The sequence below is a fragment of the Gossypium hirsutum genome, chromosome D13 (genome assembly GCF_007990345.1).
Source record: "Gossypium hirsutum isolate 1008001.06 chromosome D13, Gossypium_hirsutum_v2.1, whole genome shotgun sequence".
Lineage (NCBI taxonomy): Eukaryota > Viridiplantae > Streptophyta > Magnoliopsida > Malvales > Malvaceae > Gossypium > Gossypium hirsutum.
In genome coordinates, this window is record NC_053449.1 from 52475807 (window position 1) to 52547895 (window position 72089).

General features: G+C 33.3%; 4 protein-coding genes and 1 long non-coding RNA gene across 14 annotated transcripts; 4 read left to right on the plus strand and 1 right to left on the minus strand.

Moving 5' to 3' along the window:
* The first annotated feature begins 7714 nt into the window (after positions 1-7714).
* LOC107920460 (probable E3 ubiquitin-protein ligase ZFP1) lies at positions 7715-11927 on the plus strand. Of its 4 annotated transcripts, none has more exons than XM_016850192.2 (7): positions 7802-8081; positions 8235-8286; positions 9489-10320; positions 10497-10861; positions 11020-11118; positions 11209-11376; positions 11531-11927. In XM_016850192.2, the coding sequence occupies exons 3-7, from the start codon at positions 9519-9521 to the stop codon at positions 11675-11677; spliced, it is 1581 nt and encodes a 526-aa protein (XP_016705681.1). In that variant the 5' UTR covers positions 7802-8081; positions 8235-8286; positions 9489-9518; the 3' UTR covers positions 11678-11927. The 4 variants fall into 4 exon arrangements, with proteins under 4 accessions (XP_040965038.1, XP_016705681.1, XP_040965037.1 ...); XM_041109103.1 differs by having other exon boundaries at positions 7913-8081; positions 9486-10320; XM_041109104.1 differs by lacking the exons at positions 7802-8081; positions 8235-8286 and adding an exon at positions 7715-7758.
* Positions 11928-39953: 28026 nt separating this feature from the next.
* Positions 39954-40693, plus strand: LOC121225125 (uncharacterized). Its single transcript, XR_005923016.1, has 2 exons — positions 39954-40132; positions 40402-40693. It is a non-coding gene; the product is annotated as an uncharacterized lncRNA (long non-coding RNA).
* Positions 40694-41792: 1099 nt separating this feature from the next.
* LOC107918341 (ras-related protein RABA1f) lies at positions 41793-44761 on the minus strand. The gene is made up of 2 exons (XM_016847875.2): positions 44342-44761; positions 41793-42590 (listed from the first exon to the last, which is right to left on the minus strand). The coding sequence occupies exons 1-2, from the start codon at positions 44560-44562 to the stop codon at positions 42158-42160; spliced, it is 654 nt and encodes a 217-aa protein (XP_016703364.1). The 5' UTR covers positions 44563-44761; the 3' UTR covers positions 41793-42157.
* A 4815-nt stretch (positions 44762-49576) lies between these two features.
* LOC107918416 (basic leucine zipper 34) lies at positions 49577-52337 on the plus strand. The gene is made up of 4 exons (XM_016847976.2): positions 49577-50607; positions 50696-50786; positions 50887-51013; positions 51808-52337. The coding sequence occupies exons 1-4, from the start codon at positions 50060-50062 to the stop codon at positions 51999-52001; spliced, it is 960 nt and encodes a 319-aa protein (XP_016703465.2). The 5' UTR covers positions 49577-50059; the 3' UTR covers positions 52002-52337.
* A 6827-nt stretch (positions 52338-59164) lies between these two features.
* Positions 59165-67982, plus strand: LOC107920427 (transcription termination factor MTERF5, chloroplastic). 7 transcript variants are annotated; one of them, XM_041109105.1, is made up of 6 exons: positions 59168-59570; positions 59664-59745; positions 60161-60541; positions 60624-60741; positions 65357-65439; positions 65658-67982. In XM_041109105.1, the coding sequence occupies exon 6, from the start codon at positions 65864-65866 to the stop codon at positions 67016-67018; it is 1155 nt and encodes a 384-aa protein (XP_040965039.1). In that variant the 5' UTR covers positions 59168-59570; positions 59664-59745; positions 60161-60541; positions 60624-60741; positions 65357-65439; positions 65658-65863; the 3' UTR covers positions 67019-67982. The 7 variants fall into 7 exon arrangements, 4 of the variants coding, with proteins under 4 accessions (XP_040965039.1, XP_016705636.2, XP_016705635.2 ...); XM_016850147.2 differs by having other exon boundaries at positions 59664-60541; XR_001690590.2 differs by having other exon boundaries at positions 59165-59570; positions 59664-60741; positions 67184-67982.
* Positions 67983-72089: the final 4107 nt, after the last annotated feature.

Below are 72089 nucleotides of genomic sequence, written 5' to 3' on the forward strand. Positions count from 1 at the left end.
GAGGAAACTCCTCTTAAACAAATTGCTGCTGAAGCAGCAAAGGTTTCAAAAAATAAAGAGATTGTTTTACACAAACCAAAATCTCTTAAAAATGTTTTAAAAGAGACTTCTCTCCAAGAGGTTTTTCCAAAAGAGATAGCGGTATCTTCACAAACTGCTACACAAAAATCTTCACAATATTTTCCAAACAAATATTTTGAAAAAATTCTTGTTATGGAGGAAGAATTTTCAGAAAAACCTCCACATATACTGGCAAAAGAACTTTTCAATGGATGGCATTTCAAACCATTGGATTCTCAAAAACCCCAACAGTATTATGAAAATATACTGGTCCAAACTGGATCTGTTTTGTTCAAACATTACACAGATCCAAAAGATCCAAATTTTATTACCCATTCAACAACCCAAATATTAAAAATTCTCTGACCAAGAGATTGGAGTGAAAACCCAAATGCTTCAAAGAAATTCCCAGCCAAATTTACCACCAAAATAGACCATTACCCATATTTTACATATTGGGATTACCAAATGGCATGGTACAATGCCTTTTTAATGAACAACCAACACATGAGACATTCGTGGCTCATATATTTCAAATATGGCACCCAATTCAAATTCCCAAACTGGTTCCAAGAGTGGTGGAATTGGTATGGACCATCATCCTTTGAGATACTACCAGAAAAAATTCAAAACTTATGGCCCAAATTCTTTGACAAATTTCATCCTGAACCAGATCAAAAACACATTTACAGGACAATCCATTTTTTCTCAAAACTATGCATTTCCTGGATTGTCTCATAGAATTATTTTTATGAGCAAGACCAACACACTGGAATTCCATTATTAGTTCGCAATTACAGGACTAAATGGTGGGACAAATTTAATGATGAGAAATATGATTCAAAATATTTGGATAATTTTTTCAACAAGAATCCAAGATTATGTAAGTTTGCAGCCCCGGATCAAACCACAGCAAAATTTCTTCAAGCAAAGTCAACAGCCAGTGCAATGTTAGCTCAAGCCAAGACCAAAAAAGAATACAAAAAACTCATGGCTGAAATGCTCAGCTCATTGGACTCCGAATCTGAAGATGAATCTCCAGCATCCTCAATCAAAACGGTGGATCTTGCAGATGATACCACTTTGGTAACCATCACCAGGTCCAAAAAGAAATAATACATGAACATGAGAGATTTCCTGCAAGAAATGATGTGAGCAGGAGAGATTCCCTGCAACAAAATAATCCGTGAACAGGAAAGATTCCCTGCAACAAAAATAATGCGTGAACAGGAGAGATTCCCTGCAAGAAATGATGTGAACAGGAAAGATTCCCTGTAACAGAATAATGTGTGAACAGGAAATATTCCCTGCAAGAAAAGACAAGTGAATAGTTATGTAATTTGTATTTTGTAACCAGAGAATATATTCTCTGAAAATTTATTTTCAAAAGTTTCAAATGTAATGATTAAACGATTTAGATGATGTAAGGAGAGAATAGCCCTCTATAAAAGGCTATCAGTTTGTGAATGGAAGGCAGAACTCGATTTTACCCATTTGAGTTGTTTCTCCCAAAAGTTTCTCAAAGTTTCTCAAAACTTTCGCATTAACAAAGTTTCATTTTAAGTTTCCAAAATTTCAAATTAAAAAATATTTTCTCAAATTGCATTTACAAAATTAAGTTTTCAAACTTAAACTATTTTCTTAAAAATATATCATTACCAATCCGGTCCTCAGATCCTCGGGACTTCCTGGTATCAGAGCCAAGGAGGAGCAGGTATTCTTAAGTTTAAGAAAATATTCAATTTGTTTTCGTTATTTCTGAGTTCTGGTTTAACTATCTTTATTATCGTATTATTATTTTGCTGAGAATTGATACAGTGTCCAGTTAGCCATGGGTTAGGCGTGTCAAGGACTAAGTATCCCCGTAGCCAACTTAATTAATTCAGAGATTCAGATAGTAGAACCCCCTATAGGAAATACGAAAACAAAGAATGTTTCCTTTCCTTAGAAGAACCAATTCTTCTGCTAGCTTTGTTTCTAATCAATCCCAAGAATCTGACCAAACCTCAAACAATACTGTTAATGAACAAGAAGAACATTATGAAAATATTCCCCAAAGATTTGATAATTGGACTCTTCCAAGAGTTCCAACAAACCAAGTTTACAAAAAAACAACTTTTGAAAATTTAAATGCTTTTTGCAGTTATGTTATAAAAACAAAAGAAAGGAGTTTACCTATTCAAAAAGAATATGAAACAATCCAATTATTAGATAAAGTCGTCATTAATAAACTCAAAGAACAAATATACAAATACATCCATTTTGGATTAGTCCAGGTTGGAGTCAAACCTTTTAGTGTTGAAGCCATTAAAAATACCTCAATATTAGTAGTCTTAAGAGACCAAAGACACATCATGTTTAATGACTCATTATTAGGAACTATAGAAACAAGCCTATGTACTGGCCCAATACATTTTAATTGTTATCCAAATTTTATGGTTTCTTTGACTGATAAAAACATTTTACAATCTTTAACACTTCAAATACATACCCATAACTACAAAATGCTTCCAGGTACAGAAGTGTTAACTTTGGTTTATAGACTCCATTTCAAAGCCATGTATTCTGTAGTTAATACCAAGGCTTTACTCCAAAGCCCAAAAGGAGAAACCCTCTTAATAGAGACAGACACCACAAGATCTCATACTACAATCCCCAGAACAATACAATGGCATGAGATAAACCTTCCTGATAAGTGGAAACTTGAAGGTGCTACAGACCCTGTGGCACCAACCCCCATAAGAAACACTTCATTAAGTGAAATTTCTCAGCACCAAGATGGCACAGTTGAATTAAAATTCAATAGGCCACAAAGAATGCCTCCAAGACACTCATTCGAAATAGGAAGTACCAGCACAGCTTTTAGGAGGTTAAATATAGAAGAAGAGTCAAATCCAGAAACACAAACAGTAGATTTTAGGACAGCCAGAGCCTCTGTCTCTTCTATCCCAACAACATTTAGGACCAATTTACAAGGAATAGATAATTCCTCAAATATAGCTCAACCTATCTATGCCAGACAAGAAGAGAGTCCCCAAAATTCACCTAACATGTCACCAACTTATTCATCAATGACTAATAATGCAAGACAAAGAAAAAATTCAGAAATATTTGTTTTAGAAAAATTGTTTGAAATAAATAAAGAATGGTGTAGAAAGCACTTCTATTCCAACAAAAATAAGCAAAAAGAGAAGATTACTTTAAAAATTATAATGATAAAAAAGAAAATATTCTTCAAGAATATTATAGATTTATGAATACTCATAAAGTCCATATAAAATTCTTTGAATGGTTTGAAGAATATTATTTAGGATCTGTTAATACAATAAGATATAATACTAGATGGCAAACTAATAAAGGAGAAGTTGAATCTTGACATCCCCCTTTAATGGAGGTTCAATATCTTCATAAGAATACTGGAATAAAAGCAAACCCTTTAAGAATGAGAGCTCCCGATGCAGGAGAACAAATCTCATCAAAGGATATCAAAATGATAGTAGAACAAAACAATTATACAAATATTAATCTTCATACAATAGGAAAACAATTAGATTATATTGAAAATTTGGTAGAAAGTCAACCAATCAAGAGAGAACCAGTAAAAGAGATAACCGAAAAAAGTTCCAAAGAACCAATATTCACACCTTATGAGATTCCAAAAGCTTTCCAAAAATCCCAAAATGATTTCCTAACAGAAATCCAAAATAGACTTAATGCTTTAGAAAACCATAAGTCTGAATTAATCGCCCCTGATACCTCAATACAAACCCAATATTCAGTAAATACATTACACCAATCCTCCCAATCTGACTCGGATCAGTCAGATGAACAACAAATTAACAAGATGGCTTGGAAAGAACCAAAAAGATTATATTATCCAAAAATCACTGCACCTGATCTTAACATAGAAGAAAAACCTGTTTTCCAAAATAAATACAATGCTAATACAATCTATGAATGGAATATAGATGGAATGTCCGAATATAATATTCTTAGTTTATTACAACAAATGACAATGGTTTCAAATGTTTATAAAACCCAAAATCAAAATGGATTAATCAATGACCATGCTATAGCTAATCTTTTAGTTGCTGGATTTACTGGTCAATTAAAGGATGGTGGGATTATGCACTGACTAAAACCCAACAGGAAGAAATTTTAAAAGCAATAAAAAAAGATGACCAAGATAGAATTATTTTAGACGAACAAGGAAGAGAAATCCAAGATGCAGTAGCCACTGGAATGCCCCCGTCATCGCAGCCAGCACCGTTGTGTCTAATGATGCCATCGCAGGTGCGACACCCTCACGATATCTTGAGCCGGTTTGTCTGTTGCTGGTTTGATCCGGGCTAATGATGGCTCGATCGGTTCAGTCCAGCCATCAGTTGGACCGTCGGCTCAGTTTCACATATCCAGCCTAGTTTGACCAATTTTTTGGTCTTGGTCTCGGTTTTGGGTTCTCGGGTCCAATTTTCAATATCTGGTCCAATTTTCAAGTTTAATTACCCATTGGACCAATTGTCTAACTTGAAAATTAATTTCCAAAAATATCATATTTATTTTAATTAATTTGATTAATTTAATTTTACTTGATCAAAATTAATTTTTTCAAAAATATTCAAGATTTTCTAAAATTAATTTTTCAATAAAATTATTTAATCAAATTCTCTAGTTGAACAATTCTCACGACCACCTAATTTAAATAAACATCGAATAAATCAGCTCAATTAAATTATTTCCAAAGTCATAAAATTTCCATCTGATTCAAATGCAGTTTGATCGAGCTTTTGTTGAGCTAGCGGAGAAACCAATCAGAATATACAATTAGGCTCGAGTAATTTCAATTACGTTTAGAAGCATCGCTCTGATAATTCGCAATTTACTTAATCATGAGTTGTCCACAAAAAGTACCATGATTGAAAACTCCTTATTGCATACTCTTTATGAAAGCATTTCATCCAAATGCTTTGTCCAATGATCTCGTCATATGTGTGTTACTCTCATATGATATCCTTAATTCCTTTAAGTTAAATCCATTCACTCAATGCAATTCTATTTTATCTCATTGTCACCATTGTGTCTTTTTAATGATTAATATGACCACTGTCAACAAATGACTGTGATAAATTGCTTGTTTGAGAACGTGCAACTTGTGACCACATTCCATATTTACCAATCCACACAATGCCAATGAAAGGATATCGTTAACTTTTTAATTGAGCTATAAATTCCATTGTTTCTAGTAAAGCCATGCCATATACAAGTCATGTACTCAACATACCGACTATGGGTTCGATCATCTTTAGAGCATAAGCCTCCACTTATATCAAAGCACATGAGTTAGATACGCATGATTAGTGACTAACTCAAGATTTAGGTAAATCACACCATGAACATCACAAGTGAATTAATTCACAAATAGATTTAGAATTAATTTATCTTGGGTCCAATCCAATGTACCACTCTTCCTATGAATAGATCTATGCTTCTACTCGTGGAGTCAACTGCTCCGATAGCCAAGACTAGTCATCTCCCCTATTGAAATTGTAGATGACATAATAATCCTTCTAAGTATTTGAATAAAATGTTCACTTTGATTCTTTTACGGGATTACAGACTCGTTTAGATTATCTACTGAAGTATGTTGTCTTTCTCGCAATGTAATCGTTCTTACATGCCACTTATCATCAATTTAAAATTAGACAATTAATGAGCTATATTTTCTTGTCACAATTTCGCTATGCAAGCAAAACATGAAAGACGAAAATAGAAAAGAAATAACAGTGAAATGTAAAATTAACTTTATTTATTCATCCATCGTTCAAATATATAGAAAATAATTACATGTTTACTACAATATGAAAATATTTCACAATATTTGATTACTCTTTAAAAGTTACAAGCGAGAAAATCTTAACTTCTTTTCTTTGCCTCTTAGAGTTGTTTATTTTTATTGTGAGTGCAAAACGGTGAGGTTTAATGTTCTTTGATCAACTTTTCTTGTTTGAATGTTTTTTATTCAGGCCAAATCCGTAGTTAGGCGGGGTCAAAGCCGCATTCAAAGGTCTTTATTGATTTTGCAAAACAGTCTACAACCTAATTCGCCTCTCGATTGATATACGACAACTGTACCTTCCATTCTTGACCATAAATATCACTAATGTTTCGGATCAAAGCCAAGGAGCTACTCCAGACTATTCTATCATTCAAGAGTTGGACAACTAAGATGTTATCACACTCCACAAGGGCTTTCTTGAAGCCTATATTCCAAGCAATCGAGATCCCATAGAAAATTTAGCATAAATTTGCCTCGAGAATCCCCACTCTTCTCTTATATTGGATTAACTAGTTTCTATTTTTATCATGGATCAATCCTTCTGCTATTGCTTGAGAACTGCCTAACACTATTGCCCCCATCGAAATAGCCCGACTCAAGCAACTATTAAAGTGTTGTTCACATTACAGTGCTCCCCTTGGAAGATCATAACATTACGCTTCTCCTTAGCCATTAACATGCAATTGCAAAAAGTGTTTTCCAAGCGGCATCGTTGAACCAAATAATAAATGTATCACTATTAAATACATTGCATCATCCATATATTTAAATTTGCTGTAAAGAAATTATCATGCATATCTGTAAGTAATAGTCCAATCCACACCACACAAGCAAGTGTTCAAAATATGACATTTTCAATGTAGCAACCATAAGCAAAATATGATGCATCCCTTGCAATACCATGTTTACATCTTTAAAAATTTGTAAAGACTCTCTCTCCACTCCAACCATAAGAGTTGCTTTATTCTTTGCAGTAATGGCAATTTCCATAATTTAGTCAAATGATCCTCTTTCGATTCCAATTCCAACCATTGTTGCTTATAAGCATTGAGATTGTAAACTTACCAACGCTAGACCACCTCCACATGCATTAATCAAATCCTAAATTATCTTTTAGAAGGGGCACCTCCATATGCATTAATCAAGCCCTAAATTATCTTTTGGAAGGGGAATCGAAGCAATCTACAAAAGGATCGACTATTCTAAAAGATAAGCAAAGGAATCCCATTTCCAATTGTCATGAGTATCTACCATATCCGAGACCCGAACATTCTCCAAACCGCTAGCTTCCATAGTGCTTTTGCTAATCAAAGGTCTTACATTAAGCAGCTAAAGATCTAGCCAAATCGTCACACTTCTTCCATTGTCTGATGACCAACTTATATTACTTCGAAGCATCTCTTGTACTTTCAAACATAAGAATAGTTAGCTTTATTGATGGTAATAGAACAACAACCTTTAAATTTATATTTATTCTTCCTAGTTAACAATTCTAAACCCCAATTTGAAGAGAGAAGATTTATTTTGATCTCACATGCACCGCACATTTAACATCAAATATAATCAATTAGGATATAATGTGTGATATATATAAACGGTTAAATGTAATATTCTTATTTATAAAAAGTCATGTGGAATAAATCTAATGGGACATATGGTTTACCCTTAATAATATTGTTGAAATCACATTTTACCATGTACTACATACTAAAATGATAATGAGATATTAAACCATAATATGTAGATCACATGGGATAAGAATTAGAGGACCCACATGCAAATATGTCCTTAAATATGAAAGCTTTTTCATGGGAACTTGAAGAATATGCGTTGCTATTTGATCACATCTTCATCACAAAAATGTAATTTTATAAATACAGTTTGACCCTTTTTATAGTTATTTCTCATTAAATAATCACTATTAATGAAAATGTTTTTGAAGTCACAAACGTTACTTTTTCTTATATTTATTTCTCATTTTTAATTTAAATAACCCTAATAACAATAATTTATCTAAAATTAAAATTAGAAAAGGGAAGCCGGTTGTCTTGTCTCTATCTCGCTCTTTCTCTCAATTTTCTCTATCTTTTGATGTTTTCTCTTTCATTTCTCTTCTAATTATTATTATTTTCTTCAGATCTCTCAATCTCTCATTCTATTCTTTCCTTAATTTCGCTTCTAATCGGTTAGCCTTTCTTTTCTTTTCATTTTTTTTAGCTTTTTTTCAAATTGTACGCTTAATTTTTGAATAGCTAGGGTTCTACATTGTCTGAATTTTGATTAATGCAGAAAAAACTTAACAATTTTTAATTTTTTTCACTTTTGACTTTTTCCTTAGGATTACCATTAACTTAAGCTGTTCTTCTGGGCTGTGTTCTTATAATTATAAGGTACGGCGAAGAAAGAAGACTGACTTGGTGTCTCTTAAATTTGAATTTGCATGCTGCTAACAAATTTATATTTTCAATTCTTTTGATAGATAGCGGGCTTTTAACAATTTGACTAATTTGTTTGAAACTAAGATTTTTTATATTCCAGAAACTTCCGTTTTTGGGCGTTTATTCAATGTTCTAATCAAAGGAGGAGTTGGTGGGAGAACTTGTTGGATGCTCTTTAGGATTGGAAAGATTATGATAAAAAAAGTTGAAATATTTTTGCCTTTGTGTTTTTTTTTTGAAAGATCAATAAATAATTGTATTTTCTTAAATACAGTAAATTTCTCCATTCTAGAGTTTGGCATGGGTCATTTTTTTGATTGGATGCTTTTGATGATGGGTTTTTATTTTGAATGCCTGTTTTCTGATAGTAAAGATTTACTTTTTGGGGGGTGGGGGTATGAATTTAGGGTTAGATCATGGTGATGATTTTTATTTTGTTTGGTTGATGATGTGAAGGAAGAAATGTATGATAGCATGTATGGAAATATTGCATTTTGAACTTCTAAGAATTGGAATATATGTTTAAAGAAACTTTTGTTTTATAGGACATCTGAGTATTGGAGAATAAGTTCTTTCTTCTTTTTGGCATTCTTAGTCTGAGGTTAAATTAGCGGACAATGCAAAGAGACTACAATGATTAGTATATTCTCAAGGATCCGTGCCTTTGTCCTGAATGCTATGCTAACCGTTTCTTGGGTTACAAGTGCTGCAATTTAAAAAAGTGGATTTGTTAATATTCTTTGCATGTTTGCTTCTCTTCCATTTGTAGAAGGAAATGCTTTGTATTTCTACTGAAATAAGTGCATATTATAAATTCCAAATAAATAGATGAGAAGGTTTGATTAGCAAGTAATACCTTGCATGTCTTGTATTTCTGCTCTTAAGTTGGATGAAGGGGATACTTGTTCCCTTTTTTGCATTGAGGTGGAGTATGTGCTAAAGTTTCATTTCGTTGTGTCTTTTCTGATAATTCAAACTTTATAGATTTGCTGTTATTTTCAAGTTATATTTGTATGTTTTATTTTTGGTTCTTATAAATGGATAGATGCATGGTGGCCAGTTAGCTTTTTATTCTCTATGCTATATTAAATGTGGATTATGGTATGGCTTGTACTAATAAGTTTTTTTTTCTTTTTCTTTTTACTTTGAAGCAGTGACAAACTGTAACAAGTTATTGGAACACCATGGGCCAAAGAAATATGCTATGCCCTAATCAGATGATAGAAATGGACCAGCAAGGCCAAGGATATCTACATCCTGAGCCCTGCATCTTTATGGGTGGCAGGCCTAATTACCCACCACCTGATATCCAGATGGGAGTCGCGGCTCCAGGGAATGCTACTAGTCTTGATACTCATCCCTTACCAGAGCATTATGACAGTGGTATGTTCTATGGGTTACCCCAGTACCCAGGTGTTCAGCATCATAATCATTCCCCAAATCTTGATCTTGGTATTGGAAGTGCATCCAACTATTACATCCCCTATGTGGCTAACCCTTCGTCAAGTGCTCCTGTAAATCATGGACCGGCAGACCAGATGCCATCTTCAAGCAACTTCAACCTCCTAGGAGTTTCTGCAAATGAATATGCAAGGAATTGCCACTTCATGGATAATGTTAGGGGCTCGTATAAGAGAAAGAATTCTGAAGGAGTCCCAGGAAATTTTCAGCATTTTAATGCCTCATCAAGCTCTAGTTCCTCAGTTACACCATTAAGTTCTAGACATCCCGATGGAGTTGGGACAATGGATGGTGCATCCTTCAACATTCCTCAGTATAGGGGGAATGGCCCTCCAACAATTAGAGAAGCAGGACCTCAAAGAAGTGTGAGGAACAGATTAGGCGCAACTCCAGTGGAACCTGTTTTGATGCATAGTGCTAACCATGTTTTTCAAGGAAATTACATGGGTCAGCCCTTTCAGCCAACAATAACAGATGGAGGTGCCTCAGCCTGGACTCAGGTTCCTGGGGTTCCATATATGCATGGTAGTTTCTCCATTCCTCTATTCTTTCCTCCCAAGCTTGTTTTAGGAATTTCAATTTTCCATAAGTTATATTTCTTTTTTCTGAAAGCAGCTTCCATGTAAATGAGGTGATGTAGTACAATGTTTTCTCCTTGAAACTGATTTCTGTGGACTCTTCACTGTCTTATGTTTGAGCAGGTAGCAATGTTGGTGCACCTATGGAGACTAGTCTTAGAAGTTCCACAAACTTTTCACATGCTTCTCCCCTTGAACTTCGGAACCATAATTTTCATCACCCTGCACCACCTATTGAAGGAGTAAGAGGTCACAGCATTAATATTCATCCACAAGTAGCAGCAGTTCCTCATCGCTTTCCAGCAAGTTACGCCTCACAAAGCTCCATGAATCTTTCGCATGATGGTTGGGAGATGGGTCGTAGGCATCTGGGACCAGTTCCTCCTAGTGGCTTTAGGATATATCATTCCCGCCGAGAGAGTGGTATCGTACCTGAGACAACTGCAAGACACCGCAATCTTCCTCACCTAAGAGTTCTTCCGCCTGATGTTAGTACCTGTTCTTCATTTCTGCAATCTTATCTATGTTTATTACTTCATTTTCTTTTCTGAAACTAGGAAAAAGGTATTCATATATAACTGATCTTTTCTTTTTGGGGGTAATTTTCAGTTTAATATGGTGATATCTTTTAATTGATTTGGTGCAGGGAATTGCTGTACTGGAGCTCCCTGAATTTTATGAAGTAGGGAACTTTATTGATCATCACAGAGATATGCGCTTGGATATAGAGGACATGTCTTACGAGGTTAGTTGAAGATCATATACGTTGTTGTCTTGCATGGTTCAACTTTACTTTAGGTGACCATTCATTGTAAAATTCTCTAAATGACCACAGGAACTGCTTGCTCTGGGTGAGCGTATTGGAAACGTGAACACTGGATTGTCTGAGGAAACCATTACAAGTAAATTGAAAACAAGAAGTTATTCAACATTTGCTACAACTATTAATCTGGAAGAGGCAGCACCTATTGACCAGGAACCTGATTCTTGCATTATTTGCCAGGTAACGGACACTGAACAATGCTTAGAACTAGTATTATTCTTTATCAATGAGCTTGAACTGCACATCTCCGTTGTTCAAGTTTGAAGCACACGCCATCATACAACATGTCCATTCCTGACGGATTGTATTTGCTATTTCTCTTGGAATTTTGCAGGAGGATTATAAGAACCAAGAGAAAATCGGAACTCTTGATTGTGGACACGAGTATCATGCAGGTTGCTTGAAGAAGTGGCTGGTTGTTAAGAATGTATGCCCCATCTGCAAATCTGAGGCGATAGCCACAGAGTCAAAGAATGTATAAAATATGGAGGTGAGAAAAGAGTAATAAATTACATAAAATGGTTGATCTTGGTAGAATCAATCTGGGAAAACTCACCTAGATGTTTCTAGATTGATATTTTGTCAAGTATTTTGTACATGAACTTGCAGATATCTAACGGACAGTCCATCCATTATTTGTTGGCTTTGTAATTATCAAACAATTGTACAGACTCTCATTATGCAGTTTCAAGCTGTAATGTTAACTTCAGCTATAATGTGCTTTTTCAGAACTTCTTTTCTTATTTTCTTTCCCTATAATATGTTTTGCATCTCTCTGATGTTTATATTCTTGTTGAAGAACATTTATAAGGAAGGATTGGCATGATTAGGCTAAGCCATTTCAGTGCTGTCTACCATTAATCTGGTGCTCAAATGTATAATGATCAACCAAGAGAGGAAGCCATACATTTTGCTTATCACTAAGCAAAGACTCCCACATAACCCCATGATTCACATTAGATGGGCGTCTCAGTAACGTCTCTTGTGGAACATAACCACCAACAAACCCAAAGGCAAAGCCCCTTTACTCCTGGTGCATCCATCCCATGGTGTTAAAACCATTACTCCTGGTGCATCCATCCCATGGTGTTAAAACCACCAAAAATGATAAAATTGGGGAGAGCATAAGTTGGTTTTAGTTAAATTGGTTAAGGTTTCATATAGATGTGGTTTAAATATGTTTATAATATATAATATCTATACATACCTTGGAGACAACATTGTTGGGAGGGATAGTCATGAACCCCAAACATGGATCATAAAATGGACATGAAATAAACCTAAAAAAAATGTTAAGTTCGTTTGATTAGATCAAAACATGAAAGTCGATTGGTTTGGTTATAGTAAAAGGATGGTTAGTTATGTATTAGAAAGCATTGAAGCGATTGACCTAACAATTTGTTTAGGTAAAACCAAAACTCAAACCCTAGAAATAACTTTTGAACTTAGAGTGTGTTTAGCATTATTTTTCAAAATCAATAGGTTTGATTATAGTAGGAGGATAATTGGTTAAGTGTAAAAAATCAACTGAATTGACTGACTAACTCTTTTGTCATGGGTTGCGGATCAAAGCCTATGATTAATGTACAAAGAGCGTCCCATAGAGGTCAATCAATTAAATGGGGCTAATTGGGCCTACTTGAATTGACTTGATTCGTAAAACATGTGGAGAAGCCCATCTACTTGAAGCCTTAGTGGTCCAGTGAAGCACTTAAAAGAAAATTAGGGTTTCCATGGTAAATATGGAAACTAATATTAGAAGATTGATAATTTTATAATATTTGATTTTGTAGTCTTAAAGAATTGTACAAACTCTTTAAGAATCTTAATTGTAGAAAGACTTAATCTCGATTGTCAATGTACAACAAACTGTACTATTGGATCTGAGGGAGCTCAACTATAAATAGAAATCTTCCCCCTCATTTGTATTCATCCTATAGAAACTCACTTGTAATATTTTATAGTAATGAAATCCTATTGAGGGCATTTACTCAAACACTTGGTGTGTTTTTGCTTTTTTGTGACTTTTTTGTTCTTTTGTTGCTCTTTTGTCTTTAAGTTGCTTCCGTTTTATTTTTGGTGTTTTAAAGAATTTTTATGGAGAATTCTCACTTTGTTAGAGTTAGGCTGACTTAAGCGGATTTGAACTCAAGAAACCACTTAAGGTTGCAAGGATTGCAAGCCTAAAGTTTTAGCCCCGTGACAGTTGGTATTCGAACTACGGCTCGAAGGCATCAATCAATATGTTAAAAGGAGTAGATGGAGAACCATGAGAGTGCAAGGAAAGTTAGCCAATCGAGAGATATGTTGTCGATTTTGGAAAGTTGAGTGGTCAATCTTGAGGAATCCATAGAAGATATGAGGGAGACACTAGAGATAGTTGAGGGACGCACCGATGAGTTGGACTTGATGAAAGAGCAGCTTAGGGAATATGTGTTGGAGTCTCTCAATTCCAATGTGGAAGTGATGTGATGGGTGCTCAATTCCATTGCGGATAAGCTGACAGTAAGGGACAATGCTCTCGAGGCCACAGTGATGGCTTTGAAGGAGGAAACTAAGGCCACGGCGAGGGCTTTAAGCACAAGAGTTGAAGAGCTCGAGGGATAGCTCGTTGTGTGCTGAGCAGTTGTGGGTAAATGGGTGTTGGGTGCAACACTAAACCGCAAGATAGATGTCCCAAAACTGGAGAAGTTTAAGGGGGCAAGGTCTGTAAGGAAAGTGAAAAACTTCTTGTGGGAGATGGGGCAATACTTTCATGTCGTGAGCATCGAGGATGATGATGCGAAGGTAAATATTACTGTTAGATATTTTACTGATTTCGCTCTTCTATGGTGGAGGTGAAAGTCCACTGATGAAAGGCGTGGTCAGGTTGTAATTGAGACTTGGGAGGAGTTCCAAAAAGATGATTTCAAGAAGCAGTTTTACACCCAATATGCCGAGGAGGAGGCTCGAGCTAAGTTGCACCAATTCTCGCGAGAAGGCACAATTTGGGAGTATGTGAAGGAGTTTAGAAAATTACTGCTCCAAATCACATATTTGAGTAAGAAAGAGACATTCTTCTATTTCATGGATGTGTTGAAGCCGTGGGTTAAATAGGAATTGGAACGCCGAGGGGTCCAAGAACTGTCAAAAGCCATGATCGTGATAGAGTCCTTAATCGAGCTTGTTTTGAGGAAAGACAAGTTCGAGTCTCCTAAATCCAAGGTAAAGGACAATGGTGGGGGAGATGAAGAATGACATGTTGAGTATAGCAACAATAATGGTGCCAATGGGAACCCACGGATGGTGTAACCCCCTAAACCCGACTTAGACGTTATGGCCGAATCTCGAATATCACATTGGCCATATTGATGGCCCAAAAAATCATTTAGCTATTTTCTCTTAAAAATCACCGTTGCTAAAAATGTCCTTGTAACTTGTTTGAGAAAACCAAATTTTGTTTGAAATTATTTATCTTTAGAAAACTCAAGTTTTGATATTTTTCAGAAAATGTCGTACTTCAATTAAAACATTACAACAGATAATTTGCATATCTAAAACTCGTCATTTTTAAAACGTAGATTTAATATATATCTTGTAAAATATCAATTTTGTGAGCATATAGTGTTGAGTTTCAAAAACAAAGTATTGAATTCTGAAAACACCCTTATTGGGTCTTGTTTGACTTAGTTATGAAAATCCATCGTAAATTGTCAATTTCACAATCTTTTAAATGATAATTTTAAAACTTAAACCATGCAGAAAAATCCAAAACCAAAATAATCCAAAGTAAAAATCCATAGTAATAAAAACACATCCCGAAAATATTGAGTACCAAAATAATATATTTTTCTAAAAATGACTGAGAGGTCCTTCGTAAGCCGAGCCCGTCCTAACCTCGATTATTATCTAAGAAATCAAAATTAAAAAATGGTGAGCTTTAAAATCCCAGTGTGGGTTACAAATCATAATATCATAAATTAACACATAAAGCATCAGATTAAACAAATCATATACATATAGATATTTAGTCAAAATTTCACATTTATCAAAATGCATAATGACGATGTCAATGCAACACTTTTTCAGAAATCAATGCAGATCTTTCAGAAAAACAGATTATACCCATCTTCGCTACACATCATAATAAGTTTCCCAGAACTCCTCCATCCAATAACACACCAATATTGTGGACAAGCCACCAAATAGTGCAGTCGAGCTGTCCGAAACAAAATATTGTGGTCGAGCCATCAGATAATGCAAATATACTACTAGATACAGAATATTACAGGTATACTGCCAATTAAATTATCCCGGGTTGCCCGACAACGATAATTCACCACCCCGGGTTGCTCGACAATGATAACCCTCCACCCTGGGTTGCCCGACAACGATGGCTTACTCATATTAATATGCAGTTAAACTGCTAGATACTTCATCCATACACATTATCCCAACCCCATGCATGTGATATGGCATACAGAACAAATTTTACATTAAGCATGCTTTACATGTGAATCAGATTTATTTTTGATTTAACATAATGACATGCTTAACATGCGAATCAAAATTAAAAATAATGGCATGCTTAACATGCGAGTCAAAATCAGATTAATAACATGCTTAACATGCGAGCCAAAATCAGATTAATAGCATGCTTAACACACGAATCAAAATATCAGAATATTAACATGTTTAACATGCGAATCAGAACATCAATAATTCAATATCACGTTTATTGTACATTTGTATTCAAATCGCCATATATCACATATCATGAGTGTAAGGAAATCGCACATCAACATTTTTAACAGAAATCACACAATCGCATATTTCATCACAGATCTGAAGTTTCAGAATCCTTACTTGAAATCCTTCTTTAACGGATTTTACCAATCCATACGAACACTTAACGTATTCACCCAATATCAATTTTTAGATGATTATTTAAATAGTAATTAATTATTTCTCATAATAATATTATCTTGATTAAATATGATATCAACCATTGTTATAAAAAAAATCCCCACACATTTGCAAATCCGTTCGTAATGATCCCGACTCCAACTTCTAACGAAAGAGTTCGGTTCTCGAGCTTGAAATCCTTCGACTTAATCGCACATTTGTACAATTGGGGTTACGAAACCAAGATTTTTTTATTAGCACTTCAATGAAACCCATAAATTAAAATGGTTAGTGTTGTCTTAGTCGAGTATGTATGTATAAAATATACAAGAGTGAATCAAGGAGAAAACATTGACTATACTTACGTAGTAATAGAAGAAAGAGGGCTAAACGATTTCCCATGATATGATGATTAGAGAGGAGGATCCGACACTATCAAAAAATAATATGATGTAAAAAAAAGTTAGAAAATAGGATGGGAAGTAACCCTTTAATGAACAAAAATCATAATTGAAGGATTACATAAACGAATTTTGAAAAGAGGAGAAAAGAAAAAAATCAAAAATTTTCGGGTGGTGGTTGACGGCGACAATGCGGCGGTGGTAATGGAGAGGTGGTGGTGAGGTGGAGGTGTGACGGCCTTATGTGGTGGTGGAGTGAGGGATAAATGAGAAGAAAGGGTGATTTAGATGGTGAAATGGAAGAAAAAAGAGAGAAAAAGGGGGGAAGAGCAAGGTGGTAGACGACAAAGAAAGGGGAGGAGAGAAAAATGAAAATAAAATAAAAAGTGAATTGGACATGTCTAGGTGCATGGCCAGCCAAGGTAAGGTAAGGGAGGAAATTTGGTAGGTTGAGGGGTGTAACACCCTTAGCCCGTCTCCATCGTTGGATTAGGGTTATAGAGTATTACAAAACAATAAAAAACATTTGAACATTCTATCAATCAATAATATAATCACATCACAAACCATTTATATTCAAGCACAATGTCCTTAAATCGAGCCTTCGAGGCCCTAAAAATAACCTAGAATCAAATTGGAACAAATTTGAAACAATTTAGAAATTTAGTAAAAATATGCAAAATTTGTAAAATAGGGGTCGCACGGCTGAGACACACGTCCGTGTCTCAAATTGTGTAACAATAGAAGTAGAGACACATGGCCATGTCCCAGCCCGTGTAACTTTTTTAGTCGCCCCACACGCCCGTGTACCAGGCCGTGTGATGGGTCGTGTAACTCACTGACTTGCACCCTAAAGAACTCATCTGATGAAACACGACCATGTCGCCAGGCTGTCTGAGTCACACACCCGTGTCTCATGCTTTGTAGACCCAAAATTAACCTTAAACAATAAGTTTACCAATTAAGCTTACTTGGGCTATAAGTAATCCATTTACCAGCCAAAAGACCTATTCAAAATGACATTAAACAAGCTCAAAGCATGTTAAATCAACCATCCTAAGTGCTTAACCAATGTACCTTCATTGGTACCACAAGTATATATAACTATGTACAAAATGAAATCACTCCATCAAACATTCAACCAATGTGTCAAACATAAGCATCTCAATCACAACATTCCGAATATACTTACTATGAGTTTGCACTAAAATATCATACCTCGTTCACATATATACCATATAAATTGACTATTTGCATTTAAGATCATATCTTAACACTTTACATATCAAAACAAAAGTAATAGCATACAAGACTATTACATGCCATATAATCCAAAATGAACATTCCAAAAACTACCGAAAATGAGTGGATAGTGTGACTTGAGTGTCGATCTGACTGTCCAACCTTCAGAGTATCTACAAGAACAACAAAGTAACACAACTAAGCTCATTGAAGTTTAGTAAGTTTGACGTACTAAAACAATAAATCTTGCCGAAGTAAGTACAACAAATCATTCTATAATAATATAATCTGTACAAGCCCAATAATGCCCGGGCCCAAACAAATAAATATGCCCGGGCCCAGACCAACAAACAAACCCAAATATCCCATTTGACCCAAGCCCCATCAGCCTAAAACCAAAAAAAACCCTAGGCGCTGCAGCAAACTCGCACGGCAGTAGCCCCCACACGCACGCCGCAACAGCCCCCGCACGTCACGTCTGTCGCCTCCGCATGTTGCGCACGTTACTCCGTGCACGTCGCGCGCATTTTCCTCCAACAGTACCTGTAACGAGACTAAAAAAAATAACAACAGAATACAGAGAATCAAGGGATTTTTTATTGATTTTATTGTTATTTCTTTAGGTCGGCTATAAAACGGAGTCAGATTTTGTGTAATAAGGGGGGGAGAAGTCAGTGTAAAGAAAATATAGAGAGAAAATATACTAAAAAAGTTTTTCGAAGCTGAATCGCTTTTAGTTTTTCTGTTCTTTTTTATTTTTCCATTTATTTTTCATTTAAAATAAAAAAGGAGAAAGAAAGAAAACTTACCTGAGTCGGGATCGGGATCGGCGCCGGATTTCGAACCGATTAATCGCTTGAATGGCGACGCAAAAAGGGGCTAGGGCCGAAACCCTAGCAGAGGAAAAGGGGCGGCCCTCCTATGTTTTTTTAAGGGACCCTGCAAATGTTTTTTTAAGTTTTTTTCCCTTTTAAATAACACTTGCAAAACGACGCCGTATGGGGGGGCCATGACCCGCGCGGTGACCCGACCCGGTCCCAGGATCCGCGCACTTTTTTAAATGGGCCAATTTCTCATTTGGTCCTCTGTTTTACGAGGGGTGTTTAAATCGGTCTTTTATTTCTTTAAAATTTGGTCGTATGTTTTATTACTGTTTTAATTTGGTCTATGTTGCTGCGCAACGTTTGGGAAATTGGGTAAATTTCCCTTTCGATCCTCCAACTGTTGCGCGCATCTTAATTTGGTTTTTTTTTTTATTTTTTATCTTTAAATTTAGCTTCAAAAATTCGTTTATTTTCAATTTAATCCATTTTTTAAAACTATTTCACTATTTAATTATTTTTTATTTGTTGTTATTATACTATATTATTACTTGTTTGTTATTATTTACTATTATTATTAATATTGTAATTATTATTTTCGGGTACATACAAACATTTTTTATTTTTAATTTCAAAAGCCTTTTTTTGCTTCTGTAAATATGTATATACGTGTATTCACTACACCAAAACAGGCTTTTAGCGGCGCTTTTTTAGGCCTTTAGCGGCGCTTTTTAGCGCCGCAAATACTTTTAGCGGCGCTTAGATGCCGCTAAAGGTGTTGGTCTATAGCGGCGTTTTTAATATAACCGCCGCTATAGATTGGTGTCTTTAGCGGTGTTTTCTGGATAAGTGCCGCTATAGATCAGGGTTTTTAGCGGCGTTTTTTATATAAGCGCCGCTATAGATCATGGCCTTTAGCGGCGCTTTTACCAAAAACGCCGCAATAGACCCTGATCTATAGCGGCGCTTATCCAGAAAACGCCGCAATAGACCCTGATCTATAGCGGCGCTTATCCAGAAAACGCTGCTAAATACCCTTTGTCTATATAGCGGCGCTTCGCGCAAAAACGCCGCTAAAGACCCTAATCTATAGCGGCGCTTTTACCAAAAACGCCGCTAAATTTGGCAGATTTGTAAATTTTTTTTATATTTTCTGCCCTCCTATTAAAAACAAATCAAAAGAAATCATATCTAAACCAGCCAAAAGTAACAAATCTATGGATTAAACAAATAATATAATAAATATCAATAAATATAAACAAATTCGTATTATTCTTACAAAAATGTTAAAAGTTAAAATAATAATTGAAAGTCAAAATTGAAGTATATTTACACGATAGTCTAAGACGGCGGCTGTTGCGACTGCTGAAACATCTTCATCATACTCTGGAGCTGCTGCTGGAGTTCATCGAACTTTTGACGCTGCTCTGCTTCCCTCGCTGCAGCCTTTGCTTCTCTCGCTTTAGCCTCTGCTTCTCTTACTGCAGCCTGTTCTTCTCTCACTGCCGCCTCTGCTTCTCTTGCTGCCGCATCTGCTCTAAGCTGCTGCTAGAGTTCTTCATACTTTTGTTGAACCTCAGCTTCTCTCGCTGCTGCATCTGCTTTAAGTTGTAGCTGGAGTTCTTCATATCTTTTTTGAACATCAGCTTCTCTCGATGTTGCCTCCGCTTTAAGTTGTGTAATTTGCTTCGTTGTTGTCACTTGCATCAGAGCAATCTGGTCTCTTAACCTCTGAACTTCAGCTTCAGCTCGACTCCCCGAAGGCATATGCTGTTGCGAGCTAGATCCAAAATATTGGGACGGGTTAACAAAAGATCCTTGGAATCGAACCCGACCATACCTTTCAGGACCCAAAACTTCAGTGATAATCCAGTTATCAATGTCGTCAATGTGAACAGAACTATCACTGGATGCAATCGCGTCGTACTCCGCCTTTTTATTCTTTAATTTTTCCTAAAAAATAAATCACACATAGATAGGACGCAATATATATTAAAAATAAGAATGCAACATAACTTAACAATATTTGCATTATAATAAATGAAATAAATCATTAGAAAGTAAACACTATATAAATAATTAAAACAAGTGAAATTGTATTAAGCAAACGTACCATAATTTCTGCAGCTTCAGGAGTCATAGGGTTTCCATCTTTCTTCCTATGTGTAATGTCAAAAAGTTGAAGTCGTCCAACTTTTTGACCGGACGACAGTTCCTACAATACAATAGTAAAAATATTAATTGATAGAAAGTAATAAATATCTGCCAATATTAAAAGCATTTCAAAATACCTCTGCATGAGCTACACACGCAAAACTTTTCGACCCAGCTGTGTGAGTGAATTTTTATTGCTGCCTACTCTGTTTTCCAACTTGTTCACGATCCTACATTATGAAATTATTAGTACGTTAATTAGGAAATACTATACACCAAAATAATTACAAAATTTTATAAGTTACACATACCTCTCCTTTCTTCGAAGTCCAAAATCTAACGACCTCTTCCCATTGGTACCTCAGCATTCTCGGCGGGACATTTTGTAATCTCTCGTCGAGTGTTGTTTTTGTTTTAAAATATTCTTTCTTTAAAGTGCTCTTATGGTCTCTCCATCTTTTTCCCAATGCCTTCTTTACATAACATCGGAGACCTCTAGAGTAAATCTCACCTACAAAAAACACAACTTAAGAAAGTAAATGTAAACGAAACTTAAACCCAAGTATTATAAATGACATACACGTTTTGTTACCTTAATGTTATCGATAGCTTGGATCTTGTTACTCTCGGGCACTTTATGCCATGACTCGAAGTTAATTGGCAACATATTTGCATTCCGTGCTAGAATGCCCATGTATCCTGTTAAAAGGTGGGCTTCTGATCCAACAGGCTGACCAAAGCTATTACTGGATACTTGGAAACGCTCGACTGGATCTAGGTCGTATAAATCGCTCAGTACTGTACGTCCGCGAACTCTCCGCGTCTCACCAGTTTCATCTGAAAAATAAAAGTATTGTAATATACGAAATTTAAAAAAATAAACAAGAAGTTAGCACACATGAAAATTAAATGTTAAATTACTTTGAACTTCTATATGTTCCTCAGGTGTAACCGGAACATTGGAAGATCCAATTGCAGTCTGTTATTCAGTGCTGTTTGTTTCCGCCGAGTTTGGAGTACCTTGAACAATGCGGTGCGATCGCACTTTTCTTCTAGGCATTTTATCTGTAATACAAATAAATTAGTTGAAAACTTAGTATACAATTACAACAATAACATCATTCGTAAATATAATTAGATAATCGTAAAAGTTGACTACATTATAATTCGTAAATATCTTCATCCGTATCCTGGCGGACCTATTGAAATTGTGTACTAGTACTAGGGATGTTTTCGTTTAAGTTCTGTTCTGGAAATGGTAAAGTTTGTGTTCTGTCATCAATGTCATCTCTACTTCCACTGCCCATGTCAAACAAGTCTCTAGGGATGTTACGGAGTACAACGTACCAACCCTCATCAGTTGGATCTTTTGAGTAAAAAACTTGTTTGACTTGAGAAGGAAATACATACGGCTCATCAATCAATTGTTGTCCTGTGTGAATCAATCGAGCGAAGTTTACCATTGTGAAACTAAATTGATCTTGCTTGATTCCACGTGCAGTATTAACATCGGCCCAATCACCTCGAAATAAGACAACTTTCCATTTGCCGTAGTAATCCAACTCAATTATGTCAGTAAGAAGTCCAAAATATTCCACATTTCCCTCCACAGGATTATTGTCCCTAGCACTAGCATAACTTGTAATTGAGGAATTAACAACTATTCCACAATTTTGCGTTCTCCTCAATCTCTCGTGATATTTTGTATGAAATCTGAATCCGTTTATGAGGAATAAACTATATCTTTTAACCACCCGATTTGGACCTTGGGAAAGCCATTTAACTTTGTCGGTGACGTTCTTCCCACTCCAAACCTATTGAATGGAAAGTAAACTGAGTAATTAAAAATGTTTTGAACAAATATTATTATTTGTAGGTGAAAGCTCCAATTACATACCGTTTGACTTAACCATTCATGAAAAGATTCTGTAACAACTTATTGATATCTCGATGTTGTGTTCTTTGAGAGCGCGAACGAGATCTCAATATTTGTTTGTACTCACTATGTTACAAATATGTTAAGTTTGTTAGACTATAAACAATTTTTGAAATGATAAATATTTATCAAATTTCTAGAACTTACTTGCGTAAAGGTTCCATTGATTCGTGGTGAAACAGAACATATCGATGTGCTTGTACCCACGATAAATCATCTAATTCTGCAATTTCAACTTTACCGATTGGTTCTCCAAAACTTTGGAACAAATAATTGTCGGCAAAGTTACGATCCGTGAGTCCAGCATTTCTATTTGGTCTGTTCAACCTTGTTTCAACATCTTCCAAATATCTTGAACAGAAGGTCATACATTCCTCTACCAAGTAGCCTTCAGCAATCGATCCTTCTAGATAACGCTTGTTGCGGCAATAAGACTTTAATTTTGATAGGAACCTAAACACAATATACAACATTGTCAAAAGTTGTAACTAAAGGCACATGGGTGAATGAAGGAAAATTTACAAAATTGTAATTAACACCTTTCTATGGGATACATCCATCGATAGAAAACAGGTCCGCCAAGAATTGCTTCATGCGGGAGATGGATTATCAAGTGAACCATAATAATGAAGAAGGAAGGTGGGAAGATTTTCTCCATGTTGCATAGATTTAAAGCGACAAATGGCTTTCATTATATTGGATAGTTCAATTATACAAGACGTCACCTTCTTTGAAATACAACATTGTAGAGCAACTGGCAGTAAATCTTGCATCAAGATGTGATAGTCATGTGACTTTAGCGAATATAGTCTTCGATCTTTAACACTAACACATTGAGATATATTTGATGCATACGCATCTGGAACCTTTATATCCTTCAACACCATGCAGAACACTTCTTTCTCTGTCTTCGACATTGAGAAAATTAAAGGCGGCAACCGATATTTACCATTCGGAAGTGGATTCGGATGAAGATCAGGTCAAATTCCCATCTGAACTAAATCAAGCCGACTCTGAAGATTGTCTTTTGATTTTCCGTCTACATTCAAAATTGTACAGACAATGTTCTCACAGACATTTTTCTCAATATGCATAACATCAAGATTGTGTCGTAAAAGGTGGTGCTCCCAATAAGGTAACTCAAAAAAAAATACTTCTTTTTTTCCACAAGTCCACCTCATTAGGATCGTCCTCTTCATCGGAGTTATCGTCAGCTTCATCATTTGATCTTCTATTTCTTTGCGTGTTTGCCGGTTGATTCATCTTCCCATAACTAAAATTCATATCTTCCAACATTAACAAGATTTCAGATCCACTTGTCTGCGAAGGAGCTTCTCTGAACTCTTCAGTACCATCAAATGCCGAACTTTGAAATCTAAATCTATGATTTTCCGGTAACCACCGACGATGCCCCATGAAGAGAACTTCTTCCCATTGTATAACCATTGCGAACATGTCTGTGCAGCACAACAGGGGCACGCATAACGACCCTTGGTACTCCAACCGGATAAATTGGCGTAAGCGGGGAAGTCATTAATGGTCCACATCAAAGCTGCACGTAAATTAAAGTTTTCCTTTCTCAGCACATCGTATGTCTCGACACCAGCCCATAATTGTTTTAACTCTTCAATAAGTGGCTGTAAATAAATGTCGATATCATTCCCGGGCCCTTTCTCTCCAGGGATAATCATAGATAAGATAAGGGAAGATTGCTTCATGCAAATCCACGGAGGCAGATTGTAAGGAACAAGCACCACTGGCCATGTACTGTATGCAGTACTCATGATCTTGTAAGGATTAAATCCATCAGATGCTAGGCCAAGCCTGACACTCCTCGGATCGCTTGCAAAGCTTGGAAATTTATTGTCAAATGATTTCCAAGCTAAAGAATCTACCAGATGCCTTAATAGTCCATCATCGGTTCGTCCTTCATGGTGCCACGTCATTGACTCCGCTGTCTTCGACGACATGAAAAGCCTTTGAAACCTTGGTATCAGCAGAAAATACCGCAAAATCTTGACCGGCTTCTTTCTTGGCTGTGCATCATTTTCATCGTCGTTCCCATCTTCTGTGTTTCTATTCATCCAACGGGATTCGCCACATACATGACAGCACTGTTGGTTTCTCCGATCGCCCCAGTACAACATGCAATCTTTCGGGCAACTATGGATTTTGTTGTACCCAAGACCTAAGTCTTTTATCATTTTCTTCATATCTTTGCATGACTGGGGGATTTTTGCAAACGGAAACATTTCTCTCAAAAACTCTAACAGCATTGTCAATGAGTTCCCGGTCCACCCTCCCAAACATTTTAACTGGAAAAGACGAATGCAGAACGACATTTTTGAAAATTTCGATCCCTCATATAGTTCTTCGTTCATCTCATTAAGTAGCGCGTAGAACTTTGCCGCTTCTCCATTCGGCTCTTCATGATGTTGGTTTCTTCTGGGTTCGGTAAAAGCATTTTCACCGAGATTACAATCATCAGATGGCACAAAGTCGGGTGGGAACGACTGTAAACCATGACTGTGAATATTAAATGCTTCCCGCAACATCCCTTCCATGTCATCCCCTCTAACAGACTGATGGTAGGCAGTACTATCATAAGATACATCCATCCTTGAAGAGGAAGTACTAGGCGGACATTCTCCATGAAAAAACCATTGTTTATAACCACGAACAAACCCATCAACAATTAGATGCTCGTATACAACTTCACGATAATGCCAGTTTATGTTGACACACTTCTTACACGGGCAAAGAATCATGTTCTTTTGGCTTGCATATTGAAATGCAAAATTTAGAAAAGTTTGTACTCCATTTCGGTAACCGTCGCTTACCCTTGACAAATTCATCCAAGACCGGTCCATTTCTTATTTCTTAAAGCCTAATCTTGACAATAAATTGCACGGGTTTAGGATTTAGGAATAAGTATAGTTAAGCTATGTAAGTTATGTATTATGTAAGTTATTTATTACCCAAATTATGTAAGTTGTGTATTATGAAAATTATGCTATGTAAGTTATGTAAGTCACATAAGTTATGTAAGAAGTTATTTATGTAAGTTATTTATTATGAAAATTAAGTAAGTTATGTAATTTACGAATAATTAAAAATATGTAAGTTATGTAAGTTGTAAGTTATGTATAATATTAATTAACTAAGTTATGTCATTTATGTATCATATTAATGTAAGTTATGTAATTTATGTATATTAACTAATTAATTTATGTAAGTTATGTATAATATTAATTAATTAAGTTATGTCATTTATGTATAATATTAATGTAAATTATGTATAATATTAATTAATTAAGTTATGTCATCTATGTATAATATTAATGTAAGTTATGTATAATATTAATTAATTAAGTTATGTCCCTTACAATAAGAGACAAATATTGATTTTATAATATAAACATTGGATAAACAATTTTGTTTAAAAAAAAGATTGGATGAACAGTATTTTATAATATAATATTAATTTTAGATACAAATATAATATTAATTTTAGTTACAAATATTACACAAATAGTATTTTATAAGGTAAATAAGCATTCTGCATGCAACTTGACTAAGAAATTAGTAGCAAATAGGGAATTGAGTTTGTATAAAAAACGTGGACCGTCTCTCTATTAGGTAGCTGTCAATGGCATTTTAACTCCAACCATCTCACATTCTTACCGAATTGAATGTGTGTTTTAAATTCTCAACCCATCAAAATAAAAAATTAAAGAGAAATTTTGAATTGAACTTATATACAAAATAGAATACAATATATTACCTCCTTTTCTTTCTACCATTTAATCAAATGAAAGTTATGGTTAATCTCTTCTTTTCCTTATCTTTCCTCATTTTAGATAATCTAATAAAAGAATATAGTTTAATCCAAACGTAAAATTAAAAATTAAACATTATTGGGAGGAACAGTAACAAACCTTAAAATAATTAATTTTCATGGATAATCAAATAGACATAAAAGCATAAATTGATTTCAAAGAAGACGAAATGTAAATATCCAACAGTAAAAAATAACTTCATAATTATTAAATGTCAATATAGTCTACTTACAAAGAAAAATAACTCAAGATAATTTAAGATATAACATTATTTCTTAAAATTGATCATCCTAATTGAGTTATACTCTTCAATTTTTTATTAAACCGAAGCCATCAATAAGAGAATTGGTTGAAAATTGTTGAGCTGTATCCTTATTAATTTTTTATACTGGCTTTGGTAGTTTCGATTAAGGGTTGTATTTGCTCTCCCTCCTCCTTTTTACTTGCGATCTGGTGTGTTTTTTTTTTACTGAGGTTGCTGGTAGTGGATTTGGTTATGATGATGTTCGGGTTGACTGGGGTTTTGGGTGTGAGGTTGACGGTAGGTGCAAGCTGAAGTAGTGATCTGGACTCTGATTTAGTGAATAGTGTGACGGTGGGGTTGGAGTAGAGGTTGGAGCAGTTGGCGCTGGTGAAGATGGGAGAGGGAGTTGTCCTTGGCAGTGGTGGTTGGCGACTTTGACTCCATCAACAGGCTCAAGGTCATATGGACCAAATATTGTAAAATATATTTTCAGAATTATATAAATCTAACATTAATGGTCAAAGCCAAAAAAATATATATGTATTTAGCATAAAAAATAAAAGGATCATACATTACCCAAATAGTGAAAATGGATCCAAATTCAATCAAAGTCCTCTAATTAATTTGTCCAAATCAACATTGATTCAGAATTTAGAATTTTCTTTTCATTTGAAAAATTAAACTCAATAATTGGTAGACTTAAATAAAATTCGGTGTCTACACCACTCAATAATTACCAGCTAACAAAGTGATGAATTCAACTACAGTAAATTTGGTTTACATCAGTTTTGGATTTCATTCATGGACTCATTAAGTTAATAATAATCATAATAATTAAAGTAAGAAAGTGATGAACATTTTCTTTAACTAATAAATTTAGCAAATTAAATATACATACCTCTTAAAGTTCACAAGGAAGTAAAGGCTGCAAGGAAGTAGAGGCTGCAAGTTCCTGGGATTGCTTCACGATTGAATTTCCAGCAGTTTATCAATTGATCAAAAAGTCTACTTTCTGCTGCAGTTGACTAAGAAAACATTATACAGGGTCATCTATACAGAGATGAGCCAAGCAACAATAAGGGAAATAACATATATAAAGAGAAAGCAGCAGTTTAAAATATACAATATGCATATAATTTTTTATGACAAAACATGCAGACATAAATTTTAAATTTCAAAATATACATATATTCATACCTAACACTAATCTCATTTAACTCGAATTCATACCCAACACTCATCTCATTTAACTCGAATATCATAGATGGCAAATACGTCAGTAAGACTAACCAAAACCAAAACATGTAAAGGGATAGTGAAAGTGAATCTATTGAGCTCTCCCCTAAGCCAATGTTACAAAAATGAATTGCCATTGATCCAAACCCAAAACGCACAAAAAAATACGGGAAAGGGGAAGTCCATCGATACCAGAAAATAATGTTGTTCGGCTATCAGAAAGGGATTGAGCAATTGGGAAATTGGGGAAAATACTTTGGGGAAGAATAACTTGGGGGAAATTGGGGGAAAAGAAGTTGGGAAATTGGGGAAATGAAATCGTGGAAATTTGACTTGGGGGAACACTAAAGGAAATTCCCAAATTCCCAAACCCTTGACACGCAAAAACGCCGAAATTCCCCGAATTCCCAAACAAACAGGCCAAAGGTTGGTGATTGAATTTATTATTTAAACCCCAGTTTCCCAAATTACATTTAACCCAAACCCTAAATCAAGATACAGTGATTTAAAAGACAAAAAGCTTACCTTTTTCACCACAAATTCTGCAACTTTGATGGTATCCTGTCAAGATTGGCTCAACTGTTGCTTCGTTTCACCCGATTTATGAGTTCTCCTCTCCCTTTTTTCCTTTGTATTTTCTCTTTCGATATTATAGCTTTCGTTTTCTCCTCTTTGATTCTGTTTCTGTTTTTGTTCTGCCTTACAGAAAATGATAAGTAAAAACACGTGGAACAGAAACGACGTCGTTTTGCCAAAATTTTAAGACACCATTCCGGCGTTTGTTAGGAAAACGCCACTATTTCTTGTATATTTCCGGCGTTTCCAAAAAACGCCACTACAAATTGAAGTTATAATCTGAAATGGCGCCGTTTAATAAAGCTTTAATGCATATTTCAAACTATTTTTTAACTTATTAAACTTAATTCTATTTAAAATAATATTTAAATGACAAAAACATTAATATAATTGATATCAATTGGTACTTTAATTTGATTTTTTAAAACATTATTTAAAGAAATTAATCTAAACTAACCTAATTAAAATCCTTATCCGACCCCTGAAACCCTAAACCATAAATTCTAAACCACTAACCCTTAGCTCGTAACTCGTAAAACTTAAACCCCTAACCCTATATCCCAAACCTTAAATCCATATATACCTCCTAATCTTTAAAATAGCACGGCCATCAGAAATAATCCCTAAATCTTTAATAATCATATATAAAATAGTTATAATTGATTAAACAATAATTAATAGTAATAAAAACTTTTAATAATTTGTAATATTACATTTATAATATTTATTTTTTTGTATAAAGTTTGAAATTTATAATATTTAATTTTATTGATAAATAAATAAATTTAAACTATATACTCATAATTTCAATATATTAAATTTATTATTTATTATATATTTTAGAAATATATATAAGAACATATTTGATAAAACTAAATTAATCTAATAACTTAACTCTAACATAACCGTTGAAACCCTAAACCCGGCCCAAATCCATAACCCCCTAGCCCCTTAGCCCTAAATCCCCTAACCCCTAAAGCATAACCCTTAAACCTTAAATCCCCCTAACACCTAAACCTTAAAATTTTCAATTCCACAAACAAACGGTGACGTTTTCACAAAATTGTAGACATATTGATAATTATCGATTAATCGACATGCATAAAGTGATCATGATCTACCTATTATAATGTTCAATATATTAAATTTATTCTTGAATATCTATTTTACAAATATATAAGAACATATATATTGATCACCATAAAAAATGATAAAAAAAACAAATCTAATTAATTAAACCCTATCACATGACCGTTGAAATTAACCCTAAATCTTAAACCCCAAAACCTCTAACCCCTAAATTAACCTTAAATCCCCAATTACCTTAAATCTATACCCCGTACTCATTAAAATACCGTCCATAAAAAAAATTCCCTAAATCTTTAATATATATATAATCATAATTAAATTAAATATAGTCAATAATTATTGTTAATATATATAAATTAGTCGAACAATATATACGTACTACCAAAATTAATTTATTACTCTTATAAAAAGTTAATTCTATTTTTAATTTACTCTTTACATTAATACAACAATTTAAGTTTTACTATATTTTATTTTATTCATAATTTAATATATTTTCTCTCGTAAAGTAGTTTAAATCAACTGTTATAAATAGTTAGCTGTTACATATATACGACTTCTCTTTAATAAAAACTTTTTTTATTAATCAATATTATTTGTTAATTATAATTTAAATGTAAATTGTCCCACTATATATATATAATAAATAGAACAAAATATTAATTATTTCAACTTATAAGATTTTTGTTACTATTAACGGCGCTTCGGCAAAAACGCCGCTAAAGGTTAATACATTCGTGGCGCTTAGATACAAACGCCACTGAATACAGGAGAATTAGCGGCGCATATATAAAAACGCCACTAAAGACCCGAGCATTAGCGGCGCATAGGCGAAAACGCCGCTGTAGACACAGAGCATTATCGGCGCTTAGACGAAAACGCCGCTAAAGACTCGGAGCATTAGCGGCGCTTAGATGAAAGCGCCGCTAAAGACTCGGAGCATTAGCGGCGCTTATATGAAAACGCCGCTATATACGAAAACGCCGCTATAGACCCGAGCATTAGCGGCGCTTAGACAAAAACGCCGCTAAATGTTTAAAAAATCGTAAAAAACGACGCCGTTCGTCTTAGGTTTTTTGTGGCGCTTTATATAAAACGCCGTTAATTCCTATTTTTAGCGGCGCTTCCGTATAAACGCCGCTGATGCTTTACCTTTAGCGGCGCTTTGGCTAAATCGCCGCTAATGCTCTATTTTTTGTGGCGCTTTTGTTCCAAACGCTGCAAAAAGTGCCGCTAAAAGCCTATTCTGGTGTAGTGATTCCTATTTTTTATATTACTTTCTTTATTTTACAAATTTGTATATATATATACATATATATATATGTAAATATGCATGCACATTATAAAATACACACATTTCCCATATTTTTTTAATTTTTAAAAGAGAAATACATTCGTCCTCTATAATATATATTTTTTACATTCTTAACTTATCATAAACATTTTTTGATTGTTCTATATTCCCTTATTTTATACATATTACACATATATAAATGTATTTGAATATATACGTGTGCGAATTTTCAAGATTTACCTATGTATATATACTTATACATTTTATTTTTTTATTTTGTAAATATATATTCATATATGCTTTAAGTTTAAGTTTTTGTCTCATATTATACACTAACTTTTAACTTACCTTTTGGGAAATACATTTTGGTTTTGACAATACATCAAAATTATTTTCTTGATTTAAAAGTTTTTTTTTGAATAAAAGCAATATTCAAGGTTGGGAATTTTCGAGGAAATTGAGCCCTAACGTATTGGGTTCCGATTTTCTTTGCTAATTCTAGATAACCGAGGATATTCTTTATTCAAAATGCATGAGTATAAAAATCATTTTGGGAACTTAACTTGTCGTGTCCTAACGTATTGGGTGTGGCATGTTACTTTCTCAAAATGAAGATTTTCGCATAAAATAAAGTGATATTCAAAGTTCGGGAATCATGAGGAATTGTACCCTAACGTATTGGGACTCGATTTCTTTATATGACTTGAACAATTGATTATCCTTTTTCAAATTTCATCATTTGAGTTGATTTTAAAATCTTTTTAACCTTTGACACAAAGACATTAAATGATCAATTTGGTACCGATTTTGGGCGTTACGAGGGTGCTAACCCTTCCTCGTGCGTAACTGACTCCCGAACTCGTTTTTTCAAAATTCGTAGACCAAAATTATTTTTAAGGTGGGCCGATCACACCTTAATAAAATATCGGTGGCGACTCCAGTTTTATTTTTAAAGTCGACAACTAAATTTTTGTTTAAAAAAAACGGTTTCGACAATATAAATCATATCTATAATTTATAGTTAATAATAATACGAGGAAATTTAATAATGTCGCACACAAACTGTCTTTTAAAAACTCAGAAGCTAAACTTTTTAGTTTTTTTACTCAAAGCCAAATGCTAAAATTTTAAACTTTTCTGCTTTGATTTGGAAAGTTGATTTTGTTTGAAAAGCTATTTGTTTAGTATTGCTTGTGACTTATTGGTTTGACTTTAAAAGTAATTTTGAAAAACAATGCTAAACACAACCAAAGCTTATGAGTTACTTATTGTGATATATGCACGAATGGATGAGATTTATTAAATTAAGTTCACCAAATTTACCAATTTCTAAATCTGAAAAGTCAGTTAACTTACAATGCATTTTTGGATGGGATATAGGCATTTATGGGTGGAGATGTCATTTGACTGATGATAGGTCTATCTCTTAGTTTTGAAATGCACTTTGAATCACCCAATTTCGAGTATGAGAGCTCAACTGATGATAGAGCTATCTCTTATATTCGAAATGCGCTTTGAATCACCCAATTTCGTGTCCGGGAGCTCAAGTTATGGTTATTTTAGTAAAGATTGTGTGAGCATAACTTCTAGACAACATTATTATGGGAAATTACAAATTTCGGACTTTATTTCGAGTTTAAATCATATTGAGTTTGATTTAAGGCTTAATTTTGATTATATTTGAGTCCAATATTATATTTATGAAGTCTTATTTTTTGTTATTTATTTATTCCGAATTTTAGGATATTTTCAGTATTTTTAATTACTTTCTCAATCAATAAGAAAGTTTAATTCCACTAGAATTACTATTTGTTTAGATTAATTAGAGTTTCATTATGCTAAGGAGTTATATTTTGATATAATTAGCTAGCCTATATAAAGGCATCTTCATTATTCATTAGGGGCACTATTCATTTTTTTGATTTAATACAACTATTTGTCAATACAACTCTTTGTGTTTTCTTTTTTGCAAGATATCTCTCTTGTTTATTTTAGAAGTTATTTTCTTCTTCGTTTCTTTTTGAAGTTGCAGGAAGCTCTTCACATTTCCATTTGCTAGGATTTGGTTCTAGAGGGTGAATTAGAACCATTTGTGAAGTTTGTTGAAGATTATTCTTCAAAAGATTTCATAAGGGATCTCCTTTTTGTCTTCTTCCCTTCAATCTTTTTCTATCTTGATTATGTCCATTAGAAACATTTTCTAATGCTTCATCTTCTTGTTTGATTTTAGGTTTTAAGATTCAAGTATTTCTTTTCAAGAAACAAGTTCTAAATTTCAAGAAATCAATGTCTCTCAAACCATTTGAAGTTTTCTATTCTTTCTTTTTCTATTCTATTTGGTTTGATTTATTCTTTCTATTTACTTGTTTGTTTTCTTCCGGTTCAAGAAAATCGTCAAAAAGCTTCAATTTTGTGTTGTTTCACATTTAAATTCATTGCGGTCTTGGTTAATCCATTCTTGTTCTATCTTTTAATTTCCACAGCCGCTACCAATTTGTCCTTGTTATTACTTGGTGTTCTTGTGTGCTTCAAGTTATTTTTTTCACCAAGTTAGGGTTCGTTCTTGTTTGATTTAGTTTCCCCTTATCCAAAGAAACTTAAATCTAATTCTATCCACTATGCCTCTACTGTTCTTATCATCTTGGAATTGAGTTCTCTACTTTTACTTGAGCAAAGTGTCATGGGGCTAGAACTTTAGTCTCGTAATCTATGTGGTCTTAGGTGATTTCTTGGGTTTAAATCCACCTAAGTCAGCCTAACTCTCGCAATGCGAGAATTCTTGATAGAAATTCTCTAAAGCACTGAAAATAAATCAGAAGCAACTTAAAGACAAAAGAGCAATGAAAGAAAAAAAAGCCACAAGAAAGCAAAAGCACTTCAAGTGTCTAAGTAAATGCTCTCAATAGTATTCAATTACTATGAAAGATTACAACTAAGTTTCTATGGGATGATTACAAATGAAAGGGAAAGTTTCTATTTATAGTTGAGCTCCTCTAGATGGAACGATATAGTTTGCTTTATACCGACAGTCGAGGTTAAAACATATCTGATACATGCTCAGATGGGGTGAAATTTATTAAATTCCATTCACCGAAGCTGTCAATTTTTAAGTTTGAAAAATCAGCTAACTTATGACAGCTTTTTGGATGGGATCCAAGTATTTTTTGGGTTGATATTTCTCATAGAATTCGAAGAGCTATCTCTTAGATTCGCAATGCACTTTGAATCACTTGATTTCGAGTTTGGGAGCTCAATTTATGACTGTTTTAGTGAAGACTGTGTGAGCAAAATTTCTGGACGGGATTATTACGAAAATTACGAGTTTCAAACTTTTAATTCTAGTTTAAATCATATTGGGTTCGACTTTTAGGCTTAATTTTTATTATATATGAGACCAATATTATAATTATTAGGTTTTATTATTTTATTATTTATTTATTTCAAATTTTGGATATATTTAAGTATTAAGTTATTTAGAAGTTTTATGTTTCTTAGTCAAACAAGAAAGTTTAGTTTAAAATTACTTCTTATTTAGATTATTTAGAGTTCCATTATATTTGAGAGTTTTATTTGGATGTAATTAGAAAGCCTATATAAAGGCCTCTTAATTTTTCATTAGATGCACAATTGTTTTCCATTAATAAAGTTCTCAACTCTGGGAGTTTGTTTCTTTTGTGCAAGATAATTTTCTTGTGATTTTTAGAAATAATTTTCTTCTCGATTTTCTTCAAGGAGTCACAAGAAATTCATTCTTCATCCTTCAATTTACCAAGGATTATTTCTTGGAGGGTTGATTAGAATCATCAATTGATTTTGTTAGGTTTACATCTCAAAAGGTTCAATTGGACATTTATCCATCTATCCACCATATCCATCGGTGTATTCGATCCATTTTTCTCTTTTTATTCTATTGTTTCTTTATTTAGTTATTATTTTGAATATTTATTCATTATTCTTAAATTTATTATTTTAGTTTTTTTTTGTTTTTCGAAATCTATTTGGTTTTCTTTTCTAGGTCAGATCAAAAAGTTTCTTTCTTGAGTCGAATAATTTGAATACAATCTAATTCCGCTTGCTCCTTTATCACTATCTACAATTGAGATTCTTAAGGGATTTGCACAATCCTCTAAGATTAAAAAAAATCAAATCTTATAAAGTTACCCAATGCTTCAAGTAGATGGACTTCTCCACATGTTCTACGAATCGAGCCAGTTCAAGTGGGTCCAATGAGCCCTATTTAATTTATTGACCTCTATGGGACACTCTTTGCACATTAGTCACGGGCTTTGGTTCGCCGGCTGTGACATTCTTGCCTATCCATTCTCTCAACGCCCTCGTTGTGTCCTCGGGATGACACTCATTTAACTTGCCTCGATCGATTCCCAACTAGTTTCTCTGTTGGGTAGTTCTGCCCCTCAGAACATTTGCCTTGATTTCAGTCATCGCCTAACTCGAACCGTCTCTTTACTTGGTACGTCTCATTTGCAAGAGCCCACTGCTCATACTTGCCTATATTATGACTTGCTTCGATCAAAATCCCCTTGATCCACATAATTAGGCTTTAGCGTGCCTATATTAAACACTAGGTTAACCTTGAATATTCCCGCTAACTCTAGTTTGTAAGTCCCTCGGCTTACTTGCTTCAAAACTCTGAAAGGGTCCCTATGTCTTTGTCAATTCGATGGTAAGTAAAAATAAAAAATACTAAGAAAGTGTTTGAGATGTACCTCGCGTGTAGCATTTACTCGATCCACCTACCCAGTTTGCATCACTAGTTTTCCCCTAAATTTTGATGCACAACCCACCTTTTTTTGGTGGTAGCCCCATTGATAACTCAACAGGTTTCATATCGGTTTGTCATGCCTTTAGCATTTCTAAGGGGATCTTCTTAGCATTTATATCTACCAAGTTGATGTTCTTACCACAATAAACATCCGTGGCTAGCTAGATTACCGACAATACATTGTTTCCACCTTTCTCATCATTACTCACCGACACCACGCATTGTCGTTGACGAGTATTCAAGATACATATGCAATCGAGAAAAGGAACCAATATAGAATTAATCCACTCAAGGAAATTCAAGAAAAGTACGAAGTCGTAATCATCTAAATGAATTACCTCAAAATCTTCTTTACCTTTCCACTTAGTGATTTACAACTTAACTCTTTGTGTTACTTCCACAGTTAAGACCACTTTGGAATTCACTATCTTGATCCTTTTGGTTGATTTGGCAATTGAGAGACCAAGTTTACCCAGGGCTTTCTCCGATATGGATAGATCAAAAGCCCTAGTATCAACAAGGGCACTCCTTTGACCTACAATGTTGATGTCTACAAGCATCAACCCTTTCTACTTACGATCCTTTGTTTTAGCAGAATTAAGTATCATTGATCCAAGTTTCAATAGCCTATCCTCATCAAGCTCCACTTTCTTTTCTTTGTTGATCACGGCGAACTCAGATCGATGTGGGAAGTTTCTCACCCTATGTGGACCACAACATAAGAAACATTGTATCTCACTCTTCTTTTCCTTTAGGTTGTTATTAGCTTTCCGCTTCTCATCTATCACGCCATATAAATTATTTATTTTTCGCACTAGTTTATGACATAATGAGTAAAATAGCCTAGTGGTTAAGTTTGTGAATTAATTCCTAATGGTCTCAAGTTCAAGCCCCTACAAGCTCACCTTTTTAATTAATTAAAATTTTGACAACTTTAGCTAAGTGTAAGCACTCTTGCCGTCCAACCCATGTTTCCATACTAGGGAAGATTCTTTCCTTGATTACAAGGTCAACATTCCCCTTTTTCTCCCATTTTCACTCCCATTATCCCATTTTCATGCCTTTGTCCCCTTGTAAAAACCCGATTTTTAGTGGTGACACTCACATTATCCCATTTCCATGCCTTTGTCCCCTTATAACAACCTAATTTTTAGTGGTGACAGAACAGTGGTTTCGAGACCATAAATTTCTATTGTGTAGACTCGTAAATATTAGTTATAAAATATTTATAGAGTTATTAGAATCATATTAAAATTTGGATAGGAAATTTTATCGTTTAGGTAATTAATTAAAGAAAAAAGGACTAAATTGAAAAGGGTGCAAAATTTAGTAATTATTACATTTAGATGATTAAATAGCTTAATAACTAAATGAGGAGGGACCAATGTAGCAATTAGTCCTTAGTAATTGACATTGGACGACAATAGTATTAAAATGATAAAAAATATTAAGCATTTAATGGTAAAATGGTAATTAAATTAAAATTAAATAAACAAATAGTAAGAATAAACCTTTCTTCTTCATTTTTACTTCTCTCATAGCAGAAATCACCATGAAATTGTAGCTTGAGAATTGGCCAATCTAAAAAACTTTGCATGTAAAATGTTTCTTGTACTTTTTACGTTTTTGATATTGTTGCAACTAGGTCTAACTAGCCCGTACATTCATTTTTAAATCTGTTAAAAATTTTAGAAGTTTCCATTGATTAATCTTGAATGTTTTTTTATTATAACTATGTATTTAAAGCTTTGATTATGGTATTTGGTGATTTTATGAAGTGATTTTTGTTAGATTTTGATTTAGGGATTGAATTGTGAAAATGTTAAAATTAAAAGGTTTGATAGTAAATTTGATGTTTATTAGAGACTTTTTAAGGGCCTAGTATATCCGGCTAAAATTTTTAATTGATAAAATTGGTTAATTTGATGATTTTCGGGTTAAGGGACTAAATTACAAAAGTTATAAAAGTTAGGGGTAATTGTGTGATTTTGAAAAAATTAAAAAGGTATAAATTGTAAAGTGAATTGGAATTTAAAATGTAAGCTAATAATTGAGAAATTTTACATTTTAAATCAAGACCTAGTTTCGTGGAAAAGAAAAAATTATGGAATAGTCCTTGAACTTCTGCAACTACTGCAATTCAGTCCAAGTAAGTTTGTACAGTTCATAATTTAATATATATAAAATGTTTGATGATACAATGTGATGTAATGAATATATTTGATTATAAATGATGTAAAGTTATTTGAGAAAAGTTATTGAAATTCAAGACTTGAATTAGATTGAACATGGGATAGAGTACAATCGAGATATGGTGTGTTATGGGGGATTGGAGTGGAGATTGTTGTGGAGTGATATATATACCTGTTTCTCGATTAGACCAAGGTTCAACATTTGTTGCGAACTCTCGTGTTATACTTCCTATTTTGGTGTGATTTCGATTGGATTAGCTCTTCGAAGCCATTGGCGTGTTATTGGGTGGACTGGCTCTTATGAGCATTTGGTGTGTTTCAGTTGGACTAGCTCTTATGAGCATATGGTGTGTTTCAATTGGAATATCGATATACTCATATTCGTAAGTCGTTTATCAGATTGTAAATTTCTGTAATGTAACTTGTTTTGTGGTTTTGGTGATTATGTCATGTATTTTGACTTTGAATCAAATTATGAAATTCACTTGGTTGAGATTGTGGATGACAGGGAATACACATATGGTTATGTCGAAACCGTTTTTTTGAAAACAAAAATTTAGTTGTCGACTTTAAAAATAAAACTGGAGTCGCCACCGATCCTTTATTAAGGTGTGATCGGCCCACCTTAAAAATAATTTTGGTCTACGAATTTTGAAAAAACGAGTTCGGGAGTCAGTTACGCACGAGGAAGGGTTAGCACCCTTGTAACGCCCAAAATCGGTACCAAATTGATCATTTAATGTCTTTGTGTCAAAGGTTAAAAAGATTTTAAAATCAACTCAAATGATGAAATTTGAAAAAGGATAATCAATTGTTCAAGTCATGTAAAGAAATCGAGTCCCAATACGTTAGGGTACAATTCCTCATAATTCCCGAACTTTGAATATCACTTTATTTTATGCGAAAATCTTCATTTTGAGAAAGTAACATGCCACACCCAATACGTTAGGACACGACAAGTTAAGTTCCCAAAATGATTTTTATACTCATGCATTTTGAATAAAGAATATCCTCGGTTATCTAGAATTAGCAAAGAAAATCGGAACCCAATACGTTAGGGCTCAATTTCCTCGAAAATTCCCAACCTTGAATATTGCTTTTATTCAAAAAAAACTTTTAAATCAAGAAAATAATTTTGATGTATTGTCAAAACCAAAATGTATTTCCCAAAAGGTAAGTTAAAAGTTAGTGTATAATATGAGACAAAAACTTAAACTTAAAGCATAAATGAATATATATTTACAAAATAAAAAAATAAAATGTATAAGTATATATACATAGGTAAATCTTGAAAATTCGCACACGTATATATTCAAATACATATATATATGTGTAATATGTATAAAATAAGGGAATATAGAACAATCAAAAAATGTTTATGATAAGTTAAGAATGTAAAAAATATATATCATAGAGGACGAATGTATTTCTCTGTTAAAAATTAAAAAAATATGGGAAATGTATGTGTACTTTAAAATGTGCATGCATATTTACATATATATATATATGTATATATATATACACATTTTTAAAATAAAGAAAGTAATATAAAAAAATAGGAATACACGTATATACATATTTACAAAAGTAAAAAAAGGCTTATGAAATTAAAAATAAAAAACTTGTTTGTATGTACCCAAAAATAATAATTACAATATTAATAATAATAGTAAATAATAACAAACAAGTAATAATATAGTATAATAACAACAAATAAAAAATAATTAAATAGTGAAATAGTTTAAAAAATGGATTAAATTGAAAATAAACGAATTTTTGAAGCTAAATTTAAAGATGAAAAATAAAAAAAACCAAATTAAGATGCGCGCAACAGTTGGAGGATCGAAAGGGAAATTTAGCCAATTTCCCAAACGTTGCGCGGCAACATGGACCAAATTAAAACAGTAATAAAACATACGACCAAATTTTAAAGAAATAAAAGACCGATTTAAACACCCCTTGTAAAACAGAGGACCAAATGAGAAATTTGCCCATTTAAAAAAGTGCGCGGATCTTGGGACCGGGTCGGGTCACCGCGCGGGTCATGGCCCCTCCATACGGCGTCGTTTTGCAAGTGTTATTTAAAAGGGAAAAAACCTAAAAAAACATTTGCAGGGTCCCTTAAAAAAACATAGGAGGGCCGCCCCTTTTCCTCTGCTAGGGTTTCGGCCCTAGCCCCCTTTTGCGCCGCCGTTCAAGCGATTAGTCGGTCCGAAATCCGGCGCCGATCCCAATCCCGACTCAGGTAAGTTTTCTTTTCTTTCTCCTTTTTTATTTTAAATGAAAAATAAATGGAAAAATAAAAAAGAACAGAAAAACTAAAAGCGATTCACCTTCGAAAAACTTTTTCAGTATATTTTCTCTCTATATTTTCTTTACATTGACTTCTCCCCCCCTTATTACACAAAATCTGACTCCGTTTTATAGCCGACCTAGAGAAATAACAATAAAATCAATAAAAAATCCCTTGATTCTCTGTATTCTGTTGCTATTTGTTTTTTAGTCTCGTTACAGGTACTGTTGGAGGAGAATGCGCGCGGCGTGCGCGGAGTAACGTGCGCAACATGCGGAGGCGACAGACGTGACGTGCGGGGGCTGTTGCGGCGTGCGTGTGGGAGCTACTGCGGCGCGAGTTTGCTGCAGCGCCTAGGGTTTTTTTGGTTTTAGGCTGATGGGGCTCGGGTCAAATGGGATATTTGGGTTTGTTTGTTGGTCTGGGCCCGGGCATATTTATTTGTTTGGGCCCGGGCATTATTGGGCTTGTACATATATATTTAAGTTAAATTTCACATGCAATTTATATTAATTTCTTAAAAAATGTTTAATTTATATTCCTTATATCTTTATATTAAGATTGAGTTACCATAATTTTGTTTATATTTGTATTATAATCTAACTTGAATACTTGCTAATACCAAAAAATACTAACATGGCATTGTAATAATAATAATAATAATAATAATAATAATAATAATAATAATAATAATAAAAGGGAGAGATCCACTTACAGAGTATAAAAACTATAGTAATTTTACACACTTCTGTAACTATTTATATGATTAATATTTTAATGTTCCAATCGTTGAATTTATTAACATAACTGCACTTGTCATGCATGTAACTTTTCAAACCGATCCGATATCTCTATCAGATCAATTTAAAATACTCTATATATTAATATATATTCAATGATTGAAATTTGTTTTACATAAAACAAATGGTTAGAAATTTTAAATTTAAATAAAATTTGACATGCATAATCTACATAAATAGACTATATATATAACGGTTGGATCATTAAAATATTAATCACATAAACTATTTTAGTTTTTACACTGTGTAAGTGGATCGCTCCTCTTATTTTAATATCTAACATATATTCAAATTAAATTTTATAAATAATTTATATTAATTACTTTTTTCCACATTAATGAATTATAATATAATTTGAATTAACTTACATAACAAACACTTTTAACTTTTCACCACATTTAACCGTAATACTGAAAACATGAAATTTTAAATCATACCTCTTCCAAAACACTTTTTGGCTGCTATTCTCAAAGCAATGCTAAAGTCGTGCTTTTGCAATTTAATCTGGCCTCCAAATGCACATAACCTGGCTCAAAAATCAAAATTGCTCAGCCAAGCTGTTTGGTGTTTTGTTTCATGGAAGCAAGGTCCTAGTAGAATAGAACTTGCCAAATTCTAATAAAAACAGTCTTCTTCTTCAGCCATGTCCTTAGACCTGTTAAATACCATTTCTCAAGGATAATAACATGAACCAACTGATTACACTTCGGGCTCGGATTTGCTTATGCTTCCGTAGATACTATGAACAACAGCTAGATTCTTGTCAAAACAGTAATGCAGACAGTTTTGTTAGAACTTGAAACAGTATGGTGTACGCTTGAAACCCAATCCATTTTGCAATTCCAATTTTGTATACAATTTCTAGCATTCACGTATGGACGAATTTAAGATGTATTGTCTTAAATAATTCAAAATTTATCATCCACAACTAATGAAAATTATTTAGAAACCCAAACTAGATCTGTCTGCTATGTATTCTAAAGCAATCAAATACAACAAAAACTATCAAAACTATGAAATGGAACATTACACTAGGGAGACCAATACCATAAAAGAACCACGAGTAAGGAACCGAAATCAAATGAAGGAAATTTGGAAACTGCTACTTTCTCCTTTGACTTCAATCTCAAATCTTGTGCTTAAAGATAAGAAAAATGGAGGATATATCATCTAACATTTAAGCAGAACAGCAGCCAGCGTTCTTGACGGCTGAAACATCATCCTTGCTTCCTACATTGATGGTTCGTCCCTTTGGTAATGCTGCAGGATCATCTCCTACTTCAAGTGCTTTTCGACTGACAACATGATGTATTTGAGTTACTACTTCAGTGAATGCATTCTCAACATTCATAGACTCAAGGGCAGATGTCTCCATAAAGAAGGTATTTTCTCTCTCGGCAAAGGCCTTAGCATCATCGGTGGAAACAGCACGCAAGTGTCGCAGGTCCGCCTTGTTACCAACAAGCATAATCACGATATTCGAATCCGTGTGACCTCGTAATTCCTTCAACCATCTTTCAACATTCTCAAATGTGACATGTCGAGTGACATCATAGACAAGCAACGCACCAACAGCTCCACGGTAGTATGCACTTGTAATCGCTCGGTATCTTTGAAAAAGAAGAAAACAAGAAATCAGCTCTCAAAAGCTTACACCTTAAAAAGTTATAGGAGAAAGTGTGATTCGGGTGTTCATAGCTAAAACGATGGCAGAAAATCATTTATATTTCATTTTTAAACAAATAATACTTCAAGCGCAACCTTGTTTTTATGCCTTCCAAGCCAAGGCATAAGTTTCTTATGCTAGGCAAATCTTAACATCATGATCTTCTATTCAGTTCTCATCATCAGAAAGAAGTATCAGCAAGAGCCGAAATATTATGATTTCCCATTAACAAAATCATGGTGATAATTTTCTGCTGCTAGTGACTGATGAAACAAGTAATAATAAAAACTTGCACAGCCTATTAAAAGTTCATGCACCCAAGACATTTCATTTCATGGAGAAACAGCACAGAATTTTCATTTTATGATCTACAGGTACAGTTTATACTTAATTTGAAAAAAAAATCAAGTCTGTCAATATAGAACATGAAGTATATCTAAAGCTTTTACAGTTAAATCTTCCGATTAATGAAATGTATGATAATATTATGGAACTTCACTCTGGTATCTTTTCCCAGAGAAACACAAACGCCAGTGAGAATATTATCTATGCAGAATATCCGAGTATGCAACACAAGATTTCTCCCAGCCTCGTGCATCATAGACAGTTAAAACGGAGTAGAAGACATGCCCTCTGAAGGTATGTAAAGATGCTTTTCGAGTTTTGGATGACAAGTCATTCATCAGAACTGAAACAGACAATATAGAGATGCCCTCACTTTCAAAATAACATGACAAACTTTAAGACTGGAACAAGGTTAACTACTATAATTAGTAACAGACAATCCCTTGAACCAGGGCTTAGCCTGGTTGATTCATGCAGTCACCCACCTTTAAGAGGTGGCATTCAACAAGCATACGGTTCAGTTTCGTTGATTCTTAGGCTGCAACCTCCTTTATGCCCAAAATGAAACATATCATTCTAAAATGAATGATGAATAATACAACGATCCATAGATTGGATGTACAAATGATATCTTATTCAATAAACCTATATTCTAAAGATGCTTACAGATGCACTTGATGATTCAAGTAGGAGTTTTACGAAAAAGTAGGTTTACTTCACCTTTTCATTAATGGATAAAGCTGTAACATTTATCAACTAAACCCAGATGCAAAATTCATTGGGGCTCATCCATTAGTAAGCAAACAGTGGGATTTTTATATATAACCTATCACATGCTAATTTCTAAACTAAATCGAAGTGCATTGTGCTAATCAAGAAAAATGTCTTTCACATATATCAATAAAATAAAATAAAAAACAACTTTTTACAAAATAAACCAAGTCCCCAGGCTTATAACGTTAAAAAGAGAAGGAAAATTTTGAATGCACCTTATCCCACATTTTCTCAACACACAAACAGCTCAGACTAAGGAGAAAAAAGGTCCTAAGCTAATAGCCATTTCATCAAACCAATACACTAATACTAAAAAAAAAAAAAACCACCTTCACTTCCTCTAATCTCTCAAAAGTTTTAAGACTAACCCGAAAATTAAAAAACGCTTCATTTTCCTCAAATTTCCCAAATAGCGATTCTACCAATCCAATACAGCACCAACTCAAAAACGTTTAATTTTCCTCAAAATCTCTCAAAATAACAAAACCCCTTAAAAGTAATTTAAAAGAAAAACGAAATGAGAAATAAGAGTAATGAATAAAAAAAAGTAGAAAATGAGTTTTTAAAGAAATGTACCTTTCTTGTCCGGCGGTGTCCCAAATCTGTGCCTTAACGACCTTATCATCGACCCGAATACTTCGGGTGGCGAATTCAACTCCGATTGTGGATTTGGATTCAAGGCTAAACTCGTTCCTCGTAAATCTCGACAACAAATTCGATTTCCCAACACCTGAATCTCCGATCAACACCACCTTGAATAAAAAATCGTAGTCATCATCTGCTCTATACGCCGCCATTCCGGGTCACCGGGTCGGGTTCTTTTATGGATTTTTATATTAAAATTTTTGAATTTATTTTTTGGGAGGAAATTTTAATAAATGGCAGAGCTCGGTGGCATTGGTTTGACAATTTTTGAATTTGGAAAAAAAAAATAAAAGTAATAGAGAAATCGGAAATGGGGTTAGATTGTATGACAGGACCAAACCTATGGGCGATGGTCGGGTCGGGTCCGATTTTTGGATTTGGTGAAGGCCCAATATTGAGTTAGTGGGCCCTTACGGAATTTGTTTTCAAATTTTTGGAGCGGTCATTTTGAATTTTTAATAGAACTAATAATAAGGCTAAAACGACAAATAAGCCCTCTGAAAATAATTAAAAAAATCAATGAAGTCCCTTATCAAAAAATTACTAATTGAGCTCTTGGAATAATGATTTGTACCCAATTGAGCCTCTTGAATTCATTTTTCTGTCGAAGCCCTTGATATGTTGTTACATATTGATATGAAAAATGATGACGACAGTCGACATGGCAAGTTAACATGGACGATTTAATTGATTTTTCTATTATTTTACGAGGGTTTAACTAATTTTTTATTATAAAAAAGAACAAAAAAAACTACAAATAGGTTATAGAAAATTGTTAAAATTACAAAAATTATTAAAAATCAATAAACTTTATAAAATAAAAATTTCTTTAAAATATTAAAAATTTATTAAAAAACAAAAAAAAATTGTTATCTTGCTAGTTTGGAGTCTTTAGCTTCGATAATAAGGAAATGGAGAGATTGAACTATGGTGATAATTAGATTTATGTGGGATACCGAGTGAGGGGTTTGAGTGACGATGGCGAGTGATATAGTGCGTGAGAGAACAAAAATTTGTAGAAATTTTTAACTTTTATAGGTTTCATTAATTTTATAATTTTCTATAATATTTGAATAGTTTTAATAAATTTTAAATATTTTTAAAAAAAATTATAACATTTAAATTTTGTCTATAACTTTTTAATATTTGGTTATAATAATTTATAGATTTCTAATAATTTTTATGATTTAGACTTATAAAAATTTAGAATTTTTCTAAAAAAAATTTAACTTAAATGATGAATTGTGTCCTCGTAAAATTAAAAATAATAATTAATCCCCGTAAAATAATATAAAAATCAATCAAGTCTTTCTTAACATTATTTTTCCACATTAACTTGCTATGTCAACTGTTAGTCATCATTTTTCCATGCTAGTCACGACGTTAGCCAACATAGTAGACAATGGCGAGTTTCCATTAGTCTATTCTCCGTGAAGCCAACATGGTAGCAGATTCCAAGGCAAAACTCACGACCATCGGTTTAACTGCTCTTTGCGCCGATCTGGATACAAGCCTTAGTGCTTAATTTCTTTTAGTTTATGTTTTTCATTTTTTATAAAACAAACAATTTAAATGTGAACGTATAAAATAGGTTTTTCATTTTGTTTCTAAAAAAGAAAAAAAAAGTGGTAAACCAGTATTGCATTATTAAAGAAAAAACGATTTTATTTTTTAAAATTTATCTAATTACTCTTACAAGATGATATTTTATATTGACTTAACGATAAATTTAACTACTAACTATATTTTTTAGCTTTTTTTGATCATCAGCCTTTGTTCTTTTTCTCCAATTATTTTTTTAGCAGATTCAATGAATTATAAATTTAAAGTTTCAATATTTGTTTTCTTTCAAAAGTTTTCAATCTTTCGTACATTTGTTTATTGATAATTTTTTTATTGAGTTAATTTTTTTTAGATAATTACGCATATTTTCTTTAAATTAAGAGTTTTTTTTAATTTAATGTATTATTTATTTATTTTATTATTTTCCACATCATCCCCGTTAACCTTTTTAATGGTATTTTCATTAAATCTGTTAGAAAAAGTAGATTGAAAACAAGAACAAAGGTTGATGGTAAAAAAAGACTCAAAAATACAATTAGGATCATTTTGACAAAATATGTAAACGTTAGTGGTCAAATTTATGATTAAGTCTTTTAAATTTTAATATTTATTATTATAATAATGCTAAAAGGTTTGCATTTAACTTATATATTAATGCAACCGTGTGTTGTACATGATCTGATTTAAGCCAGCTGGGTCCTATATTTTTCAGTTATTTTAATTATTAATGAACAAGATTAAATTGCGATTATATAATTAAGGGATGAAAGTGGGTGAGGTTGATGAATTTTACCAGTACATCATAAAAGAATAATGGTATAGTACCAAGTTTTACGAGACAGAAGGGTAATGAACATGCCTTGCTAGCTAAAACTTTTCGACTAATCATGATTAATGTTTCTTAAGTACTTGTTTTTCTTTCTCTTAAATGAGAGATACTTAAGGGAAACTAAAAAAATAAAATAAAGGTCACATTACCCTCCATGTGACTTGTGTTTTAGGGACAAAGCAAAGAAATTGGTGGGCTCTTACAAACACTTCACATGGGACATGATTCTTACAACTCCCCTTTCCTTCACAGCTCATAGCCCTACCGCCAAATATCCTCACTATTATAATAATAAATCCTTTTAGTTAGTGTTAATAAAACTTCTTGTCATTTCATGTTTTACATCTACATATTGTTATATGTAAGTTTTTGGATAAAAAAATATTATTGTGTCGTGGATGTTGTTGAATTAATAGTCAATTTGTATCTTAGCTTAAAGAGTAAATTGGTCATTTTTATTAAAAATTTCACCCATTTGTACGTTAAAAATTGGTATGATTGATGAAATAATCAGATAGTGATACGTGGCTTACCACATGTACCCCATGCTGATATACAATGACCAATTTTTAGCTGTAGAAATAAATGAAATTTTTAATAGAAGGATCAATTTGTTAATATACAATGGCTAAGGGTCTGTTTGTTTAAATGAAAAAAGTTTTACGGAAAATGTTTTTTGCATTTTTCTATGTTTGTTTCACAGAAAACAACTTGGTCAATGGAAAATGACTTATAAGTCAACATAAAATAAACTCTTTTTCCTATAAAATGACTTACCTTTTTGAAAAACGTAAATCATTTTCCGAGAAAGAGCTCTTCTATAGGTAATTTTATTTTTATATAAAAATTAACTTAATCAAGCTTAATATTATTATATTGATAATAAATTTTATTTTTTATTTTTAAAAATATTAAAATATTAATATAAAAAATATTTTTTTCAATATTATTAAACATGCATATTTAATTATTTATATTTAGTCATATAATAAATTATTAATATAATTTATTATTTTAATAAATTATTTAATATTTTAATTTTATTTTAATAATAAATTTTAAAAATAATATGCTTCACATATTATTAAAAATATTCAATATTAATATTTTAATAATAAATATTTATTACAATTATGAATATATTAATAATAAATATTTTGTAGTATAAAGGTTACAATATGTCATAAGTCTATGTATTCTTCACAAATTTACAATTTAGTCTTTGTACTTTTATTTTTAAGAATTTAATCCACTTACTTTTCAGATTTGAAAATCAAGTCCAATTGTTGAAATTGTTAATTTTTTTTGTCAATTTTGTTGATGTCACATTTTTAAATAAAAAAGACTCATTTTGTAGTCATGTAACTGAAAAATGACGTTGTAATGAATCTGAATTTAACAAAATATTTTTAATATATACAAAAACAATGTAAAATATAAATTTATAGATATAAAATAAACTTAATTAAACAATAAAAAGATAAAAAAAACCTTAAATGTATGTTTGTTTAATTGAAAACAACTTTTATGAAATATTTTTAAAAAATTTGTCAAACAATAGAAAACATTTTACACAGATTTATCTAAACACCAGAAAATATTAACAAACATATTATTTATTTATTTAATAGAGAGACAAAGTGCAATTCCATTCTCAATATTTTTACTTAAAAAAATCAAAATCCTAAAAGAAAAAATGAATGCAAAAAGGTTTGATATTGGAGTTGAAATTTGTTATTAGTAACCTGTGATCTGTTTTCTGAAAGCGACAATTTGTACTTCGTGATATGAAGCAGCTAAGCATGAGGACTAAAATTTAATAATAGGAAGAAAGACACCTACAGTCGGCGAAGATGATTTCTCAAATAAAAACTACTTTTGCATACCCCTAATAATTGTAAGCTTTTGTTTGTTTTACCAAAAAAAAAATTCATTTTTTTATTTAAATTACAATTATACTTATAATCAATCGTTACGTCTTTTTAATTACAAAATATAATTGAATTTACAATAATGTTCAATTATTATATTTATAAATTATAAAAATGAATAAAATTAATCTATAATATCAACAATATATATAAAAGAATGAGTTTAAAAAAACAATTTTTAATTATTATTATTAAATATGTTTATTAATTTAGTTTAAATATTTTTCATATTTATTATGAACTATTATTATAATTATTGTATGTTGTGTTACCCTTTTTTTCAAAAAAAAAATTAACATTATAATTAACTTTATTTGTGTATTATTTAAAAATTAAGAGAAACTATATTACTAATGATATGTAACAATAATTACAAATATGTTATCTAAAAATTAAATGTCTAAAATTACATGCAACACATATAATATTAGAAACTAATAATATATATAAGTGAGAAACTTTTAAATCTATTATATTACTAAATTTATTTTATTATTGGTAAATTATTTTAATCAAACTCTTTTATTTATAAAAAATAAACATGCATATTTATGTGAAAGGCACAAACTAGCCAACTAAAATGCATCTAAAAAATTTGATGTTAAAAATGAAAAGATAATATAGATTTGAAATAATAAAAAGAAGAAGAATGCAGTGTGGTTAAATGTTTTAACGTAAAATTGATAATAAAATATATATATATATAAAAAGAAAGGTAGGGGCATATTGTAAGAAGTCAGAAGTCCATCTAAGGGGATTGGAATTTAGATAGAGAGGTCACATCGGCACGTGGTATTGCTGATTCCTCCGCTTATTAAACTCCCACTACTACTTTCGCACTGCAAGGCAAAGGCAAGGAAACCCCCCCCCCCCCCATTCAGTCCCCCAGCCCCAGCTGTTGCTAGCTGTCCCTAATCCCCTCCCATGTGACTGCCCCCTTTCCATTACCTTTTTCTTTATTTTTTTTTATTAATTTAAACAACATGTACTCAACATATATGACTATCATTTTAGTACATTAATTATAAAACAAAAAATTGAAAAAGGAAAAGGGATTACCTTAAAGACTGTGTTATGCATGATGTGTGTAATGAATGGGTCCTTTTTCTGTTTTAGTGTCATCCTTTCATGTTTCTTATTAAGGATAAATATTGAGATTTTGAACCATTGTTGTGTTGGGGTTTTTTTATTTATTATATATATATTGTTAGTTGGTTAGTTTTGATTGATTAAGATTAGGTCTGGTTTTGGAGTATTGACGCCTATAATCTTCTTTTCTTTATATAAATCGAGTGTGGATTTTTGATTTGGAGTTTAAGAAATACAATGGCTGAACTACCTCCTAAAATACCCAGTATCTCCCAAAATTGGCCTTCTTTTCCTCATGACAAGATGCCTTCCATGGCAAACTTCTTTCCCTCCACCATCACCAACCACCCTTCATGGGTGGACGAGTTCCTCGACTTCTCCTCCGCCCGTCGCGGCGCTCACCGTCGTTCCATGAGCGACTCCATAGCCTTCCTTGAACAACCATTGGTGGAGGAAGAATGCAGGGACTCCAATGCCACGCCCATGATGACTACCACGACGGTATCAAATTTAAATATGTTCGATCGTCTTGACGATGACCAGCTCATGTCGTTATTCTCCGACGATGTCGCCGTCACCATGGCAGCGCCTGCTCCAACGGTATCTTCGTCCAATCCATCGACGCCGACGTCTAGCAACAATGAGGAGAAAACAGCACCCTCAACGGATCTGCAGCAACCCAAAAATGAACCAGGGGAGGTCGAGAGCACACGCAAGCTATCCGCCTCAGAAGCTCCACCATCCTCCAACGGCGATTCTATCATCGATCCAAAAAGGGTTAAGAGGTAAAAGAATAATACACATAAACATATATATTAAACAATTTAAATCCCATAGGCTTTTTCCGCTTCAAACTTAATTTTGATGTATCAGAATTCTGGCAAACCGGCAATCAGCTCAAAGATCAAGAGTGAGAAAGCTTCAATATATTTCACAACTTGAAAGAAGCGTTACAACATTACAGGTACACATACATACATGTATATTCTATAGGGAGAGAGATACATAATTTAGTTTTTATTTTAGAATTCATTTTGATTTGGTTTGGTTGATGGAAATTGAAGACTGAAGTATCAGCATTATCACCGAGGGTTGCATTCTTGGATCATCAAAGGTTGATTCTAAATGTTGACAATAGTGCTTTGAAACAAAGGATTGCTGCTTTGGCTCAAGATAAAATTTTCAAAGATGGTACGACTTGTTGATTACTTGGTTTCTTTTCTTTTCATCTTTTTTTTTTCTTTTTTTGAATATCATCACTTGTTAATTAACTAAATAATAAAGTCTCTGTTCTTTCCAATTTTACGTCTCAAGATCTCCCAAATGCATATTTCAGATATATATATATATATGCACATAAAATAAAATAAACTCATATTTTCCCATGTAAAACATCTTTTTGTTAACTTAATCATATGTCCATGTAAAAAAGATGTATAAACATGTTCTGCAAATAATATTTTAAAATAACATATAATATTGATTCAATATATTATATTCGTAACCATATGCACTTTGCTTTGAATGGTTTATTTTCTAGCTTGGTAAAATATTTTAGGGCTAATCATCAAATGTCTCTAAATTATTGCCCAAATATTAAATTGGTTTTTAAACTCAATTTAAAAATTGTATATTAATTTAAATAAGTAACCCAGATTTTAGAAAGAAAGATGAGATTTTCACTAATATAATAATAGTTATTAATAAAATATAGGGTTTTTCTTTTTTCACTAGAAAACTGAAAAGATGTTTGATTTTTCATATATAATGGCAAATTTCCTTGTGAATGTAATAAGGACGTTAATTTTAATTCTATATCGAAAGGTGGCATTAAGCTTCTATCCAGAAAATGAAAAAAAAGTGGCATCAAGGCTTTAGCTCTTTGTTTATATTTAATATTAAATGCATTATTTTATTTTTGGTGCATTGTTAATTATCTACCATTTACCCGCTTCTATTGAAATGTTGTTAAAACCTTTCAACAGCTCATCAAGAAGCATTGAAGAAGGAAATTGAGAGACTAAGACAAGTCTATCAACAACAACAAAATCTCAAGAACATGAACACCACAACCACCAACCGCCATGCACTACCATCACAACAACAACAACCGCCTCCGTCATCTCCGCCACCGCCACAAAATGAAGAACAATTTGATCAAAGAAAAAGAGAGAGCTAGGGATCCAAGGAAAGGCTACCAGAAGCTATGGTGTAAATGAAAAAAATTGATTGATTAACATTTTTGTGTGTTAATTTTTTGGGGGGAGGAAGGGAATTGGTTTCGTTATTATTATTGTTTTCAAATTAATGATGATGAAAATAGTTTTAACTTTTTTTTTGGAGGGGGGGGGGTTTAAAAATTTGTAATTAAATGGGAGACAAAACATGGTGGGGATTTTAAGGTGTGGGGTTGTTGTTTTGGGATGGATGGGAAGAGTTCGTATTGTCAGGATGGATGGGTTAATGTCTGATTGTTTGTCTAAAAGAAGAAAAAATAATTGATTCTTGCTTTCAATTTTTCTTTCTTTTTTTCTTTTTAAATTTTCTATATTAATTTGTTTAGAAATTCCATCAAAAATTGTTTAGAAATATAGAAATGATAACACCCAAATGATCATCGCAACAACTCTTTTTAGGGTGTAAAAATTAGAGATTGTGAAGGCAGATGGAATGCTGGTTTTTACAGGAAAATTGGGATGTGTAGTGCACTACAAGCAGATGGTGTAAGGGGCTAAGGCTTGTTATCATTGAAATGGATAATGCTACAACAGTGGCTATTATTAATACTGCTGATGCAGGTAGCAGCCCATTATCCTTAGTTGGCAAAATTCACAGGCTAAGGGAGAAATTCTGGAGTGTAAGGTGCCGGTATGTCCCAAGTGAAGCAAACAGGATGGCTGACTTGCTACCAAAGAAACGACTCCAGGTCCAGGCCACAACTGAACTGTACATTATTGATGAGGTTCGGGAGCAATTGGAGAGGGACAAAATAGGTCCTCCCTATATTCGATAATATAAATATATACATCGGTACTCGTCAATTGCCTCTTATTAATTAAAAAAAAATTCATTAACAAGTATGGTGGAAATGATAAGGTAAATTGTATTTTTAAAAGGGGAAACATAATTTTAAATTTTAAAGACGACATCTTTTATAGGAGCAGTCACAAATCTCGAACCTAGACAATAATACAGACAATGCAAAAAGAGAATGTATTGACAAATTTTACTTTTAATGTTTACTTATTATTATTAATTTGGACATTATTCTCTTTTTTTTTAAGTTAAATTTGGCTCTAAATCTTAAAAAAAAAAAGTGAAATATGACCATCAACCAATCAAAAAGAGTCAAATTGTTATTTTTCTAACAGAAATACATGCTAAAACATTAAATTTTAAAACATGGTAGCCTGCATAATAATCTACGTATACTTCATGTTTTTTTTGAGTTTTCATGAACTTTTTTCTAATTTTTTTAATTTTTATATATTTGAATTATTTGTTGACTGGTATATAAGATAAATAGTGTCATGTCAGCATGAAATGCATATGGTACTGTCACACAGATTACCATGCTAACATCATTGAAAAATTAATGTTTAAATATTTTTTTTGTTAAAAAAGCGATTGAAAAATTAATTCTCAAATTTAAATAAAAAAATGAAAGTAATGTTAATAAAATAATATAAATAATAAAAATTAATTTTATTATTATGGAAAAAAAAAAGCTGAGTTCGATATTGATATTTTTCCACTACTTCCAATTTTTTGTATATTACGTGAAACAACAAATAGGGTAAAGCAAATCCTTTTTTCTTTATTTATTTTTCTTTGGTAAATAAAGGATGCTCAAAACAATCCATACATCAATAACATATATGGTAGTCCAACTGCACTAATATTGTGCTATTGTTTGTAAATGTACGTTGATAAGAATAGAAACTTTACAATCAAATTGGTGATTGAGATGGCGAGTATTTTTTCATACACTAAATAAAAAATAGTAAGCACATAAGACATAAGTAGATGATTGCGCAATTCAATTTTTTTACGTTTGCGGAGCCTAGCTTAGTGAGAAATATGCACTCTCTTCAATAATTACAAAGTGAACTTACTCAATCACACACATCTTAATTGTTTCTCTTGTACTTTGAAGATACAATACTCTCATCACTATGATCACTCCTTGTGATCACAACAAGTAAAAATCACAACAGAAGGTTTTACTAACAAAAAGCACTATTACAAATTATGCTCACAAGAATAGATTAAGTGACTATCTCTCAGTACATTATCCCAGGCAAGTCTCTCAAATATATAGACATTGATTTCGAGAGTTACTTACAATAGAATATCTAATACAATCCTAGCAAAATAGTAATATCATAAAAATACAATATAATAATATACAAAGTAAATATGGACTTTATAGCAACTCATCAATAGGATCATGATCCAATCCAAAGTCCATAATCCAAGGATTTCTTTGGGGAATTTTCATCCAAAGCACTTACCAATATTTGTATTCCCAAGTAGAATGATCTTTCATAATGAGCTAGATTTCACCATGTAATCAGCATAGTCCAAAAATAAGGTTCAATAAATTGCCAACACCTAAATATGAAAATTATCTCTATACAAATTTGGTGGATAGGGAAGTGGGCACTCCTTCTAGCACCAAATTGCTAGTTTCATAATTTTCAACAATCTCCCCTTTTGGCAATTTGTTGAACAAAACCCACAAAGCATGAAGTATGAATCATCAATCAGCATAAGCTCCCCCTCAGCATATACCCGTTAACTTAACCTAACTTAACTTATAAAGTATTTATGAAATCGATCATCAATGTTAGTATGTGTTTGCATCAATATCTAACCAATAGTAATATAACTAAGAAAGTTAAGAAATCAATGTTAAATGCAACAACAAAAACCAAAATCCATTCAAGAAACCTTCCAAGTTTGTCATCAGTAATAGCAATAGGCATATCAAAGTAGTAATGTAGCAGCAGCAATGTAATACACCAAACCTGACCCTATAATAGGATCTGAGTATAGTGTGTTACTACATGAAATCAAATTAACTTTAAAACATTTTAGTGAAAGCTTTGAATAATTCTTACAATGTTATAGATATAGAATTATTTTAGTTGTTATTTTACTAAGGTGAAAGAAGTACCATCAGTATAAAAATAATATACAAGTCATATGGCGTATAAGTTCAAATATGGTAACTTCGTAAACAAATTGAATTATCTTAAACCAAATATTAGTACTTCATAAAAAATCTCATCAAAACAGAGTATTAACAAAAAGAAGTTCTTTATAAAATTTCTTTTCAAAATATAGTTATGCTCCACCCTATAAGACATGTATGATACAGACACAAAGTAGTCAGCTCACAAACATAACAACACTCTGATGTAGTCCTTGAACAAAATCTTCCTTCTAACAACAATTCTGAAAAGGAAAAAGGAATAACAGAGTAAGTTCGTTTGAACTTATTGAGTTCCAAAAAAAAATCATGCAATTCATTACTTAGTACATTAACCAAACCTTTCTAAAGATCATACACGAATTACATAGAGTACGCCCATTGGCATACACAGAACACAAACAGACTCAGAACACCAACTTATCATTTAGGTGTATATTGTATGTCAACTTAACATAAATTAGACAAATCCATCTCCATGGCAACTACGTACCCAAAATACAGAATCATAAGCATATCATTCAGACTTATTCACAATCATTCTCCTCTTTAACTTCTCATATTATTTTCATTAAGAACAACATGTTTTTTCATGATCTGCCAATTTAGTTTGCAATATACCTACCCTATTGGAGGCTAAACAAACATATCTCTACATCCTCATCACCATCAAATCATATTGTATCGTACATATCAGAAGCGGATGTTAGTGGCTTAAGCATGAAGAATAGTGTTTATTTCATTTTACAGATAAACTGTACTTAAACTGATAAGTATGGATAACCATTATCCACACAAACATATTTCATTCATTATCCTTCATACACTTTTCATCCTTTACAGAGGAATAATACTTACCTTACACGAATATAAAATAAAGAAACTACAATACATAGAAATAAGAAAGAACTCACCAGAAACTATAACACAAGTTTATAAAGCAGGTCATTTATCCTTATCACTTGGACATTCATTATCTTCTTCAGTTAAAATAAAGATAATTAAAAATACCAGATTATCGATCTATCAAATTTCATCATGTATGAAAGAATCAACCACACTTAAACCAGAATCAAGAAGTTTCCTTCCTCACACACCATTCTGACACTTATGCATGCAGAACGAAAAACATGTAAATGACTTAAAGAATAGCCTAGGGTTCATCAGTAATTACCAGTAAGTTGGTACTAACGTATACGTTAGCTTAATACTGCGAACCTTACTTCAAAGAGGTTTTCTGAACTTAAGTTTTCAAAGAGTTTTTAGAGAAAATCAAGAAAGAAGAAGAAAACGTAAAGGTGTTTAGAAAGACCACCGCTATCCTTATATACTTTAGTTCGAAAATAAGGATTAGTGGAAAAATCAGATAATTCCACTAACTCTCTTGATTCCCTTGATTAAGTGTTCTTAACTTAGTTTAAGTCTTATCATCTACAGTAGTCTAGTTCATTTCTAACTAAGTCTCAACTTAACTAACTAAATTACCATACTTAAATAATAAAAAAAATCTAAGCAACTGCGAACTTACTGAGTTCGTCCAAAACATCTGAGTTGGACGGATACTTATAGAAGAGTCTGCTAACCACAAAACACACCAAAACAAAGAGTTCACTGAATGACGCATCACATAGAATCCTATACTTAGTCAAAACAAACACTTTACTTACTCATATATATCTTTATTTTACCAATAACACATCAAAAAATAACTAGAAATAGAGACTTCATCGGGCAAGTTGATATAAGCAAGAAGCAACAAAAAAAACAAACATCATACAATTATCCTTAAAACTAAAATAAAAGAAATTGACCGCCTCCAGATGTACTAATGTCTAGAGTGTAAATCCTGCAGCCAAATATAATCGTTAAACGGTTTTTGCAAGTATAGGGGTTGGGTTGTAATATAAATTTATACAACGAAATATTTGAGTACTCCGAAGATCATACCCAAGGGAGGCGAAACTAAACTAATTCTAACTTCTACGTGATCGCCTCCAGACGTACTAACGTCCAGAGTGTGAATACTGCAACTAAAGGTGTAGAATTGAGGCAATATTCACAAGTATACGGGTCATGTTTTAATATAGTTTTTACAACAAAGTAGATGAGTACTTCGAGAATTGTACCCAAGATAAGTGAGTACTAAATTAAAGTTAAATTAAACGCAAATATAATTAATAAGTAAAGTAAATAAATTATATTACGAGTAAACATAAATAAGAGATTTTTTGTTTTTATAAATAAAGAGTAAAAATTGCATAAATAAAGTGAACTTCAAATAACTAAAATCTAAACTCAATCAAATCTAAATATTGGTGATTAGCTCGCTTCGGTGGTCATAACTAATTCCTATTTCAGGTTACTATTCAATCAACTAGTCGTTACCTTAGCAGGATCTCTCGATCTTCTACTAAACTAACGAGTCGGCAAGAACTACTTATCTCTCGACCTCACAGTCAAACCGATTTGGGGCTAAGGTGTTCACAGATAGACCATACTAATTTTGGGTTAATTTCCACCTAAATGACTTTCTAAGGTCGTCAAGCCTAGGGTTTAAATTCTTCCTCTCCCAAACAGCTGATTCACTAAGAAAACCCTACATAGCAATTAGTCAATCACACCTCCACTCGCTAATCCTCCATAAGAAGATTATTTCCTCATGGAATCCATAAACATAATAAAATTGATGATAAAGATATGCATGAAAAATAAATCAAGAATAAGGTTTAGAGAATCTTAATTGTATTCGATTGATGAAGTACAGAAATCTTCAAACGTTTGAGAGGGCGAAAATGTTGTAGGTAAGTCATGAGGGTTGGTTAGGAGGTTAAGGGAACAGGCTTGGGAAACTTTGTTGATGGTGGACTGCCATAAGTCACGACTGGCAAGGTCTTTGAGTAAGGCAAGCTTGTGGACTAAATCATTGAGAGATCTAAATTGGTTTGTTAAAGCGATAATGGACGATGATGGTTTGTATTTGTTGAGTGAGAATATGTGAATTAAGTTTTATTTTGATTTTAGCTTTCGCCTTCTCTTTTTTCATAAACATAAAAAAATTTTAACAAATGGAAAACATAGAAAAACTAAGTTTAAAGAGATGGAGAATGGAGGAAAATAGAGGGAGGAGCAGAAGAGAATGGAAAAAAAAAGAAAAAAAAGTTAAAAGAATATAAAAGAAAATAATTAAATTGCTCAAAACGAAAAAAATATAGGGACCAATTGTATAACTTAACCTAAAATTTTTGTTTGAAATGATGATTTAACATGTCACGTTAGTTTACCGTTAACAACAATTAACGGCTCAATGACTAAAATGTTACAATATGTTAATGTAAGTGACTAAAACGTAAAATTTCAAATATAAGTGACTAAAATGTAACCTGAGATAAACAAAAATGACTATTTTGACAATTTACCCATGTTATGTCTTAAATGCGAGTATTATATTCTTTGTTATATTCTATCCTTATGTTAGTTAGTATTATATTCTTTGTTAATTTTAGTTTTTGTATTCTTAATTTTTCATAGTTAGTTTTTAAATCTATTTGACTAAATAGAATTAATAATTAGTAGCAAGAGTCAAATAAATTCACAAAATTGAAGTTATGTATAGACCTGTTCAGTGGCCCGACCCGACGGCCTACCCGAAATGTGGAAGGGTTTGGGCAAAATATAGGCCCAAAAAATAGGCTTGAAAAGCCCGTTTAAAAACGAGCCCAACCTCAGGCAAGGCATTTTTGGCCCGAACCAGGCCTAACCCGACCAGAATTCACTAAAGGACAAAAAAAAATATTTTTTAAATATTATTTTCTTATTATTTTCTCCCTATTTTGCTACTATTTTACTATTATGCTGCTACTATTTTATTGTTATTGTTTGTATATTGTATAAAACTTATTTTATTGTTAATTTTGTTATTATTTTAAAGACATTTATTAATTTTGTTATTATTTTAGAGACATTTGCTTGTTAAGTTGCATCTATCTTAGTGTTATTTAAGTATACATATATATATTTTTAATATCAACTTATACTTTTATTTGATGGGAAACTTGACCCAAATACAAACCCAACAATTAAATGAACCTACAACTGTCCTACACTAATTGGCGCCCAGAACGGTGCATTGGAAAACGAAAGGCAAAAATCATTAAAGAAAACAAGAAATCAAACCTTCTAAAAGAAACAAAAGAACTTAAAACTTAACAGAAATGAAAAACCTAGGTCTGAAATACTATTTTCCTTAACGCTGTAAACAAAATCCCATTGTGCATCAGCTGCTGTAGAGACCTTTCACCCATGAAACAAACAGCTTCTGACTTTTCAATCTCTAGTCTCTGTTATTTTCTGCGAGTTCATCGGACCGATCCGTCGTTACCAAGTCCGGACTCGTCAATATCAGTTATATTCCATCACTGTAGCGGTTTACCAATTCTTTCACCGAGCGTGGTACCTCTTCCATCCAATATGGTGGTCCATCATACTTCCATCCTTCCAACACCAATCTATGTGCCGCTTTATTGGCTTCTCTTGGTACATGTTTGAACTGCAAACTTCTGAATTTGGAAGTTCTTCCCTTGATTTCTTGGATCAAACTTCTAATGCATGATCTATCTTCAACTGCAGAGATTAGTTTCCTAATAACAGCAACAGCCTGTAAGCACGCCCTCGCCTCAGCCATTGTTGGATCTGAAATATTCTCCCATGGGTAAGTGCATGATGCCATCACCAATCCTTCTTTATTTCACACAATGATTCCTGAAATTGATCTATGATAGTTCTGATTAAATGACGCATCAAAGTTAATTTTTATAACATTTCCCCTAGGTGGTTGCCAAACATTAGTGTTAGTCTCATTTCTAGTCTTCAGCACCTCACCCATATGCTGTATTTCTGTGCAATATGCGTTGATAAAGCCCACAATTTCATGCACTCGGTCCCTTTTCCCCTCATGATAAATTCTGTTCCGGTTGTACCAAAAAGCCCATAAAAAGATAGTTCGGATTTTGCATTCTTCATTAGCATGATTTTCATATTCAACTGCTAACCATTTTTACCAACTTGTTTCTCTGTTGGTTGTTGAATTAAACACTCCCAAATCTCGTAATACTTGTCGAGTAAAGTTGTAATCCCGAAAAAGATGGCTCACCGTCTCCTCTTCTTCTTGGCGTATTGGACAAAGCGTGTTAGAAACCAGCTTGCTGGTTCTCAGATTATACAGTATATGCAGAAATTCGTTAGCAACTTTCCACAAATGTATTCAAATCTTGCTTGGTACCTTAAGATCTCATATGTTTATAAAAAACTTAGATAAATTATCATGTTGTATGCTAGTTTCCTCCATTGCATTCATCCGTTTGTAACCATTTTTAACTGTGTAAATCCCTGTATTATCGCCTCTCCAAATTCACACATCTTGTGGCTCACTGTTTGCCAACGGAATTGAGAGTATTTTATGCATCTATTTCTCACCAAATAACGAACGAATTTCCTCCTGCTTCCAGGTAACAAAATCCCTTTCAATTAAATTTGACACCATAGAATATCGAATATCAATGTGATGACATTGTACTCTTCCTTTTCCAGAACCCAGTAACCATGCGTCATTCTAGATATTGACATTCCTGCCATCCCCGATTCTCCAGCCAATCCCCTCCTCAATAAGGCGTCTTGCTCCTCATATACTTCGCTAGGTATAGGAAGGGTAATATCCTATTCTTGCACTCATGAATTCCCCTATTAGAAAATATTTTGCTTTCATTACTCATGCGAACAAACAATTAGGCTGCCTAATAATTTTCCATCCCTTTTTCGACAACAGTGCCGTATTAAACGTTGATAAATTCTTAAAACCCAGTCCTCCCTTCGTTTTGGGGATACACATGTCACTCCACTTGCACCAGTGTATACCTTTATTGGTTTTAGGATTACGCCACCAAATTTTACACATAATATTATCAAGTTAATGGCAAAAAGAAACTGGTAATTTAAAACATTGCATTACATAGGTCGGAATAGCTTGTAAAACAAATTTAAGAAATACCTCTTTACCTCTGACCGATAAGTAGTGTACACTCTAATTGTTCATCAGCTCGCTGAAGCATTCTTTAATCTCAATAAAAGCATGTTTTTTCCTTCAACCAACCATTGTGGGTAATCTTAGATACTTCTCTAGATTATTAGAAATTCTTACTCTCAAAATATTACCCACCTGTTCCTGTATTTCTTGTTCCACATTACCACTGAAGTAGATCAGAGATTTGTCAAAATTAACCATTTGTCTCGCTATTGCTTCATACTCATTGATTACATTTTTCACGGTATTTTTACCTTCAATCGATGCATCTCCAAACAACACACTAACATTAGCAAAAAGTAAATGCATCACTGAAATATGACTTCTCCCCACCATTCCCCTAAAAGTCTCCGCTCTCTCTTGGCCATGCTGATTAAACGTGAGAAACCTTCGGCACAAATTAGAAATAAATACGGGATTAGGGGATCTCCTTGCCTTAATCCTCTTATAGGTCGAAACTCCTCCCCATTTTTCCCATTGATCACCACTGTATACGAAACACTAGTGATACACCTCATTATAAGTGAAGCCCACTCCTCACAAAAACCCATTCTTCGCATCAGTTTCTCCACAAAACACCACTCGACCTTGTCATATGTTTTGCTCATATCGAGTTTTAAAGCAAAACCTCTATTCAAATTCCTTCTTCTTTTTTTAAAAGAATGTAAAATTTCGTAAGCCACAAAAATGTTATCTATTATTTGCCTTCCTGGTACGAATGTCCCTTGACTATCATCAATACAAAAATAAAGTGCTTGGCAAAATCTGCTGACAATCACCTTCGAAATTATTTTATAAATTACATTGCAACTGCTAATCTGTGAAATCACCTTAAGAATAAAAACCATGATTGTATGATTCACCTCATCAATTTCTTATCCACCATTAAGAACATTTAGACAGTACCTAGTGACGCCATTCCCTACTATATGCCAATACTTTTGAAAAAAATTACAGGAAAACCATCTTTCTCAATGATTTAAGAGGGGCTATAGATTTTATTACTTCTACAATCTCTTCTATTTGAAATAATTTCTCATTAAGCTCTTCAGTAATACATGGTGATATAGTTGAAATTAAATTGTCACTGTTTCTTACCTCTTTTTACGAAAACAGATCTTTGAAATATCTTGTAACTGTTTTAGAAATTTGGTCAGCATCAGTAACCTATCTCCCGGAAGCATTCTCTAACCCCTTGATAATGTTTTTTTTCCGACGATATGAAGCCCACCTATGAAAAAATTTCGTATTTCTATCCTCCATTTGAAGCCAATTGACTCGCACTCGTTGTTCCCAAAAAAGTTCCTCCCTATCAGTTTTGAGATACATCTCCAATTTAATCTCTGTAATCTCCGCTAAAACCTCATTATTGATTTCTTCAATACTAAATTCAAGCATTCTAGAATTCAATTCTTTTGTTCGACGTTCTCGTAAGCCTTTCTCCTTTTTTGCCATTTGCTCTATCTTACCCTCAACTCGTTTAGTTTCACCAAAATATCCTTCTCATTCGATAACCACCTATGTTTAACTTGCTTATCGAAATCTTTGTCCAGTATCCAATCGACATTGAAACGGAATTGCCTTTTTCAGTCTCCAACTTGTATTCTCCCATCCCCATTCGTATCCACTAACACCGGAAAATGATCAGAAAAACCATGTTGTAAATGATTCATCGAATACCCTGTAAAAAGATCCTACCATTCTTGGTTAGCAACCCCTCTTTACAATATTTCCCTAATATTATTTCGAACCAATGTACCTCTTTCCCAAGTGTACCATTGCCCAGAAAATCCTAAATCACTTAGCTCGCAATCTTCTGGCACCTCCCGAAAAGTAATCATTTGTCTTTCCTCTCGTATTCTTCCCCCTTGTTTTTCAAAAGAAAACAATTTTCATTAAAATCTCCCAAAATTAGCCATGGTTTATTATTTCCATGCTTCAAATGCCGTAATAAATTCCATGACTTCTTCCGATCTTTCTCCACAAGCGCTCCATAGAAACTCGTGAATCTCCATACAATCTTTTCTTTCCCTTCATCCACCTCCATATCAATATGAGATTTCGAGAAGCTTTTTAAAGTTAAATTCATTCCTTCTCTCCATCCTAACGATAATCCCCTTCTTGTTCCTTCTGCTTCAACGTCAATTCCATGTTCAAATCCACACTTCCTCCTTATTTTCTCCAAACGTTTACTACCAAACTTTGTTTCCATAAAAAACAGAATATGGGGCTGAATGTGTCTCAACTTATTTTTGAGACGACTGACTGCTCGCGGCTACCCCAAACCACGAACATTCCAACTGGATATTTTCATTGTGCCAAGTCGGCCTACTTGACAGCGGCCGCCGATATTGCATTTTCCAATCCTCCCTCCAGCAATCCCCTCATGTTATCAGAACCACCCACTTCTACATTAAATCTTTGCCTTTTCTTCCCATCCATAAATTCTACAGGTATATCTTCTAACTCTGCTTCATCTCCCTTCCCTCAATTTGTCCCATATTATCTTCAATCCTCAAATCCATAGGTTTTCTTATATATCGCATAAACCGCCCCACCAAACCCTTGCCTCCTTTATGTTCACTTTGATTGGTTACATCAGTACCAAATCTTCTTGCTGTATTCTCCCCCATCGATATCCATATTTCCCCACCTTTCATTCTTAAATTCCTCCCGCAACCATTTGCTCATCAATTGCCCTCCCCTTTTAAGCGTAGCCCTTAGAGATAGATCCCAGCCAAAATCCACTTGCTGATCCCTTAATGTTAATCATACTGGGCAGAAACTCTCTTCATGACCAAGACGGACACATAAAAAACAAAATAAAGACAATTTTTCATATTGAAACAATGCATATATAAATTTATTTTGCCCAATACCAATCCGTTTCTTCATTTTAAGTGGGATCCTAGTATCCATTGTAACTCGAATCCGTATATACTTACTAATCCCCTTTGTGACCATCGACGTGTTATACTCCATAAATTTTCCAATAAAATCCCCTAATTACCGTGCCATCCCTTCCGTTATAAATCTAGCAGGTAAATTGTGGATTTGCACCCAGAAAACTGTAGTCCATAATGAAACTGTTGATGGATCCTCACCCTTTATTAGCCTATGAAATACTATCAGATGTTGGTTGAAAAACCATGGCATGCCATCCATAACCCGTTTTAAATCAATTTCACTATAGAATTGAAACAAAATATGCTTATCTTCAATTTCCATAATAGATAATCCTCTTAGCGGGTACCACAAATTCGCTAGCGTATTTTTTAGAGATGGGAAATTCACAATACGATTTGTGAGAATTCGCCCTACTAGACATAACCCATATTCTAGATCAACGGATATATCATCCCTTACCACCACCAAGGGATCTTCCTCTTTATCCGTAATATTGAGATTTGCCAGATTTGCCTCCACCATATTAAGATTAGCCATAATGCACACTTAAATTTGAGATCAAACCTTTCTGCAAACGACGAACCCTTACAAAATAAACTCAATACGCAAACTCGTGCAACAAGGCAGACAAAAAACCTTAATTTGTGCCATAATGCAGACTATCTTATGAACAAATTTAATTAAGTATACATATTTTTAAAAATTTATTTTTAATTTGTTGGGAAATATTTATTTTGATGTTTTTAGTATTTTTGATGCATTATATATATTTTAAAATTATATAAAAAATAATATGGTTGGGCCGGGTCGGATCCGAGTTTTAACATTTTTTCCGGGTCGGGCTTGGGCAAAATTTTAGAATTATTTTTCGGGCCGGGTCAGACTCAGGCCTAGCAAACGGGTCTAAATATTTAGTTAAGCCCAGCTCGAACTCGGCTCAGCCCGGCTCATGCACACCTTTAATTATGTAACACATTACATATTAAATCAAAGTTTATAGGTAATTTTAATCTTTATCTCATTTTTTAAATAAAATAAATAAACATAGATATCAAATATTAAAATTCTTAAACAATATAATTTTTACTTATGATGAGTTTAGATAGATAATATAGTGTACTACGATATAATGTATTTAATTTACTTTTTATCTCACCTTTAACTATTAAATCCCACCACTATTATTATTTTTATACTATCCGTAACTAAAAACGCACCGTGAATCGTCTAAACTCAGCCTCGTAACTTGAAAGTTAGCATTCCTTGTATTTGTGTAAAGAAATAATTATGAAGTCCATCCTTCAAAAATATATGTTCTTCTTCTTGTCTTCGCTAGTATCACTTTCTTTGCCTGACGCGAATAAAGTGGAGATCTCACCAAGAGAACAAGCAGCACTTGGTCAGGAAACCCATTAAGAGGTTTGTCTTTTAATCTTATCATAGTTTCTCTCTTAAGCTTTTCAAATTGAAAATTTAACCAACAATGCAAGAACTGTTTTATGTTTGTAATTTTAAATTTTCAAAACAACTTGTATTCTGTTTGGTTTTGGTTTTGGTTTCACGGAAAAGATTTAGGCTAGAATTTTAATCCTCAGATACGTGTTTTTAAAATATTCAATGTTGGTTGGATTTTTCAGTTTCTGAAGCAGTTGACAACTTGTATGACCCACCACCTGTTTGATGTTTTTCCCAAGTGACGTTACAAGGTTGGAAGACATTGGCATTCTCCTCACCCTTTTACACCCCTTAAGCTGTGGGTGTTCTAATTAGAATTGGAATCTGCAATTCCGGTTGATGAAAGTTGGATTTTGAACCCTAAAACCCTCTCCTGAAAAAAGCCTCAATGCAGACCCTGAAATCATCTTCCATTTTCTCATCTTTTCGTTTGTTAAAACCCAACTCGTTTATTGTTATTCAATATTTTTCTTATTCTTCTGTTACCGCAGCTCCGAATCCTCCCCTTTTCAATTACCTTGTAAAAGACTTGAATTTCGATGAAATCCAAGCTTTTTCAATCTCTAATCGTTTCCGTAAGGTGAAATCCTTGGAAAAAACCCAGTCAGCCGTCAACTTTCTCCAAAGTCTTGGCTTTTCTAATGCTCAAATTGCCTCTTCTGCCCGTCTGGCGCCCCAGATTCTCTTTGCCGATGTTGGAAATGTACTTAGGCCAAAAATAAAGTTTTTTCAAGACTTAGGTCTTATGGAACCCCATATACCTAAGTTCTTCTCCATGAATTCTACGCTTTTAACTTGTAGTTTAGACAAAAAGTTGATTCCTTCAGTCCAATTAGTCAAGAAAGTTTTAGGGAATAACAACGAAGACTTGTTCAAGGTTTTCAGCAGATGTAATGGTTTTATTGCTAGAGATTCCATATTAAAGTTGTCGAGAAATATCGAGTATTTGGAAAGCTGCGGGATTGTTGGATCCCAGCTCTCCATGTTGTTAAGGAGACAACCTAGGATTTTTAGGCTGCGAGAATCTACATTAAGGAACCTGGTTTCGAGGGCTTTAGATAGGGGGTTTTCAACCGATTCGAGGATGTTGGTACATGCTATTCATACCATGAATTGCTTGAGTGAAAAAACATTCAAGAAGAAATGGGAATTGCTCAAGAGTTGTGGGTTTTCAGAAAATGATTGTGCGACTATGTTTAGGAAGGCTCCAGGTCTTTTTAGGGTGTCCGAGGAGAAACTGAAGTTGGGGATTGAGTTCTTCATCAATGCAGCGAAGTTTAATAAGGATGTAGTGGCTTCTCATCCATTTCTGTTGATGTATAGTTTGGAAGATCGTGTGATTCCTCGATATCGAGTTATGCAGATTATAAAGTCAAAGAGGTTGTTGAAGAAGGATAGGAGTTTTCTTTACATTTTGGATCAAACCGAGATTGAATTCTTGGAGTTCATTTCAAGGTTTACAGATGATGTGGAGGAACTATTGATAGCTTACAAGGCTCATCTTTTTCCCACTTCTTCTTCTTCTGAAGAAGAAGCCACATGATGAAACCCATTTCTAATTTGCTTTTCTTTCTGTTCTTTTTTTGCTTATTAAAGTGATTTTGAATTAAGACTAGTTTGGGTTTGGATTTTTCTTCAAAAAGAATTAGCTGATTTGGTTTAATTAATATGTTGTTTCAGAAATGCTACTGACATTCTCTTTTATCAGGAATTAATCCAGTGTGGGCCCTCCTAGACGTCACCAATTTGCAACTTACCAATACAGGACAAACCTTAAATCAGATCCACATGCAAAAGTTTGTAACCAATCAAAGTGCCTGACCCATTTACCAACCAAATCAACAAACACATAATGAAAATATATTTTATTTTATTCTAAAACTTTTAAGTTGTAATAAATTCAGGTTTACTGGTCTATTCAAACTCAAGAACAAATAATTTTTACTAAAAGGAAAATGGGATTCTTGATGTGTTCTTCATAAAAAAAAAATGCCCTTTAAAGATTAAGAAAGGGCCTTCTAGAAATTTTATAGCTTTAAATTGAGGTCAAGGTGTCCTACTTCACCATTACAATTAGCCATGGTTAGTATAGTTGCTTGGTCAATTGGCACCATTGCAGGTGGAAGGAAGCTATAGTAAGATTGATGCTCGATAGAGCCGGATCCAGTTCCCGTCACACCTTGCCATAGAATTGAATCTTCGAAGCTTGCCTTTAACAGATTTATATGAGCATTACTTGGATGGAAAAAAAGAACAAAAGTGAGATCAAACAAGAAGTTGGTGTTTTAAGCTCACTTGGTAAGCTAATTCAGGATTGATTAAAATGGATTGAGGGTGCTTGCATTTTTAACTTGAAGTGGTTGTGGGAGGAGCTAATGTGAGAAAATCTCCATCAAAGACCCCATTTGAGGTTGAACAATAATGCCCTTTCCTGAACATAATGGGAAAAACTTTGCTCGGATTATGATAGATTTGCTTTTATAGAAAGATTTGAACCTTAGACTTAATGTTTAATATTGTACAAGTGATGAAAATTATAATCAGACCTGTAATTCAAGGTTTCGGGTTCGAAATTGAATCCACTACCATTGCTGCTTGAAGTAGCTTCAACTTCTCCAGTGATGGAACGAACCATGGAAGGATATTTGTTGTGAATAGAGGTGGGTGGAGCATTGTCTAGAGACAAAGGACATGATCTATTCATGCCAATCACCTACAATTTATTAGAGGCCTCCATGATTAAATAAAATAAAAAGGAAAAAAGGTGTAAAATCACATCAATTTTCTAAGTAAAACACATAATATAATTAATAGTAGACTTGATGAGAAATTTAAAACTGGGATTTTCCTTTGGATCAACAATGATGAACTATATTTACCTTGTCATGTTCAGGCAATAAACATGTACAATTTCCATAGTAGCTTTGGTTTGAAGGGGGCTCCATCTGATAATTCAGTATAGATGTTGATGAATTTCTTGATGTCACCTGCTTTAAAAAAATAAAAAAAACCATTAATTCCACCCTAATTCTTTATCTATCAACAATAACAATACTGTAAATAAAATAAAAAAAGAATCCCCCCAAAAAACAACAAACCAATTTTCATACCATTGAAGAAGAAGATTATTGAAAAGTTGTGTTGAAAACCAGTCCTGGATCCAACCCACAGCATTCCTTTTCAATGTCACATCCACAGGAACTCCATAAATTATGACCATTTTTGACACTGCCATTCACTGGAAGCAGTGCTCCACCAGTACTGGCACTACACCAAAACAGGCTTTTAGCGGCATCTTTTGTGGCGTTTGGATGAAAAACGCCACTAAAAATCGAGCATTAGCGGCGCAAAGAACTAAACGCAGCTAAAGATCAAGCATTAGCGGCGTTCCTTGAAAAACTCCGCCAAAAGTCAGACAAACAGTGGCATTTTCAGAATAAACACCGTAAAAGAACATCATTAGCGGCGTTTACCACAATGCGCCGCAAAATCTCTTAACCAAAACGCAACGTTTTCGTCTTGATGTATACTAGAATTAGTGGTGATTATGGGAAAACGCCGCTAAATTGTATTAGCGGCATTTTGCGATAAGCGCCGCAAAATATCTTAACCAAAACGCATCGTTTCGGTCTTGATGTATCCTAAAATTAGTGATGCTTACGGGGAAACACCGTTATCTTAACCAAAACGCAAAGTTTGGTCTTGAGGTATGTTAGAATTAGTGGCGTTTATGAGAAAACGCCGCAAAAGGACAGTATTAGAGGCGCTTTTTGGAAACGCCACAAAATATCTGAACCAAAACGCATCGTTTTGGTCTTGATGTATACTAGAATTAGTGGCGCTTACGGTGAAACGCCGCTAAAATATAGTATTAGCGGCGATTCGTGGCTAGCGCCGCAAAATATCTTAACCAAAATGCAGCGTTTTGGTCTTGATGTATATAAAATTAGTGGCGCTTACGGGAAACCGCCGCGAAAGAATAGTAATAGCGGCGCTTTGTGAGAAGCGCCGCAAAATATCTTAACCAAAACGCATAGTTTTGGTCTTGATGTATACTAGAATTAGTGGCGCTTACGGGAAACGCCGTTAAAGCATAGTATTAGCGGCGCTTTGCTAAAAGCGCCGCAAAATATCTTAACCAAAACGCAGAGTTTGGTCTTGAGGTATGTAAGAATTAGTGGCGCTTTTTGTAAGCCCCGTAAAATATCTGAACCAAAACGCAACGTTTTGGTCTTGATGTATACTTGATTTAGTGGCGCTTACGATGAAACACCGCTAAAGCATAGTATTAGCGGCGATTTGTGGCTATCGCCGCAAAATACCTTAAACAAAATGCAGCGTTTTGGTCTTGATTTATACTAAAATTGGTGGCGCTTAGAGGAAACCGCCGCGAAGCGCCGCAAAATATCTTAACGAAGTTTTGGGTTTTAACCATGCATTATATAATGTAGGTTATTATATATTTAGTTTATCATATTTGGTTTAGGTTTAGGGTATTAGGGTTCATTATATAATGTTTAGTATTTTTGGATTATAGTTTAAGGTTCAGGGTTTACGATGTAGGTTTAGTGTTTTTAGTTTAGGGTTTGAGAGTTTGGTGATTAAGGTTTAGTGGTTATTATAAGTTAAAAAGTTTATCGTATATAGTTTAGGGTTTTAGGGTTAATCATTATATAATTTTTATTATTTTGTGAATATTAGAGTTTTGAGTTTAGGGTTTATGATGTAGGTTTTGGTGTTTTGGGTTTAGGGTTTAAGGTTTAAGGTTTAAGGTTTGGGGTTTAGGCTGCTTTAGTCATGTTAAGAGGTTAATTAGTGTTTTAGGGCTTGATGCTTGTGGTTAACGGTTTGCAGTTTATAATTTAAGGTTTACAATGCATGGTTTTCAGGTTTGGGCGATTTAGGGTTTAATGACTTTTTTGGTACCAATTTCAAAAAAATGACAAATACGTAATGTTTTTTAATTATTATTAATAATATTAATAATGTCATAATTTTAATGTATCAATTAAAAATAATGTCTAGAACAATGTATAAAATATATAAAAAACTTAATATTAGCGGCGTTAGGATTACGGTTTGGGGTGTACGGTTTAGAGTTTAGAGTTTCAAGTTTGGGGTTTAGGAATTATGATTTAAGATTTATGGTATGTTGGTGGTTGGATTTTGGGGTTTGGTTGTTGGTTTTAGGATTTAGGGTTTAACGGTTTAGCGACTTAGGATTTTAAGGTTTAAGGGTTTTGCGTTTTGGGTTAAATCTCAAAAGCGTACATGAACAACGGTTTAATGTTCAATTGTATACATGAACTTTAATTTGATCTAAATCTTGTAAAATATTAACACAATTATTGATATAATTAACATCAATTTTCATTTATATATTGCATACATAAATATTTATATTTATTCAATATAAAAATATATTGATGTAAAATTTTTTATAGAACATGAAATTAATTTTAAAAAATGCATTATTCTCCCATTTTTTATTAATTAATAATTTCATTTTATAAATTTTGTTTTAATTTTGGATCAATTTGACTTCAATCTTGGAGGAAGGCATTAGCGGCGCTTCAGCAAAAATGCCGCTAAAGGTGATGTATTACCGGCGTTTTATGAAGAAATGCCGCAAATTTCCTTTAAGTGTAACAAAGACGGTGCCGTTTTTTTTTCTTTTAGTGGCGCATTTAAAAAACGCCGCAAATATTTATTACGAGTTGAGAAAACAGCGTCGTTTCCTATTTTTATTACTGGCGCTTTAGCTAATGCGCCGCAAAAATGTTTAAGGCTATCTTATAACGGTGTCATTTTGTCCATGTTATTAGTGGCGTTTTTACTCTAAGCGCCACAAGTTTTAGTTTAATGTGTGTTAAACGGCTGCGTTTGTACTGATATTAGTGGCGGTTATTGGGAAAACGCCATAATGTTGCGGTATATAATTGTAAAACGGCGCCGTTTGTTTCTGAACTTGGAATTTTAGTGTCGTTTTTATTTAAAACGACGCAAGTGTGGACTCAATAGCGGCATTTGTCCTCAACGCGCCGCAAATCTGACTTAAAAATTTCTTAAACGGCACCATTTCTTAAGAGGACATTTAACTTAATACCCTTCTGTCGTCCTCCAAAAACAGAAAGAGGGAAATTGCAGAGAAGTAAAGTGCAGACCTGAAGTGTCGAAAGGGAACAAAAATTTCGGACTTCTTACAAAGGAAAAAAGAAGGTCGGGATCGGTCTTGAAACAAGGTGGGCACAACTGTGAGATTTGTCGATTAAATAGGTAAGGCGTTTCTGTTATTTTTGGATTAAATTTTTAGGGTTTTAGGTCAGTCCTAGTTATTTGGGGTTTTAGGGTTTCGATTAAACAACTTCAACAATGTACTGAAGCATTAGATCAAATCGAAAAAAAAATTTTAGGGTTTGTTTCCGTGTTTCCTTGATGCGTTGTTGCGCATTTTCATTTGCTTCCTTAAACCCCTATTACATCTTGATTTGTGGATTTCTGGTATCAATGTACTAATCTTTTAGAAATTACAAAGTGAGGTGAGAATATTGATTTGTGGTATCAATGTACTATTCCGATTTAGATTTCTTATACTGCATTAAGTTGTTTCGCAT

Coding starts and splice junctions, on each gene's coding strand:
- LOC107918416 (XM_016847976.2), top strand. CDS start 50,060: ATGGCTGAACTACCTCCTAAAATACCCAGTATCTCCCAAAATTGGCCT. Junction 50,608..50,695: donor GATCCAAAAAGGGTTAAGAG/GTAAAAGAATAA, acceptor TTGATGTATCAG/AATTCTGGCAAACCGGCAAT. Junction 50,787..50,886: donor GAAGCGTTACAACATTACAG/GTACACATACAT, acceptor TGGAAATTGAAG/ACTGAAGTATCAGCATTATC.
- LOC107918341 (XM_016847875.2), bottom strand. CDS start 44,562: ATGGCGGCGTATAGAGCAGATGATGACTACGATTTTTTATTCAAGGTG. Junction 42,591..44,341: donor GACACCGCCGGACAAGAAAG/GTACATTTCTTT, acceptor TCTTTTTCAAAG/ATACCGAGCGATTACAAGTG.
- LOC107920427 (XM_016850146.2), top strand. CDS start 65,864: ATGCAGACCCTGAAATCATCTTCCATTTTCTCATCTTTTCGTTTGTTA.
- LOC107920460 (XM_041109104.1), top strand. CDS start 9,519: ATGGGCCAAAGAAATATGCTATGCCCTAATCAGATGATAGAAATGGAC. Junction 10,862..11,019: donor TAAGAGTTCTTCCGCCTGAT/GTTAGTACCTGT, acceptor GATTTGGTGCAG/GGAATTGCTGTACTGGAGCT. Junction 11,119..11,208: donor TAGAGGACATGTCTTACGAG/GTTAGTTGAAGA, acceptor AAATGACCACAG/GAACTGCTTGCTCTGGGTGA.